Below are 71,661 nucleotides of genomic sequence, written 5' to 3' on the forward strand. Positions count from 1 at the left end.
CAAGAGGACTTCCCCATTCAAATGGTGAAAAGCGAAAGTGAAAGTTGCTCAGTCGTGTCTGACTCTTTGTGACCGCATGGACTGTAGCCCACCAGGCTCCTCTGTCCATGGAATTCTCCAGGCCAAAATACTGGAATGGGTAGCCATTCCCTTCTCCAGGTAATCTTTCCAACCCAGGGATCAAACCCAGGTCTCCTGCATTGCAGGCAGATTCTTTACTGTCTGAGCCACCAAATGGTACTGTGCTGCAAACCCAGCAGTAGATTTGCTCATTGCTTTCTTGAGGCACTCTCTTTCAAAATGTGGATTGGCATATTAAGGCATTAACATCCTTGAGTAGGTTTTCTTCATTTACTCACATCCAAGACAAGAATGTGATGCTGAAATCAGGTTTTCCCTTTTCATAGTTTTGCTCAGGGCCTCACAGGACTCATGTCACATGAAAGCTTGTTCTGGGGGAAGAAGAAATGAATCTGGACTCTTCCAGGTGATCTCAGCAGTTGGTCTGTTGCCTGAACCTCTCACGAGGTGCAGGCCTGTCCCGGTGCCCCTCACCACGGTGGTGTCCAGCCTCTGTGTGGTCCTTCCCTCCCCAGCAGGCAGCCTGCCCCACACCTGGGTAGTTCCAGCCATAGGGAATATCTATCTGCTTGGAGCTATAATCTACTGGGAAATCTGTTCCCTGGTTCCCATTCTGCCTTCTGGAACAAGGTAAATCAGGGCTCCTCAGTTTCTTCCTTCAGATGATTTCAGAAAACAATTGTCCAGGCTCCTTCTCACATCTCCCTTTCTCTGTCTCTACCTCTTCTGTTTTTTAAAGTTTTTGTATAGGACAAGGTCTCCAGAACATTCACAATCCTGGCTGCCAGCTCTGGTTACACTATAATTTGTCAATTCTTCTCATAAAGTTGGCACTCAGAACTGATTGGTCACGTTCATTCATGTTAGTTTATTCAACAAACATTTATGTGAGCTTGCTCTATGCTGAGTCTTGAGCGCATGCCTGGGGGATGCAAGATCAGATTCAGTTCCTGGCTTTGTGGTGCTGATTAATTTAATTAGCAAATAATCAGGCTCATTCTCTCACCTCCAGTCTGTCTCACCCCCTTTTCTTCTCTTTGAGAAAGATACAGGCTGAGACAGGCCAAAGTTAATTGCACAAAAAAGTGTTGGGAAAGGCTCTGGAAGAGTTTTGAGGCAGGGCTCTGTTGGCTCAGCCAGTTCTGGGGAATGCTGTGTCCGAGTGGCCATTTTTCACAGATATCAAGGAATTCGCCTCATACCAGTGAGACTATGGTTCCTTCTAATGTCTTCCCTGGCCCTGAGGCACCAAATTGAACCAAAGCCAGCTTGGTTGTCCTAGCCTGGCTACGACCGGCTAAGTCTCAGGCCTCTGGGTGTCCATTGTAGCCAGAGATGGTGCAGGTCAGTATGGCTTTTCCTGCCGGTCTTAGAGTAATGACAGCTAGGTGCAGACTGCATGGTCGTAGTGAAGTAGAATCTTGGTCTCTTCCCCTGGGCTCTTAAATAAAAAAAGACCAATTGATAACAGTATTATTTTTACTCTTGTTGCTCATGTTTCATCATTATATTATTTTTGCTTTCTTTTCTTTTCTTTTTTACTGTAAACTGATTGTTCTGATCATGCAAAATCTAAAGAGGAGTTTCATTTCTAACAGTCAGCCCAGAGCCCAGTAGCTCACCCAGGTCAGAAGAAACCAGAGGGCATTATGAAAGGGCCAGACCTGAAGAGTAAAGCCTCCCCCAGGTGACAGAGCTGGAGCTGGGGCTTGTGGCAGGATTCTGACTTTGCAGATGATGAGGCACATTGGGATGAGAAGGCTGAATTGCCTCTCAGTCTGAATTGAAAGGAGGTGAATTTCCACCCATCTCCCACTTAATGGGCTTGGGAGCATGGGGCCCACCCGCAGTGTTCCTTCCTGCCTGAGGGACTATAGACCTGGCTTTGGAGTATGACCTGGTTATTAGAAGGGAAAAGGGTTATAAGGTTGAAAGAGCTCACAATTAAGCCAAAATGAGTAGACACAGAAAGTTTGGAAGAGAACAAAAGGCAGAAGGATGGTGATTGTTATGCCCGATGTCCGAATCCCCGAGCGGGAAGAGAGAAGGCTACCAAGACAATGCAACTCGCAAAAAAGGGAAGTTTATTACTGTCTCGAGCCAGGGCTTTCTGCCACAAACATCACAGTGGTGCAGGGTCAGAAAAGCCCTGGCTCAAGCTTGGTACACAAATTTATAAGATATGCAAAAGCGGTTAGTAGCTGGCTTAAGCGGATTGGTTACATGTTTGCAAAGTAATTCTATCGGTACAGACTTTCGCGGGCTTTTCAGCTCTCCCTTTGTTCTTACTGGGCGCATATTGATTGGCTGGCTCCAGGTTACCTGATGGGGGTAGGGAATCTTACCATTTCGGGGGAAGCTAAAACTTAGGTCCAGGCCGCCCGTCACGGTATTAACTCTGGCAGCCTCACATTCCCCCCTGTCTTCTTGTTCCTGTAGAGGAATCCTTCTCTTCATCCTGAGCTACCATCTGATATTGCTGCCTCAATACCATAATCTGAATGGTATTTAGACGTTCTTTAATAAATGACATTAGCCGGTTTAAAATACAAGGGCCAAATGTGAGTGTTAATAATAGCACTATAAGCGGGCCCAGGAGGGTGGAAACTAAGGTGGTCAGCCAGGGGGAGCGTTGAAACCAAGACTCAAACCATCCCTGCTGGGCCTCCCGTTCCCTCTTTCGTTGCGCCAGCCCTTCTCTTACTTTTGCCATAGATTCTCTTACCACTCCTGTATGGTCTGCATAGAAACAACATTCTTCTCCCAGAGCCGCGCAGACCCCACCCTGTTGGAGAAAAATCAAGTCCAATCCTCTCCTATTCTGCAAGACCACCTCAGACAAGGAAGTCAGAGACTTCTCTAAGTGGCTGATTGATTCTTCTATGCGAGTTATATCTTCATCTATGGCGGCTCGTAGGGAAGAAAACCCTTGGCCTTGCAGAGATAGTGAAGCTATTCCTGTCCCTGCTCCTGCCAGCCCAAGACTGAACAAGGCTGCCATGGTGATCGCACTGATTGGCTCTCTCTTTTGTCTTGGCAATTCTCGGTCCCAATGTGAGTACATAACCTCTTCAGAGTGGTATAAGATTTTTGGCATTACAGCAACCAGAACACAGAATTCTTGACTCTGGTTAAAAACCTTCACATTTAAACATGGGGTTAGCCCAGTATGTGAACAAATCCACCAGCCCCCAACCTCTGGCACAATCCAATTTTTGCCATATAAGCGTAGGTTACTAATAGTCCGGGCACAGAGGGAAGTTTTATCACGTGGCACTGTGCCCAAACAGAGTCCCTGTCCCCAAACTTCATTCATTGTGAGACCAACCTTGCGTTCTTCCCATCGGCATGGGGGTGGGTTCTGGCCTGAAGATAAGTAGTAAGAGACATTGAGGCCTATGGCCTCATAGAAGGGGGGGTGAAGATTATAACAAAGCCAACAGGACTGGGTTGCATTAGGGTTGGTATGGTTTAAGACCGTAAAGGCTGCATTCACTAAGGCCCATAGGGGGTCCTGAATTGCTGAGCTAATGGTAACAGCCAGAGGGCCAGGGGTTTCTGTCAGTTTGCCTCTGAGGCTAGGGGTAGAGGAGATGTTAAATGTTCCTGGCAAGCTTGGTCTGAAGGGGGTTGGCTTGGGGGTCGCCTTGTGCCCCTGTAATGCTTTGACCAGATTGGGACCTAAACTATGTACCTGCACCGGCTCAATAACCTGTTTAATGATTAAAAGCTCGCCTGGGTAGGGGCCGGGCCAATTTACGTGGAGCTGAAAACCCCAAGTCAGTCCTGAGGTCCAGCGGTTTTCTTTCTTCGCCCGTTCCTGGTTAAATCGTACTCGTACCTGAGGCCCCTGGTGTCTACGGTCCTTGAAGGTGAAGCTAACTAGATCTCTGTTTCCGACATCCCACCTCTGGGGTCCATCACAAGAGGTCACACAACTCCAGCTCCTGCAATAATAGCTTTCTATGCCACCACAGGTTTTCCAGTTATTTTTTACATAGCCCGGGCAAGCCCAAAACCCCAACCTATGGTTTTTTATCCCATCCCTATAGTACTTATCATGGAGACCGTCCTGCTTTGCGAAGAGGCTTGAGAGGTCGAAGTTCAGGTCCGGCCACCAGGTGTTTGGAGGGTGGATTCCTGAGGTCTCATCGAGCAGCTCATGAGTTTGCCCGTCGTTGAGTTTCCATGTGATCTTAGCAGGTTGATGGGGGTTATGACTGGTCGCTCCTGGGTCGATGAGAGCTGCCATCAGCAGGAGAATTAGGAGGTCTCCCAGCGGACAAGTTTCAGTTTCAAAGGATTTGACGGGTGAGGACTCGCCTTCCATTCTGCTCGCGCTTTTTCCTGTTCTTCCGATGTGGCTTGCCGCACGTGATTGCAATGAACCCAGGGTCCAATCCCGTCGACCTCGTTCCCGAGTGCTGCTTCTTCTCTGCCCTCATCAGCTGGCACGCTTTGCAGGCTTGAATTATCTCTCGTACAGTTACATTTTGACGAGGGAACCTCAGGCAGGCCATCTGGAGAAGTGTTAGGGTCTTTTTTTCTCCCAAGTGTGTAGTTGTGTGCAGGTGTTCACACAGGTGATGACCCAGGGAGGCAGGCAAGATCAGGTTGTTGTTTTGGTCTCGGTACCATCCATCTTGGTCATCTTTCTGGAGGGTGGTATCCTTGTTGATCCAGGCGAGATCGGGGAGGGAATATTCGGGAACTGGTGGCAAGGTCCCCATACCAGGGGGTGGAAGTCCCACGGCTAATATGGGGGCGGCATAGTCCCGGCTAGCTGCTTCTCGAGCGGCCGCATCAGCAGCACGATTGCCCAGCGCCTTAGGGTCTTCTCCCTTCTGGTGACCGGGGACATGTACTATAGCTACTGCCCGGGGTAGTTGGACAGCTTCCAAGAGCCTGCGAATCTCAGGCAGATTTTTGACCTCTTTTCCCTCAGCTGTCCGAAATCCCCTTTCTTGGTATATGGGACCTTGAATATGGGCAGTGCTGAAAGCATATCGGCTGTCAGTAAAAATGGTGACTCTCTTCCCTTTGGCTTGCTCCAGAGCCTGTATTAGGGCAATCAATTCTGCTTTTTGTGCAGAAGTGTTTGGGGGTAGTGTCTCAGCCCATATCGTCTGCCCTGAATCATCAACTATGGCTGCTCCCGCCTTCCTTTGCCCATCTTTCACATAACTGCTCCCATCGGTGAACCATACTAGCTCACTGTTGCTTAGGGGTACATCAGTTAAGTCTTTTCGTGCCGCCAGGGCCTCAGCCAGTATCTCACTGCAATCATGGAGAGGGCTGTCCTTCTCTGGGTTGGGTAGGAGCGTGGCCGGATTTAGGAAGCAAGGGGTCTGAAAACGCACCCGTGGGGCATCGAGCAGCAAGGCCTGGTAGTGTGTCAAGCGGGCATTGGAGATCCACTTACCCGGCGGCTGCTTTAAAACCCCTTCCACGGCGTGGGGGGTGTAAACCGAGAGTTGCTGTCCATACGTCAACTTGTCAGCGTCGCGGACGAGGAGGGCTGTAGCTGCAATGATGCGAAGGCAAGGGGGCCACCCAGCGGCCACCGGGTCTAATCGCTTCGAAAGGTATGCTACCGGCCGCTTCCATGGTCCCCATTGTTGAGTCAAGACCCCCTTTCCTATTCCTTGCTTTTCATCTATAAACAGCTGGAATGGCTTATTTGGGTTAGGCAGGGCAAGGGCTGGGGCTTCTAGTAGGGCCCGTCTGAGTGTCTGGAAAGCCTGTTTCATTGGCTCAGTCCAAGTCCACTTTGGGGTCTCTTTACTTCCCTCATATAAGGGCCGGGCCTTCTCAGCAAACCCCATAATCCACAGTCTGCAATATCCAACAGTCCCCAGAAACTCTCTCACCTGGCGGGGGTTTTTGGGCTCTGGTATCTGCAATATTGTTTCTTTCATGGCCTGGGTTAGCCACCTTTGCCCCTGCCTGATCTTATACCCCAAATAGGTGACCTCTTGCCGGGCTATTTGTGCCTTCTTTGCGCTAGCGCGATACCCCAAGATGCCTAGGGTCTGTAATAGGTCCCCAGTGGCACGGCTGCAAGCTTCCTCTGTGGTTCCAGCCAACATAAGGTCATCTACATATTGTAGCAGAATGACCTCTGGGTGGCAAGCCCGATATTCGTAGAGGTCCTCACTCAGAGCCTCATTAAACAAGGTAGGGGAGTTCTTGAACCCCTGTGGGAGGCGGGTCCAAGTTAATTGTACTACTGGTTGGCCCTCCTCCTCAGTCCACTCAAAGGCAAATATCTCTTGGCTCTGGACTGCCAGGGGTAGGCTGAAAAAGGCATCCTTCAAGTCCAGCACAGTGTACCAAGTGTACTCAGGCAGTAAACTGCTCAGGAGGGTATACGGTTTAGGGACAGTTGGGTGTATGTCACTCACCCGTTTGTTGACTTCTCGCAGGTCTTGGACAGGTCTGTAATCTGTCCCCCCTAGCTTCTTCACCGGCAGTAAGGGGGTGTTCCAAGGGGATCGGCATCGCCTGAGAATTCCGGCCTCCATGAGCCGTCGAATGTGGGGAGTGATCCCCCGCCGAGCTTCTTGGCTCATAGGGTACTGTCTCACCCTCACAGGAACTGCCTCGGCCTTTAGCTCGATGACGACCGGATGTCTCTGTTTAGCTAGTCCCATTCCTGCTGTTTCTGCCCAGGCCAATGGATATTTATGGACCCACGGTTGTACATCTAGTGCTATGGTCTCTGAGGGCTTAGGCGCAAAAAGTCTGTATTCATCCCTTAAGGCTAGGGACAAGACATGTATCGGTTGTCCAAGTCCATCCGTGACTGACATTCCCCCTGGGTCAAAATGGATCTGAGCATTAACTTTAGTCAACAAGTCTCTTCCAAGTAGAGGGGCTGGGCATTCTGGTATCACCAAAAACGAATGGGACACCTGGTGGGTCCCTAGATTTACTTTCCGTTCTGTGGTCCAACAATATCTTTTTGTCCCCGTGGCTCCTTGCACTAAGCTGGCTTTCTTAGACATTGGTCCCAGTTTTTGATTTAAAACAGAGTGTGGGCGCCAGTATCCACCATGAAGCCAACGGGTTTCCCCTCCACATGTATGGTTACCCAGGACTCGGGGAGGGGTGCCGAGTCTCGACTCCCCTAGTCACTGTCTTCCCCCGCATATAGAACTCGAGTTCCGGGGGGGATTTTCTCTCTCTGGGTCATTCCTCTCCTTGAGTCCCTCTTAGGGCACTCGTTTTTCCAGTGCCCCTGTTCTTTGCAGTAGGCGCACTGATCCTTCTTTAGGGCCTGCCTTTTTGGTTTTTCTTTTTCTCCCGTCCGGGGTCTCGAGGTTCCCTCAATTCTGTTCCGGCCTTTAACCCCGCAAAAAGAATCTGGGCTAGCTCCTTCTGGTTCTTCCGGTTTTCCCTCGCCCTATGTTCCCTCTCTTCTTTCCTGATCTTTTCCGCTAATTCCCTTTCCTCCCGCCGAATTCGCTCTTCCCTTTCCTCTGGGGTCTCCCTATTATTAAATACCTTTTCAGCTACTTTCAGTAAATCCTGTATTGTCTGTTCTCCTAATCCCTCTACCTTTTGTAATTTCTTCCTAATATCTGGGGCTGCCTGATTCACAAACGCTAACAAAACTGCAGCGCGTGACTCCTCAGCCTGGGGGTCCATAGGTGTATATTGCCTGAAAGCTTCCATCAGCCTCTCTAGGAAGGCTGCCGGGCTTTCAGTGGGCTCTTGCCTTACTAAATTTACCTTTGCCAGATTTGTCGGCTTTCTTGCTGCAGCCCGCAGGCCAGCCATTAGAGTCTGGCGGTACACTCGGAGACGCTCCCTACCTTCCACCCGCTCAAAATCCCAGTTAGGCCGCAACAGAGGAAACCCCTCGTCCACAAGATGAGGCTGGGCGGTTGGCCTCCCGTCGACCCCTGGTACCCGTTTCCGCGCCTCTGCCAGAATTCGCTCCCGTTCTTCCGTGGTGAAGAGCACCTGCAACAGCTGCTGACAATCATCCCAGGTGGGATTATGAGTAAACAAAATGGAATCTAAGAGGTCAATGAGGCCTTGGGGCTTCTCTGAGAAAGGAGGGTTTTGGGTCTTCCAATTGTACAGGTCACTCGTGGAAAAGGGCCAGTACTGATAGGTTCGCTCTCCGTCCGGGTTAGTTGGTCCCACTCGGACGGGGAGCGCCTGAACAGTGGATGAAGGTAACTCTGGGTCCCCAGGGTCTTGCTTACCCCTATCTCCCTTAGTTTTCCCCCGGGTCCCCAATGCTGGTCCCCCCTCACGGTCGGTTCCCGTTGGCCCTCTTAATCCTCTCGGTTCACCTGTGGGAGCTTCTCTCCTCGGAGGGGATTGCAAGGAGGGCACATATGGCGGAGGCCTTATCTCCGTTTCTAGATCTATCAGGTTTGGATAAGATGATTCCTGAAGGACTGGTTTTGGGTCCTCTTTCTTTTTGGTTTCCTCCGGGGGGGTCTCCATCACCAGGACCTGTGAACTGGAGGAACTAGGAAGTTTGTAGACAAAAGGTTTTAACCATTTAGGCGGATTTTCTACTAGATCCTGCCAGACCATGACATAGGGGACTTGACTCGGATGGCCCCAGGGATCAGGAGCCATAATCTTCTCCTTCACAGCCTGTATGATGGACGGTTGAAAGGTGCCTTCCGGAGGCCATCCAACCTGAAAGGCGGGCCACTCTGCAGAACAAAGAGTTATTAATTTACCTTTTTTGACTAGCAAAGACAAGTCATGGGCCCTGGCCCTGACATCCGAAAAATGGTCAGTCATGAGAGAAAGTGGGGTAGATTCTCCCTGCCCCATGGTCAAAGAATAAACGGTAAGGAAGAGAGAGAATAAGTCAGAAGTGAGAAAGAACGATGCACCAGAAGAGAACGAGACTAGAGACAATGCCGGCACACACACACAAAAACACGGAGAGCCAAAGACAAACACACGGACAAACAAACGTCGGCCGACGACACAGCGCTGGGTTTTCGGGCCCCCTGAATTTTCTTGCCTCCCGGTAGCAGATTCACCTTACCGAATGACGTCCGCTGTTCACCAGGCTCGGGGTCGGGAGAGGAACTTTCCTTCCCGCGGAGTCGGCTGCCCCCCAGCGCGTCCGCTGGCCTTGGCCTTACGCCGGCTTGGCTCCCCCTTTATAAAAAGCCTTCTCGCGGAGTCGGCTGCCCCCCAGCGCGTCCGCTGGCCTTGGCCTTACGCCGGCTTGCTCCCCCTTTATAAAAAAGCCTTCTCGCGGAGTCGGCTGCCCCCCAGCGCGTCCGCTGGCCTTGGCCTTACGCCGGCTTGCTCCCCCTGCTTCCTGAGCACCGGTGTTATTATTTATCCTTCCCCTTTGTCCTGTAAGCGTTCTCTTCTCCCTGTCAAGGGATCCCGGACGAGCCCCCAAATGTTATGCCCGATGTCCGAATCCCCGAGCGGGAAGAGAGAAGGCTACCAAGACAATGCAACTCGCAAAAAAGGGAAGTTTATTACTGTCTCGAGCCAGGGCTTTCTGTCACAAACATCACAGTGGTGCAGGGTCAGAAAAGCCCTGGCTCAAGCTTGGTACACAAATTTATAAGATATGCAAAAGCGGTTAGTAGCTGGCTTAAGCGGGTTGGTTACATGTTTGCAAAGTAATTCTATCGGTACAGACTTTCGCGGGCTTTTCAGCTCTCCCTTTGTTCTTACTGGGCGCATATTGATTGGCTGGCTCCAGGTTACCTGATGGGGGTAGGGAATCTTACCATTTCGGGGGAAGCTAAAACTTAGGTCCAGGCCGCCCGTCACGGTATTAACTCTGGCAGCCTCACAGTGATATGATAAGCCTTGGATTCCTGCTTTGAAATCTGTTTGTCCTCCTAGCCGAGGAGCACTTTGCAGCTGGGCTGAGCACTAATCAGCCGCTCAAACCTGGGTTCTAGTGCAGAGTCCTCAGCTGTCCACTACCAAACCATGTGTCCTTGGGTTAGTTACCCCCCTCTCTGTTCCAGCTTCCACTTTTGTTGACTTAGGAGCCAAAAAGGGGAAGTATGTGTCTGTAGACCTGGTGGCAGTTTAGAGGAAATAAAGCCAGTGTCATCAGAGAGCAGAGCCCTGGGTACATTGCTCGGGTGTGTGTCATGTGTCCCCAAGCAGTGCCTGTGTTTGGAAGCTAAGTTAGTGAATCTGATATCAGTCTGAGGGGTTCGTTATGGGAAGATTGTTCTGTTTTCTAATTCAGGTTTGTCTAGAAATGTACCCTTGTTCCTGGCCCAAATTCACATTTGGTTTAATTTGACTATTCCCATGACTTCTGCCAAAAGTTTCCTTTCTAGATCCCACAGATTTTATTCTAGAAGTAAAATGCTTGTGGATCTGGAACTAACACAGCATATGAAACATGTTTGTTGTTGTTTAGCCAGTAAATTGTGTCTTACTTTTGGGACCACGTGTACTGTAGCCCACAAGGCTCCTCTATTCATGGAATTTCCCAGGAAAAGACTACTGGAGTGGGTTGCCATTTCCTTCTCCAGGGGATCCTCCCAAACCAGGGCTCAAACCTATGACTCCTGCATTGGTAGAGGTATTCTTTACTGTGGAGACATAAGGGAATCCCCATTGTGCATAGCAAGTCTTTCAAGTCCCCATTATTATCCCCATTTTATAGATGAAAAAACTGATGCACAAAGATGTTGAATGACCTACTAATTTCATATAGCTAGTTATGGAGAGGGAAAGGATTTGAACCTAAACAGTCTACTCTTATTCTCTTTTAACTTTGAATAAACCACTGACTGATTGATAGTCATGTATGTTTCTTGAGGGATCTTAAAAAAGGCCTTACTCTAATATATGTTTTCTGCTGAGCCTGTATCATTGTGTGATGTTTACCATAGAGCATTTCCCTTTCTCAGTTTCTTATAATACGTATGAAAGATTACATCAACCCATTGTTGTTGTTGTTTAGTTGCTAAGGCATTTCTGACTCTTTTGCAACCCCATGGACTATAGCCTGAAAGGCTCCTTTATTCATGGGATCTTTCAGGCAAGAATACTGGAGTGGGTGCCATTTCTCTCTCCACATTGATCCATTAGAGAGAATTAACTCATTAGATGTCTTCATTGTCTTATTGAATTGAAGTGGTGGAAGGGCTTGAGGAATTGTTGCATTTTGCTGAAGAATGTCATAAATCACATCCTGCCTCTTGCTCTATTTCTGAACAGGTTTAGAAAATTAAACAGGAGGAAATATGGTAGGCAGAATGCCACTTTCTTACTGATGGTCATACAGTTGTAGACCATGACTCTAGGTTCTGTTGTTAGGTAGATCACTGCTCATGGTAGACCCCATGGTTAGGCAGAGTTACCCACCCAATGGCAGTCCTGGGCTGAGGCAGCCTTCCTGCACAGATGTAGGACCCTGTTATGGCAGGGAGGATCTCTGCAGCTCCCAAGAGAAGGAGAGCAGACCTGAGCCAATTACCCTTACTAAACTTATCAATCAGATAAGTCTTTCTACTATTTCAGAGGCAAATCAAGAAAGGGGTGTAAAGGGGCCAGGCATGGGGAAAGGTACCCATATCCTCCAGAGACTTTAGACATCTTGTAGTCATGCCCTCTTATTCTGCAGATACAATCAAATTCTGGAGAAGGACAGGACTCTGATAAACCAGTGCTGCAAGATCATCAGGGAGCAGAGTCAGGAAATTAAGATATCCTGACCTGGGTCCAGACTCCACCTACTTTGCACTACTAAGTTCTCCTCCAGGAAGAGTGAATAGTGGGAATGCTCCAAAACCTGGTGTGCAAGGGCCCTGGTGGGAAGGGAAGGACAGAAGCAGTGAAACTGGGGTGAATGTGCCTGTTGAACAGGACATAGAGTGATCCCGTCTGGACTTCAGAGCATCAGGTATTGATATTTCAGTCAAACTTTCTTTCCCCTGCTGTCCTCTTCACAGCTCTACCTAGTGTGAAAGCTGGAAAGACTATTTGAGATGACCTATTCTATTAGCTGGGCTTCCCAGATGGTGCTAGTGGTAAAGAACCTGCCTGCCAATGCAGGAGATGACAATGCATGAGAGACATTTGATCCCTGGGTTGGGAAGATCCCCCAGGGGAGGGCATTCTTGCCTGGAGAATCCCATGGAAAGAGGAGCCCAGCAGGCTGCAGTCCATAGGGTTGCAAAGAGTAGGACACAACTGACGTGATATAGCATGCATGTACTCCATGAGTTAGGATTCTTCAGTGAAACAGAGCCAATATGACATGTATATATGTAGGAAAATGTTTACTATAAGGAATTGGCTCATTGGAGACAGGCAAGTCCAACATCTGCACCTTGGAGACCCAGGAGATCCTATGGTACAGATGAAGTCTGAAGGCATTCCACTGGAAAATTCCCTCTTGCTCAGATTGGTGCTTTTATTCTGTTCACACCTTCAGCTGAATGGATAAGATCCACTCACATTATGGAAAGTCATATGGATATGCTCTACTCGAAGTGTGTTGATTTAAATGTTAATGTCAGGGAAAAACACCTTGCAAGTTGACACATAAAAGTAACCATCATACCCACATATCCCCTTCATTTTCCTTGTAAGTCTGATAGTTTTCCTGGATTTTAGTCATCTGAGTACCACTGCCATGATTTTTAAATGCAAAATCCATGTATTATTTATTTAATTATTTCCCTTACACCAGTGTTAATCACTCACTTTAAAAAAGTTAGCCTCACTAAAAGCATTGTTGTACTAGTAATTTCTTTCCAAAAACACTCAAGAGTAAATAGCCAAAGCATTTCAGAAAAGTGATCAGTTCAGTCCTTCAGTCATTTCTGACTATTTACAACCCATGGACGGCAGCATACCTGCCCTCCCTGTCCATCTCCAACTCCTGAGTTTACTCAAATTCATGTCCATTGAGTCAGTGATGCCATCCAACCTTCTATTCCTCTGTCAACCCTTTGTCCTCCTGCCCTCAATCTTTCCCAGCATCAGGGTCTTTTCAAATGAGTCAATTCTTTGCATCAGGTGGCCAAGGTATTGGAGTTTCAGCTTCAGCATTAGTCCTTTTAATGAATATTCAGGACTGATTTCCTTTAGGATGGACTGATTTGATCTCCTTGCTGTCCAGTTCAGTTCAGTTCAGTTGCTCAGTCGTGTCTGACTCTTTGCGACCTCATGAACCGCAGCACACTAGGCCTCCCTGTCTATTACCAACTCCCGGAGTCTACCCAAATCCATGTCCATTGAGTTGGTGATGCCATCCAACCATCTCATCCTCTGTCATCCCCTTCTCCTCCTGCCCTCAATCTTTCCCAGCATCAGGGTCTTTTCAAACAAGTCAGCACTTCACATCAGGTGGCCAAAGTATTGGAGTTTCAGCTTCAGCATCAGTCCTACCAATGAACACCCAGGACTGATCTCCTTTAGGATAGACTCGTTGGATCTCCTTGCAGTCCAAGGGACTCTCAAGGGTCTTCTCCAACACCACAGTTCAAAAGCATCAATTCTTCAGTGCTCAGCTTTCTTTATAGTCCAACTCTCACATCCATACATGACAACTGGAAAAACCATAGCTTTGACTAGATGGACCTTTGTAGCAAAGTAATGTCTCTGCTGTTTAATATGCTGTCTAGTTTGGTCATAGTTTTTCTTCCAAGGAGCAAACATTTTTAAATTTCATGGCTGCAGTCACCATCAGCAGTGATTTGGAACCCAAGGTAATAAAGTCTGTCACTGTTTCCATTGTTTTCCCATCTATTTGCCATGAAGTGATGTGACCAGATGCCATGATCTTAGTTTTCTGAATGTTGAGTTTTAAGCCAGCTTTTTCATTCTCCTCTTTCACTTTCATCAAGAGGCTTTTTAGTTCTTCTTCACTTTCTGCCATAAGAGTGGTGTCATCTGCATATCTGAGGTTATTGATATTTCTCCTGGCAATCCTGATTCCAGCTTGTGCTTCATACAGCCCAGTGTTTCTCAGAATGTACTCTGCATACAAGTTAAATAAACAGGGTGACAATATACAGCCTTGACATACTCCTTTCCTGATTTGGAACTAGTCTGTTGTTCTGTGTCCAGTTCTAACTGTTGCTTCCTAACCTGCATACAGATTTCTCAGGAGGTAGGTCAGGTGGTCTGATGTTCCCATCTCTTTAAGAATTTTCCACAGTTTGTTGTGATCCACACAGTCAACGGCTTTGGTATAGTCAATAAAGCAGAAGTAGACATTTTTCTGGAACTCTCTTGTTTTTTTATGATGCAACGGATGTTGGCAATTTGATCTCTGGTTCCTCTGCCTTTTCTAAATCCAGCTTGAACATATGGAAGCTTATGGTTCATGAACTGTTGAAGCTTGGCTTGGAGAATTTTGAGCATTACTTTGCTAGCGTGTGAGATGAGTGCAATTGTGTGGTAGTTTGAGCATTCTTTGGAATTGCCTTTCTTTGGGATTGGAATGAAAACTGACTTTTTCCAGTTCTGTGGCCACTGCTGAATTTTCCAGATTTTCTGGCATATTGAGTGCAGCACTTTCACAGCATCATTTTTTAGGATTTGAAATAGCTCCACTGGAATTCCATCACCTCCAATAGCTGTTCATAGTGATGCTTCCTAAGGCACACTTGACTTTGCATTCCAGAATGTCTGGCTCTAGCTGAGTGATCACACCATAGTGATGATCTGGGTTGTGAAGATCTTTTTTGTATAGTTCTTCTGTGTCTTCTTGCCACCTCTTCTTAATATCTTCTGCTTCTGTTAGGTCCATACCATTTCTATCCTTTATCGTGCCCATCTTTGCATGAAAATTTCCCTTGGTATCTCTAATTTTCTTGAAGAGATCTCTAGTCTTTCCCATTCTATTATTTTCTTCTATTTCTTTTCATTGATCACTGAGGAAGGCTGTCTTATCTCTCCTTGCTATTCTTTGGAATTCTCCATTCAAATGGGTATATCTTTCCTTTTCTCCTTTGCCTTTTGCTTCTCTTCTTTTCACAGTTATTCAGAAAAGTGTATTTGGTACCTAAAACCATCTTGAATTCTCTTTTTGGGAAACAGTGTTAGCAGAGCTGCAATTAAGGAACCAGCCTGTCGCCCCGCCTGACCACCAGGGAGTGCACTTTCCATCTGTCCAGGAAGCCCCAGGCCTTTATCCTACCCTGGGGTGCCTACCAGGCCCGGAGCTGTGCCCCTTCCCTGGAGAGTCTGCTACGGAGTGCTGTCACCATGAGAGGCCCAGCCCTGAGCCCTGGGGCGCCAAAGCCCTCTCCATTTGGAGGGGCTGCTGGGTCCCATAGAGGAGGTAAGGTTGGGACTCAGTCGCACCGCCCTCCCAGACGTGGAGGATCCTTGGAGCCTTTCTCTTCTAGTAAGCTGTGGGGAGCTGAGGTGCCCAGATAGCCAGGTGGCCTCTTGGGTAGACCCTCGACTGCTCTACTGTGTGTTTGGAAATTGCGAGATGGCTTGCTTTAGGCATCTGCCCTTAGAACACCGGTCCCTGGGGTGTCTGCCTGTCAAATGGGAAATTAGCGAAAATTACTTCTGGGAAAAGGGGTTGCATTTCCGGAAAGAGGGGGCGGGGCCCAGCTGACTCAGCTGGGAGACTGTTAGGAGCTTCAGAGGCCTGGATACCTGGCTCACATAGCCTTCTGGGGAGCGTTCTCCTTCTTCTGAGGTGACCAGAATGAACCAGGAGGTCTTGGGATCCTGAGACAGGACTGAGCTTGTGCCTGGCTTAAGGGAGAGACTGATGGTCTGTCACACTTTATGCAGGTACACTTTGGCCTCCTGAAGCACAGCATGCACACCTTGTCTTGATTTTTTAAAATCAGTGCATTCGTGCTTCAGTCGTATCCAACACTTTGCGACCCTGTGGACTGTAGCCTGCCAGACTCCTTTGTTCATGGGATTCTCCAGGCAAGAATACTGGAGTGGGTTGCCATATCTTCCTCCAGGGGATCTTCCTGACCCAGGGATCCAACCGTGTCTCTTATGTCTTCTGCATTGGCAGGTGGATTCTTTACCTCTATGGCTACCCGAGAAGCCCCTCTTAAGTCAGTGTTTAAATGGTATCATTGCTTTACATAATGGAAGACAATTATTTTAAAAGGAAGTTTTCTTATAAAATTGTGGTAATGGTATGTGTGTCAATGGATGGATTTACAAGATTAAACAAAGTACATGAAAGTTCTTTAAACAGTGCCTGACATGTAAGATCTCAGTACTTGGTTACTTAGTGAGATTATCCTAAGTTGAAAGGAGTTCTGGGAAACACTGGGATATATGGTCCCTCAGTTTAGTTCAATTCAGTTGCTCAGTCCTGTCTGACCCTTTGCTACCCCAGGGACTGCAGCACACCAGGCCTCCCTGTCCATCACCAACTCCGGAGTTTAGTGAAACTCATGTCCTGTTGAGTTGGTGATGCCATCCAACCATCTCATCCTCTGTCATCCCCTTCTCCTCCCGCCTTCAATCTTTCCCAGCATCAGGGTCTTTTCAAATGAGTCAGTTCTTCACATCAGGTGGCCACAGTATTGGAGTTTCAGCTTCAGCATCAGTCCTTCCAATGAATATTCAGCACTGATTTCCTTTAGGATGGACTGGTTGGATCTCCTCGCTGAGACGGTTTTAGCTCTCTTTTCCAAAAACTTTTGGAAGCTCTTAATTTGCGGTCTAGCTTTCTTTTCCCTTTTACATGTGTAGCCCAGAGTGTCCTCTCTGGCCAAAGGGAGAAGTTCCCTGCAACTCTACTGCTAAGTCACTTCAGTCGTGTCCGACTCTGTGCGACCCCATCCCTGGGATTCTCCAGGCAAGAACACTGGAGTGGGTTGCCATTTCCTTCTCCAACGCATAAAAGTGAAAAGTGAAAGTGAAGTCGCTCAGTCATGTCCGACTCTTCGCGACCCCATGGACTGCAGCCTACCAGGCTCCTCCGTCCATGAGATTTTCCAGGCAAGAGTACTGGAGTGGGGTGCCATTGCTACCCACTGGAAATTCCTGTCGGGTTAATTGCAGAGGTAACTACTAAATAGAGTTGCCAGCAGGTGGCCCCAGAGCACCGTGGTCGTGTTTGCCTCTTTGGATCCCATCAAGAGGGTATTAGGGCTTCCCTTGTGGCTTAGTGGTAGAGAATCCACCTTCCTGTGCAGGAGATGTGAATTTGATCCCTGGGTTGGGAAGATCCCCTGGAGAAGGAAATGGCAACCCATTCCAGTATTCTTGCTTGGGAAATCCCATGGAGAGAGGAGCCTGGAGGACTTAGTCCATGGGGTAGCAAGCAGTCAGACATGACTTAGTGACTAAACAGTAACAAGCGGGTGTTCATTTAGGGATGCTTGAGAACTTGGGCAAAGAGATTTGTGATTGTTTTTTCCTCTTTCACAAGATTTTGACCTTTATTTGATTCGTTCATATAGTCATTCTTCAGATATTATTTTGGATGCCTACAGTGTCAGACTTTATTTTTTTGGGCTCCAAAATTGCTGCAGATGATTATTGCAGCCATGAAATTAAAAGACGCTTACTCCTTGGAAGGAAAGTTTTGACCAACCTAGATAGCATATTAAAAAGCAGAGACATTACTTTGCCAACAAAGGTCCATCTAGTCAAGGCTATGGTTTTTCACGTGGTCATGTATGGATGTGAGAGTTGGACTGTGAAGAAAGCTGAGCCCCGAAGAATTGATGCTTTTGAACTGTGGTGTTGGAGGAGACTCTTGAGAGTCCCTTGGACTGCAAGGAGATCCAACCAGTCCATCCTAAAGGAGATCAGTCCTGGGTGTTCATTGGAAGGACTGATGCTAAAGCTGAAACTTCAATACTTTGGCCACCTCATGCGAAGAGCTGACTCATTGGAAAAGACCCTGATGGTGGGAGGGATTGGGGGCTGGAGGAGAAGGGGATGACAGAGGATGAGATGGTTGGATGGCATCACCGATGTGATGGACATGAGTTTGAGTCAACTCTGGGAGTTGGTGATGGACAGGGAGGCCTGGCATGCTGTGATTCATGGGGTCGCAAAGAGTCAGACACGACTGAGTGACTGAACTGAACTGAACTGAACTCTGTTCCAGATTCCATTCAGAAACTTGATATCAATGAACTAAAACAAAGATCCTTGCTGTAATGGAGGTCCCATTCTAGCAGGTAGCAACAAAGATAGTAGATAAATTAGGTAGTGTGTTAGAAGTGTTGTAGGCTTCTCTGATGGCTCAGTGGGTAAAGAATCCACCTGTAATGCAGGAGACACAGGAGATGCATTTTCGATCCCTGGGTCAGGAAGATCCCCTGGAGAAGGAAACAGCAACCCGCTCCGGTATTCTTGCCTGAAGAATCCCATGGATAGAGGAGCCTGGCAGGCTACAGTCCAAAAGGTTGCAAAGAGCTGGACATGACTGAGCACACACAGAGGTGTTATGGAAAGAAAAGTATAAACCAGAGTCTGTGGGAGTGAGGTTGTTGGGATAGGTTGGCTGTAGTATTGAATATGATCGCTAGGTCGGGCTCATTAGGGAGACAGGATATGAGCAAGATTCAAAAGAAATGAAGTTAGCCAAGCAGAGATCTGGGTGAAGAGTATTTTTATTTGTAACAGTTACATTTGCTCTGATTGAGGCTAGAGAAGTGAAATGACATGTCTGAGGTTTTATAGGAGGTTGCTGGCAAAGTTGGAATAATTTCCCCTCTTCATTTCTACCCCCATCTTCCTCACCACAGGAATTACCTCACACAGACATTACCACTCTCTGTTTCCCAGGGTGATGGAGGCTTCTTGTAAATCTGCAGTAATACATAGCTTGTTTAAGTGATGACTCACATTTGCTTGGCATATTTCCCCAATTGGGTAATACCAAACTCTCTGTGATCTTTCTTTTTTATGTAATGAATAATTATGTGCTTCATGCTGTGGAGGATAGAACTGAGGCATGGTCCCAACACCTAAGGGCCTAATAATCTATCCAAGAACATTTTGCTCTTCATTTTTTCTCTTTCATCTACTTTCCCCACAAAAATCCACTGATAATCTTTGTCTACAGCTTAACCTTAGAACTGAGTCAGATGATCAAACTTAGTCCCCCAGCCTTGGTGTCTAGGTTCCTGAACCCTCCCCCAGATCTTTTTTGTTGCCTCGTGATACATGGTGCCCCTGGGTATCCCCTGGTCAGAAGAGTGCACTCTCTCTAGCCTGTGTTGGACCAGGTCTATGAGACAAGGCTTATGCTTTATCCTCTACTTCTAGGCTTTAATTACATACCCCACCTGGGCTTTTATCCCTCCCTGCAACCCCCATCCCCCCGCCAGAACTGTCTCTCTGCCACTTTTATTCACAGCTGTAGAAATCTCTTCACTTGACTGGAGACCCTGTGTCTTCCTCTTTGGAAATGGTGCTTCTTAGACACTGGTGTGTGGACTTGTGCGCTCTTCTTGGTGCCTCCAAGCTGCTTCTCTGAGCCTGAGTCAGCTCTCTCAGCCTCTGACCCTGAGAACTCTGGTCATATACTGAATCCCCTTCCCTTCCTGCCCACATGTGATGTCAGGAGATTGTGACTGTCTTTGTTAAAGTCCTTGGTTATGTATGGTGCTTGTGAAACAGCAGTGAAACTCTGGTCATATACTGAATCCCCTTCCCTTCCTGCCCACATGTGATGTCAGGAGATTGTGACTGTCTTTGTTAAAGTCCTTGGTTATGTATGGTGCTTGTGAAACAGCAGTGAAACTCAGCAAACTTTGAGGTGTTTAAGTGTTTGAGAACTAGTAGTGTAGAGGAGAGGGAGCTTGGTAAGTCTGCAGTAGATAAAAATGAGGAAGCTTGGTCTTGAAGGGTGGGTAGAATTAATAGGTGTGGGGAGAGAACAGAGTGGGTGAACATGAGGTTTTGTGGGACAATGAGACATTAGCCTAATGGAATGCTGGAGAGGGTGTGTTTGGAAGTGGTGGTGTGAAGAGGTAGGTAGGTAGGGCTGGGCCAGAACAGGGCCTGGAGAACAGGTCAAGAAGGTTGCATTACAGTGTCCTAAACTATTCTAAATAGGAATTTTTCTGGGAAGTTGACATTAAGTCGTAAGAGGGGCATGTCATTAGGACCTATAAATCCACCTGCCTATCTTTGAGGATCTCAAATTTACAACATTTCCAAATGCTGCTTATAAAAAAGGTTCCCTGGGCTGTTTGGTCGTGGCATCCTGTTCCTTACCCATTCGCTTGTTTTTTTCTCAGTCTCCTCTAGCGTATCCTGGAATGAATGCTGCCAGACTCTGGTTTCCTTTTGTGTCCCCAGAGTCCTCCACAGTATCAAATACTCAATGCTGTGAAAATACTTGTTGACTGAGTGAATAAACTAAACATCTGTTTCTCCCAAGGGTTGCACAGAATCAGACACTACTGAAGAGACTTAGCACATGTGCACACATGCACCCAAGCTTCTCTGCCCTCTCAATGCTCAAATCTGTTACTGAGGACACAATCTATCAGGCCTGCAAAGTTGGAAACTTGGAGTCAATCTTGGTGAAGACGTGAGCATAGGCCCTGGCTGCTCCTGGACTTGACATGGGGACAGTAATCCCACTGAGACCTTGTTTTTTTACTCCATTATGACAAGATAACACTTATATACCCTGTTGCATTTTAGATGTGAAGGCTCAAAGCCTCAGACTTAAACACTGATAGGAGTAAAAACTCACTGGAAGGCAGGGCTGTGAATTGCAAATTACATATTTCTATAGGTAACCATCATGTTAGCTGTTGTGATTTCTTCCAAGGGGCAGAATCACACAGTGGTCAAGAGTATGGGCTCTGGAATCAGACTGCCTGGGCTCAAATCCTTGTGCTACTTACCAGCTGTGCATCTTTGGGAAAGCTGTGTAAACCTCTATGGCTCAGTTTTCTCCTGTGTGAAATATGGGTGAGAATAATACTTCCCTCACAGAGTTGCCATGATCCAGTTCTCAGAGCAGTGCTGGCACATATTAATGCTCAGCAAGGTTTAACTATAATTATTCACTCTGGGTATTTAATGGACCATTGAGACAAGCTTGTTTCTCTTGCCATTTTGGGCTGCTGCTCTAAGACAAGTGGCCTGGCCTCATTTAAGATGTGGCCACGGGTGTGGTAGGAAGAGATGTTTGAATTTGTCGAGTGAGGAGTGGGTTCCTGCAGGAGATGACAGTGGGCACAGAGGGAGGTCCCAGGTTCAGACGAGATTATTTCAGGTGGAATGTGCATATAATTCCCTGACACACTGAAGGAAGTGTTACTGCCTAGCTATGTATACACAGTGCTGCACAGAGATGGAAAGATCTCTGCTCTGTCCTGGTTTTGCTTTGTAGTGGGAGAAGCCAGCCCAGTCTGAAGACTGTGTAAGGCCTCATCACAGTCCTGCTCTACTTCCCCATCCTCTCTGTCCTCAAATGACTCTCCATCCAGTTCAGTGAGTTTAGCTGGACACTTCACCCCAAGAGTGGTGGTGGTGTTGAGGTGGACCAGGCGGCTTGGTGCTTTTTCCAAACTGGTCAACCGTGAAACGTTACTTTTCACCACTGAGTCCTAGTTCCCCACAGTATCAAGCATTTAAATCTCTTACTACTTCCTGTACAAACAGAGCAAAGATTATTTTGCACTGTCTAGTGGTTTTATTGTGCTGACTTTTAAAATACTTGGAAATGAAAGTTGTTTTTTTGTTGTTGTTGTTGTTAGGTACAGAAACATCTGTAGTCAGCCATGCGTAGTATTAATGAGGTCTTTCCCAGCCCACTGTGGGCTTCACACAGGTGTGCTCTGAGGGCCGCACAGTCCAGATTGAGGGATCTGAGGACAAAGATATCAGCATCCCTTTCTTCTGAATGCAGAAGGCAAGGTGCAGGTGTGAGATGTTCAAATTTGAAAGATGATGCTGTTGCAAGGAACCTTTATTTTTTCCTACTATGCAGAATAGAGAAAAGACTGCCTAAACAGAGATGGAGGGGAGTTAGAGAAAAATAAAGAGTAGGATACAGTTTGTGGGTCTGTATTCTTTCTTTGCCCCAGAGTTAGTGTGAAAGATGGTGAATTTTTTTCTCTTTTCTTTTTTTTTTACAGAAAGGCATCATTGTATTTTCTGAATAAGACCTTGATCAGGGTAAGCAGTTCTTTGTGTAACACATTGTGTTCTGCCCAGAAATAAAGGAATCTCTTTAAATAAACATTTCCAATGTCAGTGCATAGTCTTATCTCTCTAATGTGGGCATCTTAGAGCTGAGGGGACACATGCCTCTTTTAGTGTTACCAAGATGACAGCAAACCTTATGGAGAAGTCCTTTCAGACCGTGGAGGACAAACATGGTCTGACGTGTCTTGGGATGAGTGAGGGGGGCTGAGTTTCTCCCAGCCCAAAAGTGGCATCAAAGGACACCTGCAAGTTCCATCCAGTTATTCCTCTTCCTTTCCTGGATACTTGTCTGTCTTCCTCTTCACCATTCTGACCTTGTCACTTTTCTATTTTGAAAAAATTTAAGTCTTAGGATATGGTTTCACCTTGTCCATTTGGGTCCGTTTAGACTCAACCTCCAATCTCTTCATATGTGACCCCTCTCTCCATTCATGCTTTGACATGTTCCTAGACCTGTTTCCAGAGCCAGAACCACTTCCTAAACTGGAGTCATCTCTTTGTTGACAATATTCTGAAATACCTCTATCTGCTCCCTCCTGTCATTTCACTCTTTCAGTGCCAACTTGATTTCCCAGGACTGAGTATTTTACTGCCTGCGGCAGGTAGGTAGGACCACAGCTAGACTTTAGTATCTTTGTGTGAGTTAGAAAGGCTTCCTCTTTGCATGGATCTAGTCCTTTGGACACATCACTTGGCAAATAGGGGGTCCCTGGGGAAAAGAAAAAAGTACTCAGGTGGACGTAGTTTTTTGCTAAGGATACATGGGTTGTTAAGTGGACATGGATTGGATTTCTTGGACTTGCTCCCTGTGGGTACTTCTGAATAGTGGACAGATTTTACAGCTGTAGGTGTGCCTTGTGTTAAGAAGAAAAACTTCAGAATCATACCACTTGGGTTCAAATGCTAGCTCTGGTGACCGTAGCCAATTACTTAATTGCTGTGCCTCGCTGTCCTCATCAGTAAATTGGGTATATGGGATTATCTCTCATGGGGTAATTGAAAGGATTAGATTCCATAATCACACTTTTGAAAGTATGGGCCTCAGTCATGTTATAATGCATTATGAGTATTGTCAGCATTGGATAAGCATCTCAAAGAGGTGCAAATCTGATCACCCCAATTGCTCCCAGAGTGGGCAGAAGAGAAGGGTTGGATTAAGGGTGCATCGAGATCAGCTCCTCCTGCTAAGCTTGATGACTCCTCATCTAGACAGGGCTTCCACCTCCACTGAGAGATGTCACAGATAATGACTGTGATGGGCTGAGCTTGTTTTCTTCTCACTTCCTTCTCCTGCCTGTCCTCTTCCTCATATCCTCAATGTACATATTCCTTCAATCAGCAATCTGATATAATATCTACAACTGCATATTGCTTATTACTTGCCTTCCTGTCACTGTTAATTCTATATTTTGCTTGTCTCATTTTCTTTACTTCTGTTTCCAAGAAAGGTCCCTATATCCTCAATTCTTCCTTTGGAAACCCCCTGCAACCCCATGTTCAGTGAGACATCTGGTTTTCTGTGATGCTGTTTCTCTTTACTCTGTGGAGTGGAGCCTGCTGCTCCCAGAGAAGGCAGTGTGGGCTGGTGGATTGAGAATGAGTTTTGTGGTCAGTCACAGCTGACCTACACATCCTGGCTGAGCTATGTGTCCCTGGACTCACAGTTCACTTCTGAGAACCCCAGTTAGCACCCTGAAAAGCTTAAGGATCTCTGCTCCAAAGAGTAGTCAGGTTAAAGAGGAATAAGTGACCCAGCATTGATAGATCAGTCCTGGTATATTTCATACTGTTACTTTACCTTTACCTGAAAAGCTTCTGCTGCTGCTTGGAAGGCCTGTCTTTACCACAGTAATGGAATTAGGGGGAAATTTGATTGCAAAATTATCCCTGCCTTCACAGGCACACAGTTTGGGTCCAGGAGAGGTCCTGTCCCTATTTCCCATTCCTGTAACCCTCTCTAGGGATCATTCAGTATCTGGGACCCTTCACTTGTCCTTCCACCTGCCCTGCCAATTCCATACCTGCCACTAACTTCACTTTATTGTCTATGCTTCCTCTGCCAGGTGTGTTGGTGAATATCATGTACTGTGGTGCATTCGCTGTTCTCTACACATTTGTGATTTTCCATCTTATTTAAGTTCTGAATCCTACCTGACAATCTCTTTCTTCATTCCTAGTTGATGCCCTTCCCAAAGCTCTCAGTGCTTCACACATTTCTCACTTGTTTCAAACTTCCTTCCCTCCCTTCCCATATTCCTTTTAGCAGATTATTTCACATCCTTTTTTCTTAAGAGGGAGAAGTGCCTAAAAAAGCATTAGGGGTCCATTCTTGAGAAGAATGTTTCTTTGAATAAATGACATGGAAGACATTTAAAGAAAAAAATGTCTTTGAGGTTACCAGGATTACAGTTGGTCATTTCTTGTGGGTAAAACAGCAATTTCCCCACATGATTAATTATCAAACTTGTAGATATCAGTATTATGAAAGTCAGGGAGAAACATTTTTACATTAGGGAGTCTGCAGTTTGTAGGAAAGGGTTCAAGGCTTCATTGACTTGAAGAAACTAATTCTAGGTAGAATCTTGTTCCTTATTTTCAGGTTATCTCATGGCATAAAGATTTTTTTCCATCTGCAACAGTGGTATCTGATGTGTTTGGTCTTAATAATGATGGACAAGGGGTCAGTTTTGTTTTCTCCATAGGGGCATGCGTGCTTGCTAAGTTGCTTCAGTTGTGTCCAATTCTTTGCAACCCTATGGATTGTAGCCCGCCTGGCTCCTCTGTCCATGGATTCCCCAGGCAAGAATACTGCAGTGAGTTGTCAGGCTCTCCTCCAGAGGATCTTCCTGACTGAGGGGTGGAACTTGCATCTGTTTGTCTCCTGCATTGGCAGGCGGGTTCTTTACCTCTAGTGCCACCTGGGAAGCCCCTCCATAGGGACAACAGATGTGAATTCTCCTAACCTCCATTCTTCTCAAAGGAATCCCCTGGATCCCAGATCATTTAAATGCAGACTGCTGGATCCTATCTTCTAGAAATTGTGACTCAGTGGGTCTAGGATAGAATCCAGGAATTGGCTTTTCGAATAAGTACCTCAGGTGATTATTCTCATCCTAGGAGCCTCTTTTAGTAACACTGAGGTGAGAATGTCTTCACTCATTTTTACCTCCTTTTAGCCTCAAGTGTATAGGGAAACCTACCCTTTTCTAAGGCTGATTTCGGTATATGTGCTCTTGTTTCCATTTCTGTCATTTCTTCCAGGTCCTTGAGCCAGCAATGAAACCCCTTTCTGGCATTGACTATCTCTTACTTTTCAGTCTCCTTCTGAAAATATGGCTTACAAATACTAATATTTTTTTCAAATATTGCCAATTATTAATATTTTCCACTCATTTAATAAATTTTATTGGGTGTCTCCTAGGTTTTCAACACGTACTTTAATTTCCTTCTTTGTAAAGGCTTCTTCTCTCTTCTTTGCCTACTCTTGTACTTCTCTTTCCTGTCGGACTTCTTGAAAGAATCTTTCCTTTCCATACTGACTTGTAATAATGATAACAGCAACAACAAATAGTAACAAGGTGGCCTAACAGTAACACTTGGAGGGTGACTGTGGACCTGGCATTTTTCTAAGTGCTTTACATGTGTTAACTGTGTAGCAGATATTCTGTGTGTTCTTTAAAAAATGTATATATTTGTATGTATATATATATTTCTGGACTGTTTATTCAGATATATTGACCTATTTGTTTACTCTTTCCCTAGTTCTCTCTGGTTTTATTTACTGCAACTTTATAAAATACGTTTTATATTCATGCCTGTTACTGTAGTTCTCTTTTTTGGCTTCTGGAAGCAGCATTTTCTCCTTCTTCTCCTTCTGTCTTTAGTCACCTTTATCAACATTCTTCACTGACTTTTCTTCTCTGTGTTCCTCACAGTCCACTTAAGTCTTTCCTAACTAGCATTTCCAGCCACAGTTCCTGATCCTTTTTGCCTGCCTGCTTCAGCCAAAGACATCTACTCTTTGTTCCCTGAACACCCTACCTCTTTGATGTCTTTGTGCATGGAGTTTTGTTCTTTGCCTATGCAATCTGAGAGTATATTGTATGGCAGATTGTCACAGCTGTGTCGCAGAGTACCTGATGGTTTAATATCATCAACATCTGGAATGCTCTGACTAAGAGTGGTAGACAAGGACCAAGCAGGAGCTGGGAGGGCTGCTCAGGGATCTCTCATACGTGGGATAGGGCATACAGAGTGGGGGAGCCGGAGGACGCAGGAGGGGGTGATGGTGGCAGGGCTGAGACGGGGGCTTCTGGGTATTGGGGGGGGGGTTGACCTTGGATCATTGTTTTTAAAGAGTGCTAGGAGGTTTATAAAGAATGTTTTTAAAGAGTGTGGGAGGTTGTTTATAGTTAGTCCTACTGAACCTTAAATGAGGCTTGCACTAGGGAGGACTAGGTCAGAAATGCCACCCTCTGGAATTGAAGCTAATGAGAGCCATTAATTGTGATGAGATAAATAAAATGTGAGGAGATGAGTTATCTGCAACAGGGATCCTCCCTTAGGATTGTTCTCAGGTGTCTTGCTGATGAGCAAGAGTGTTTCTCAAACGTTCCTTAAGGACATTAAGTATCTTGTCATGGAGGGTAGGAAAAGGAGAGTCAGAGGATGAGTACCAGTTGGTGTGTCTCCAGCAGTGTCTAGACCATGGGGCTGATCCAATCCTAGGTGTTTGACTGTAGTTGTTTAAAGAACAATATTACTAGAGTGGACAACATATGGTAACAACACATGTGCTTTTGAGTCAGACTGGGTATAAATCTTGGCTCTACTAATATAGGCAAGTCACTTAACCTTTCAGAGTTTCACTTTTTTCTTCAATAAAGTGAGTGTAGTTCCTCTAGTCATAGGGTTTCTGTGAGAGTGAAATTAAGCAATAAATAATATATTAATAATATATGTAAAACATATGATTTTGTATTCCCAGTTCATAAAATGTTAGTTTCATACTCTTTCCCTTTTAAGACAGATTATTAAAATCATCAGTTTACCATGTCGTGGTAGGCCAGCTCTTTGAGAATCAAGCTTCTTTGCTGTAAAGCTCATTGAAGAATCTCTGCTATTTCTTAAATGAACCCACCCAGTGGGAGGGAAGTTCCCAAGATAGACAACTGGTTCCTGTTCTCAATGCATATCTATCTTGCATAAAAAAACTGGACCATTAAGACTTTGCTTTAGTATGAATCTGTCTCCCAGAAATTGATTACATATGAGTGCACAGAAAAAAATTGACTTTATTTTCTGGATTTGGATTCAGACCCTGGATAAGTTACTGAGATCTGTAAGATTCTACCCTCAAGAGTTAGTCTACCCCTTTCTCTTTTCTTTTTTTTTTTTTCCTAGGTGAAATATTACAATTCTTAGATTTTGGAGTCATAATAAGGAGAAGAGGAATAGAATGAAAAATTTGACTTAGGTATACAATGAGGTATTTACTTGAAATTTTTTGCTTTATCTCAATTTTCTTTCTCCTGAACCCTGAAATTTAGAAGAGGTAAAGAATAAGGTTGAGATATTGCCTGGTAAAAGGGTCAGATTTGGTCCTCATCCTTGTCAACTTAGATGTGCACTGATGTTGGTGTCTCGAGTTACTTAGATTCAGGAAAGCTGTTTCTCTGTAACTAACCTAACCAGGTCTGAAACATGAAATTAGAATGCCAGCTTATTAATTTCTAATCAGAAATGTGCTATCAGAAACACTGATTGTCTTTATTTTTTAAATTTATTATTTATTTATTTTTGACTGCACTGGGTCTTTGTTGCTGCTGAGGCTTTTCTCTAGTTGTAGAGAGTGAGGGCTCATCTCTAGTTGTGGTGTATGGGTTTCCCATTGTGGTGGCTTCTCATTGTGATGGCTTCTCTTGTTGCAGAGTATGGGCTCTAGGCACACAGGCCTCAGTAGTTGAGGTACACTGGCTTAGTTGCCCTGCGGTATGTGGAATCTTCTCGGACCAGGGATTGAACCTGTGTCCTCTGCATTGGCAGATGGTGTCTTAACCACTGGACCACCAGAGAAGTCCCTAGGTGTCCTTTTAAATCTGATTAATCAATGCTTCCTCCTTTGGGGGAAATAACAGGAAGCCAGCGTTTCAGAAGTCTCCCTGGTGAGTTTCAAGTCTGAAGCACATAGGTGGTTGTATGATTTGGATGGTGAATATCATTAGGTGTTGATTCATTTATTTCAGCCATATGTCAGTGGAGTAGCTTGTCAGAACACTTTCTTCCTTGAATGGTCTTTGATGGCATGCTCACGTTGATCTTTGTGTCCTTCTTTTTGTGCAATATTGAATAATTATGGCTTATAAATAAGTGTAGGGAATAATACAATAATACATATCAACTTGCTTAAGAGAACTTTTGGACTTGTTTTTTCTTTCAGTCCCATTTTCATCCTCCTCTCCTGAGGTAACTGCTGTTCTGAATCTGGTGTTTCATTTCCATAAAGGCTTTTATATTTACCAAATATTTACCAAATAGCTACAAATAATAATTAAGTTAACACATATTTGACAAATAATAATGGACTTCCCTTATAGCTCAGTTGGGAAAGAATCTGCCTGCAATTCAGGAGCCCTGGGTTCGATTCCTTGGTCAGGAAGATCCCCTGGAGAAGGAAATGGCAACCCACTCCAGTATTCTTCCCCGGAGAATCTCAGGGACAGAGAAGCCTGGCGGGCTACAGTCCATGGGTCGCAAGAGTCAGACACTACTTAACGACTAAACACCACCACAAATAATAATATAGATATTATGATGTGTATTGTAAGACTTTATAAAGGGTAACACACAGTATACAGATGTTTTACAGTTTTTTCATGTAATGTTTATATTTTGGGGACTTCTCCATATTGAGATACACAGATAGTCCCTGAATTACAGTGGTTTGGCTTATACTTTTTTCAGCTTTGTGATGGTTTGAAAATGATAAGCCTTCAGTGGAAACTGTTCTTTGAATTTTGAATTTAGATCTTTCCCTAGGCTAGTGCCATGTGGTACATTCTCTCTAGGTGCTCGTCAGTGGCAGGGAGCCATAGCTTCTGGGCAGCTATGCAATCATGAGGGTAAACAACTGATAAACTTACAACCATTCTGTTTTTCTCTTTCAGTAAACTATTCAATAAATTACATGTAATGTACTATAATTTGTTATAAAATAGGCTTTGTTTTAGATGATTTTGCCCAGCTAAAGACTAATATAAGTGTTCCGAGCATATTTAAGGTAGGCTAGACTAAGCTATGATGTTTGGTAGAATAGGTGTATTAAATGCATTTTCAGTGTAATGTATTTAACCTTACAGTGATTTTATTGAGATGTAGCTCCCATAATAAGTTGAGGAAGATTGGAATATACTTAGGAGCGGAAAACTTTTCCCTTCTTCCCTTCTAGTTTCTGTGGCTAGCCTAATAATTAAGTTGATATAAGATAGATTAACTGGAGAAAAATAATTTTAATTTCATATATATGGGAGTTCCATAAAAATATGAGACTCAAAGGCAGTCAGGCAGTTGAGGCTTTTGTAACTGTTCTGAGCAAAGGAAAGGAGGGTGTTGTGCTGTGCTGTGTTCAGTTGCTCAGTTGTGTCCAACGCTTTGCTACCCCATGGACTGTAGCCTGCCAGCCTCCTCAGTCCATGGAGTTCTCCAGGCAGGAATGCTGGAGTGGGTAGCTGTTCCGATCTCCAAGGGATCTTCCCGACCCATGAATTGAACCGGGGTCTTCTGCATTGCAGTGGATTCTTTGCCAGTTGAACTACCAGGGAAGCCCAGAGACGAGGGTAGGGGACTTCAAAGGGAGGAAGACAATTCATAAGAAGATGAGAAGAGCAAATGTTTTGTAAACAAATGTCTTCCAGGCCATGTAGATAAGTCTTCCTGATGCAAAAAGTTATCTCTGCTAATAGCTTTGATTCTAGTATAGGCCTTGTGAAAAGTGAAAGTGTTAGTCACTCAGTTGTGTCTGAGACTCTTTGCAACCCCATGGACTGTAGCCCACCAGGGTCCTCTGTCCATAGAATTCTCCAGGTGAGAATACTGGAGTGGGTTGCCATTCCCTTCTCCTGGGGATCTTCCCAACCCAAGGATCGAACCTGGCTCTCTTGTATTACGAAAGATTCTTCACTGTCTGAGCCACTCGAGAAGCCCCAATAAGCCCTGTACCTAAACTCTTTTAGACAGTTAAAGGGAGAGGCAAAAACAAACAAAACCCAGAAACGGAGCTCTTCCTTAGTCAGCTAGGCCTTGATTACCTTCAGCTCAGAATAATCCATATGCCAATGTAGCATAATTTTTGGTGCTGTATTCTGTACTCCCTCCACCCCTGCCTCAGGTATATCTCATTAATTTTAATTGTTGTATAGAATTCTAGTGTATGGATATATCACAATTGATTTATCTATTCTTCTGTTGAACTTTTAAGTTATTTGCAACATTTTTTGACTCTCGTGTCATCGCCAAATTCCTTCCTAAGTGGTTACCAATGTAGATCTTCATTTCTCAGTATCCTCTCCAATGTTCTATGCCAGAATAATTTTTTTGTAACCTGATTGGGATGAAATGATATTTCATTATATCTTAATTTTATGTTTCTCTGAGCGTTGTTTTAAAAATGCCACTTGGCTGTTAAAATTTCTATTTTGGTGAACTATCTTTTTATAAGTTTTCCTGTTTTTCCCCACCATACAAAGAACCATCACCATACAAAGAACTTATAAATATCAAATTAGGGGAAGAACTGACTCATTTGAAAAGACCCTGATGCTGAGAAAGATTGAAGGCAGGAGGAGAAGGGGACAATAGAGGATGAACTGGTTGGATGGCATCACTGACTCAATTGACGACTCTGAGTAAACTCTGGGAGTTGGCAATGGACAGGGAGGCTTGGCATGCTGCAGTTCATGGGGTCACAAAGAGTCGGACATGACTGAGTGACTGAACTGAATTGAAGAAATTGCCATACTATTTTTCAAAATGAATATGTCATTTTACTATTCACCAGTAATACCAGCTCTTGGTATTGCCCACATTTTAAATTTTGGCCATTCAAGTGTTTGTGTGGTAGTATCTTATTATGTTTTAATTTGCATTTCTCTGATGACTAAGGACATTGAGCATCATTTCAGATGCTTATTGGTCATTTTGTTTGGTAAGTGTCGAATCAGATCTTTTGCTCATTTTAAAACTGAGCTGTTTGTCTTGTTTTTGAATTAAAAAATATTTGTATATTCTGGGTTATTTGTGAAGGACAGGGTCTTGGACAATGACTATTTAAGTTAGTTTCTAGTATGACCACCTGTGTGTAAGAGTGAACTGAAGCAGAGATGAGACAAACCTCAGTATTTCATCATCATTATTTATTGTCAGTTTTAATGCAGTTGGTTATTTGAATCCAGAGACTTGAAACAAATATGCTACAGTCAAACTAAGAAACTGTAAAGTAGTGGCTGACAGTATTTTGTTCCATTGCTGTATAAATGATATTTTCCTCTGAGGAAGGCCAGTGAACTACAGAGGTAGTTTGGAGCCATTGTGTTTTCATGCTCTTATTCTTCTAATTTTTTTTTTTAACCTGGAGAAAATTCTTAGTAGTAGGGGTCAAAATCTTTCTTGCTGAAACCAAGTCAGAGCTAGCATTTAGTTCCTTCAATCCTTCATCCCTGCCCTTTAAGAAAAAAATGCTCTCACTCACAGGTTAGGGAGAAGCATCTGGTGCCAATTTTTAATGCCTCTTGTTAGTTTATTCATTAAAAATGCAGCTAAGAAAAGGAGCTTGGTGGTTTTGATAAGCAAAGATGTTATCAATGCTACATATTTGCTTTTAGGGTCTTTTCTGACACCACCCATTGTGGAGCATACAGAAAATTATGGTCCATGTTGCTATAAGAGAAGCTTTGGCTCCAGAACTGGTAACACATTTATTATTTTTTGCTCTTTAGAGATGAAAGATTAGTTTTGGCACCATATGATGAGTAAGGAGCTATCAAAAAGACACCTCAACTAAACCCCAAGCTCCTTAAATGTTTTGCATTATTCTTCTGAATTTATTTTCATACATCATTTATTCAACTCTGTATTTCCTAGCAAAGTAGTCCCCATACCCTACATCCTTTGGAAGGAACAAATAACAAGGAATTAAGTACAGTTACATGTTTAAAAGGAAAAGACAGAAATAGATATATCTACTTTTAGAAAGAAGTTTTGTAATGAATTGCTTGTATGTAAGTTTCATATTTTTAAAAATACTACTTGAGTTAGCTTCACTTCTATTTACTATTCATCACTTGAATTAGCACCTCTGTTCTTGGACATACTCATAGAGTGGAGTGCTGCTCCGTAACTTGTAGAAACTTGAGTTTGTGTCTCTCCCTCCATAGTGACCTCCTTCTCTCTGGTAATATTTGCCACCTTGTCTATTATCCTCCTTGCATATTAACAATGTATTGCTAGTATTAGATCTAGATTCTCCATAGGACGGTGTAAACTGTCTAAAGCCACAACTTGAGGAGCTTTCCTCTTGTCTATAGCTACCTCCTGGTTGCCCTTCATTACAGTTTGAATATCTGTAGCCAGATTCCGTTTGACCCTGGCTGCATCCTTGGCTTTGTTGCCTACATGTTTCCGATTGTCCACAAATACTCTCATATCCATCAGACTTGCTACTTGTTGGGCTGCAACTCCTACTTCTTTCTTTTTGACTGTACCCTGACCATTCCTGGCTGTTTCTTCTTGATTGATTGGGAGTTGAGCCTATTTGGGGTCTACTATACCCACCATGAGTTCCACTTGAACTTGACCTACATCTCCCTTGTAATTCATATTGCTCATAGCTAGAACACTGACCAGATCCAGAACCACATTGTCCAGAGCTAGATGAGTGACATGAACTAGTCCCAGGCTGTTCAGAGGTAGAACACTGACCCAAGCCCGATCCATGTTGACTCTGGGTAGAACATTGACCTGAGCCAGATCTGTGTTGACTGTAGCTAGAAGACTGACTCCATCCAGACCCAAATTGGCTGTGGCTAGAGGACTGACTTGAGCCAGTGCCACACTGGACATGGCCAGAAGACTGTCCTAATCCAGACGTCTGTTGACTACAGTGAGAAGATTGACCTAATCCAGACCCACATTGGCCATAGCTAGAAGACTGACCTGATCCAGATATCTGTTGACCATAACTGGAAGACTGACCTGATTCAGATCCACCATAGCTTGATGATTGTCCTGAAGTAGACCCATGGTGTCTATATGTAGAGGACTGACCTAAGCCAGATTCATGTTGACCAAAGCCAGATGACTGTCTTGAGCTAGAACCATGCTGACCAAAACTAGAAGACTGACCTGAGGCAGATCCATGTCGTCTGCGGCCAGAAGACTGACTTGAACCATATTGACTTGAGCCATGTTGACCATAGCTGGAAGACTGACCTAAGTTAGATCCCTGTTGGCTGCAGCTTGATGACTGTCCTGAAGTAGAACCATGTTGTCCATAGCTAGATGACTGACCTAAACCAGAGCCATGCTGACCAAAGCCAGATGACTCTCTTGAGCTAGAACCATGCTGACCAAAACTAGAAGACTGACCTGAGCCAGATCCATGTTGGCTGTGGCCAGACAACTGACTTGAGCCAGATCTGTGTCTTCTGTGGCTGTAAGATTGACCTGAGCCATATTGACTTGAACCATGTTGACCATAGCTGGAGGACTGACCTAAACCAGATCCATGTTGACCAAAGCCAGTTGACTCTCTTGAGCTAGAACCATGCTGACCAAAGCTAGAAGACTGACCTGAGCCAGATCCATGTTGGCTGTGGCCAGAAGACTGACTTGAGCCAGACCTGTGTCGGCTGTGACCAGAATGCTGACTGTACTGACTGGAGCTATATTGACTTGAGCCACATTGACCATGGTTGGAGGACTGACCTAAGTTAGATCCCTGCTGGCCACAGCCTGATGACTGTCCTGAAGTAAAACCATGTTGCCCAAAGCTAGAGGATTGACCTAAGCCAGATCCATGTTGACCAAAGCCAGATGACTCTCTTGAGCTAGAACCATGCTGACCAAAGCTGGAAGACTGACCTGAGCCAGATCCATGTCGACTGTGGCTAGAAGATTGACTTGAGCCATACTGACTTGAACCATGTTGACCATAGCTGGAGGACTGACCTAAGTTAGATTCCTGCTGGCCACAGCTTGATGACTGTCCTGAAGTAGAACCATGCTGTCCATAGCTAGAGGACTGACCTAAGCCAGATCCATGTTGACCAAAGCCAGATGACTGTCTTGAGCTAGAACCATGCTGACCAAAGCTGGAAGACTGACCTGAGCCAGATCCATGTCGACTGTGGCTAGAAGATTGACTTGAGCCATACTGACTTGAACCATGTTGACCATAGCTGGAGGACTGACCTAAGTTAGATCCCTGCTGGCCACAGCTTGATGACTGTCCTGAAGTAGAGCTGTCCAGCTATCCATGTTGTCTGTGGCCAGAAGACTGACTTGAGCCAGACCTGTGTTGACTGTGACCAGAATATGGCTTAGCCATGTTGACCATAGCTAGAGGAGTTAGATCCATGTTGGCCATAGCTTTGTGACTGTCCTGAGGTGGAACCATGTTGTCCATAGCTAGAGGACTGACCTAAGCCAGATCCATGTTGACCAAAGCCAGATGACTCTCTTGAGCTAGAACCATGCTGACCAAAGCTGGAAGACTGACCTGAGCCAGATCCATGTCGACTGTGGCCAGAAGACTGACGTGAGCCAGATCTGTGTCTGCTGTGGCTATAAGACTGACTTGAGCCATATTGACTAGAGCCATGTTGCCCATAGGTAGAGGACTGACCTAAGTTAGATCCCTGCTGTCCACAGCTTGATGACTGTCCTGAAGTAGAACCGTGTTGCCCATAGCTAGAGGACTGACCTAAGCCAGATCCATGTTGACCAAAGCCAGATGACTCTCTTGAGCTAGAACCATGCTGACCAAAGCTGGAAGACTGACCTGAGCCAGATCCATGTCGACTGTGGCCAGAAGACTGACGTGAGCCAGATCTGTGTCTGCTGTGGCTATAAGACTGACTTGAGCCATATTGACTAGAGCCATGTTGCCCATAGGTAGAGGACTGACCTAAGTTAGATCCCTGCTGTCCACAGCTTGATGACTGTCCTGAAGTAGAACCGTGTTGCCCATAGCTAGAGGACTGACCTAAGCCAGATCCATGTTGACCAAAGCCAGATGACTCTCTTGAGCTAGAACCATGCTGACCAAAGCTAGAAGACTGACCTGAGCCAGATCCATGTTGGCTGTGGCCAGAAGACTGACTTGAGCCAGACCTGTGTTGACTGTGACCAGAATACTGGCTTGAGCCATGTTGACCATAGCTAGAGGAGTTAGATCCATGTTGGCCATAGCTTTGTGACTGTCCTGAGGTGGAACCATGTTGTTCATAGCTAGAGGATTGACCTAAGCCAGTTCTATGCTGATTAAATCCAGAAGACTCTCCTGAGCCAGACCTGTGTTGTCTAAAGCCAGAAGACTGACCTGAACCAGTCCTTTGTTGGCCATAGCTAGATGTCTGACTTGATTCAGACCTATGCTGGCCATGATTAAGAGATTGACTTGATCCAGAACTGTGTTGGCCACAGCTGGATGACTGACCTGCCCCAGATCCATATTGACCACAGCTAGTAGAGTGACCTAAGCTAGGTCCATGTTGGCTACAGTTTGGTGACTGTCTTGAGGTAGAACTAGGCTGTTCATAGCTAGAGGATTGACCTATGCTAGTTCCGTGGTGACTAAAGCTAGAAGACTGACCTGAGCTAGATCTATGTTGTCCATAGCAAGAGGATTGACCTGATCCAGATCCATGTTGGATACTGCTAGACGGGTGTCCTGAGCCTGACCTGTGTTGGCCATAACTAGATACCTCACTCGAACTAGAAGTAGAACAGTTTCCTTGTTCTTCACAATTTCCTGATTGATATCCTTCATTTGATTCATGCCATCTCTCCTGAGAAGGCTGGCCTGAGCCATAGCCATGACCATAACCAGTAGGCTCATTTGAATTTGACCAGTGGCCTTGTCCTCCACAACTCCCTGAGATGAATCCATGATGCTCCTTACTAGGTGACTGGCTTGATTTTTTCTTATGTTGTCTATTCCCCACATATTCATTTGAGTCAGACCAGTTTTGATCAGAACTGAAAGACTGATCCTCTGAGTGGCTCACATGCCCTTGTTCTCCATAAGTGCCTGACCAATTTCTTGAGTTTGATCTTGTTCCGTGGTTGCTTGAATGAGTATAACCAACTTCTTCACTCCTAGACCTTTTGTGCTGATGAGAGCCATGCTTGTTTTTCTTGCTACCCTTGGAGTGGCCTGAATTTGACTCCCTCCTTCTTTCCCTAGAGCTTTGCCTGTCCCCAGAACTAGACAAGCCTCCTTGATGCCCAGTTATTCTGGAGCTGGACCTAGACCTGTGTCTAATGCTACCTCTCGAGCCTCTGGAATGGGAATCATTCTCTCCTTCACGCCAACTTAAGTTACTGGAAGATGATTTTTGCCCTTCATCCTCTTCTGTTTCACTCTGTTCCTCTTGGTCCTGGTGACTGTGACCTCTTTGCTTTGACCCTGAAGCTTGGCAGTAATCTTTGCTGACGATTTTATTACAGGCCCGAGTCAGCTTGAATATCATCAGAAGATACTCAGTAAATTCTACTTTCTTGTTATGGTCTTGATCTAGATTTTGCATGATGATATCTACAGTGTCTGGATCATCTGGATTCTGTATAGGAACAAAATACAAAAGGAAGCTCTGTGAGTGTGCAGCACACACTGAGCTAACCAATTGAAGGAAGACTGTAGAAATGTGAATGCTTAGCTTAATTAAGTGGAACTCAGTCTCATAGTCCTTTAGGCTGGACTGCCCTATTCTGGGCAGAAAGAGAGAAAGTAATATGCAATGAAGACCTAGAAGAGGATGCAACTGGGTATGACAAGGAACAGGGAATTATTTTTTAAGGAATGGATCAAATGAATGTGATTAGCTAATTTATAAATAATAACAACCACTGGGGTTCAAGGATGGTTAATGAGAGGAAGTGATGTCTTTTGAATGATAGGCTGGATTAGTCAAATAAAGAGGTGGGGAAAGGGGAGGGGAGAAAGGCTGTTGCAGACAGGGAACAATATGAACAGAGAGCTGGAGTTGAAAGGAAGCATGGCCCATACAAGGAACTGAGAGATTCGGGATTGCTAAATGTGGAGTCTCAATAGTCAAGAGATATGGCTGGAGAGATAAATCAGGACTAGATCATGCATTTTGAGTTGTGTTAAGGAAATTTGGGATTTCAGAGCTGGGAACTGTGAAGGATTTTGAGTTGAGTTGTGAAATAATTTGATTTGCATATAATGCTGAGCTTGGAAGTAGAAGGTGGTCTGAACCAAACGACTAGTAATAGTGATGAAGAGAAATGAGCTGTTGAGAGACTGTTGGTGAATTTTATGGGGGTTGGAGGGTGGAGGATCCTGCTGAGAGAGAAAGCCAAGAATGGCACCAGATTATGCCTTGGTTGAAGAGGAATAAGGAGTTTAGAGGGGAAGATGATGAGCTTTGCATCTGGTATCAAATTTAAGACCTCCATAGGAATCCAAATATATTCAGTACACAGCTTGATTAAATGAATTGAAGATCAAGAGCTAGATCTAAGTTTACAAATATTTACTCCTTAGCTAACATTAGAGGGTAGTAGTTACTTTATTTTATGATTTAGGAGTAACATGCTAATTTCCTGAACTCGGAAGAATTATTATGCCAGAATCTCAGAAATGGACAGTGGTCAGGATATCTGAAGAAAGGCAAAGAAAGGGAAGAAGATAAATTTCATCTATTTTGAAGTTTTTCTGAGAACCAACTCAGTTTCTTTCCAGAAGAATTATTCACACAGGACATTATTTAATCCATGGATTTTCCCCTATTGTTTAGTAGGATCACTTCCCTTGGACATGTTATGGAAAAATTATGAATCAACTTTTGACCTTACTGCAAGCCTGTGCTAAACTCTGTTCTTTATCAACAAGTAGGAAAAGTCCTCTATGGGTTTGACATCTATGACAAAAAGGTAGGAAGGGGTGATGAAAAGAATTGCAGCTGTGTTCAGTCCTGACATGGAGTTCTTACCTTCAGAATTTGACCAAACTCATTTTCCAAAAGTTCTTTCAGTTCTGCCTTGTTCAACATGTCACACTCCCCATCCTGGTTGGCATATTGGTAGAAAATATCGATGACAGTAACAATGCTTTGTAGGAGTTTTGACATCCTTTTGTAAATTCAAATTAACCTAGAGGGAAAATAAGGACAGAGATCCACCTATTATTATCCTTTTCTCATGTTTAAATAGATAAGTAGAGTTATTTGTAATAATTGTGCAGCATTAGTCAGCCATAATTAATTTCATCCTGTCATAATCAAGAACCAATCCAGAGTTGAATGACTGGTTCAACCCATGTAGCAAGAAAGTGATGTAATTAGGAACAGTGTCTCTTCTTTCTACACCTGAATTAATGCAGCAGCAATCACTTTCTGTTTCTGGCTCCCTGCTTCTACCAGGGATAATTTTAAGAGCTTTGTTGTGGAGCTATAGGAATACTAGGTGCTCTAGTCTGTCCACTTCCTCAGTTTCTCTCCAGATCCAAACCCTCACTCTAGGGAAGACAACCCCATCATCTTTGTTTGTGCTTGACTCTACCTGAGAGGCACCAGGACTCACTTGGATGCTCAAGACTCTAGGCCAGGGGAAGTAGACAAAGTAGGCAAAGCCAACCAGTATGGAGCTAGGGGCTGTTGCTATGAGGCTCAGCTTCTGTTTTTATTCTTTAAGCAGGACTGACCCTCAGGCTTCAGGCTTCCCAAGTGGTCTGGTGAGTGGTAAAGAATCCTCCTGCCAAAGCAGGAGACCCAGGAGACGTGACTGCAATCCCTGGGTCAGAAAGATTCCCTGGAGGAGGAAATGGCAACCTACTCCAGTATTCTTGCCTGGAGAATCCCATGGACAGAGGAGCCTGGCAAGCTACAGACCATGGGGTAGCAAAGAGTTGAGTGTGACAGGATGATGAGCATGACTCTCAAGCTTTACACCAAAGAGAAAAATCTCAAAGGAGGCAACTGTCCTGGTGGATAACTTGAGCCTTGTGATCTTTAAGGAAATGACCCCAAAGAAGGAGGTACTACTCGTCTCAGTCTTCACTTTCCTCCTCAACAAAGTTAAACTTGCACCAAAGTTCCCCCAAGTATGTATATTAAAAAGGATCCTGGTACCCAGAGCTTGTTTGCCTTAGAGCATGTCATGGATTCTCATAATTTATACCCCTAAATGCTCCTCACTTACCTGGTTCACCAGAGGAACAAGTAGGATGGAGGCTGAAGTAGCTTACAGGGTGCTGCTAGTGGGGATAGTGGCCTTTTTATAGAAGGAATAATGGTCTATCTTAGGGAGGAGCTGCTCTCTTTGAGATGTCCTAATTCATTCCCAGACAAGTCCAGTTCCACCTCCATCTCCACCTTCTCACTTCCTCACCCACCCACCTGGGATTGCGTTAGCAGTTCCCAAATCTGGGCTAGTACCAACCCCACCTGCCAGAGACCTCTTTGCTGTTCAACAAGGTTGAAGCATAATGTGTTGATAAGGAATTATCAACTTTAATTGAAGTTGAATGGAGTGTGTGCAGGGACATCAGAGACCAAATGTGGATAAATCATGAAATCTGATCTTTAGAAAGAACCCCGAAGGTGATCTAGTCAAGCTGTCTTTTTTAAACTTGTTTTCTTCTATAAAATTCCAGCCAAGGTGTCACCCATGATATTATTACCTCTTGGAATGGATAATGGCTGCAGAGGCTCTTTTATCTCTTTACTTAAGTCTGTTTATGAGACCTTAGTGTGTGCATGTGTGTGTGTGCTAAGCTGCTCAGTCGTGCCCAGCTCTTTGTGATCCCATGCAGTGTAGCCCACCAGGCTCCTCTGTCCATGGAATTCTCTAGGAAAGGATACTGGAGTTGGTTGCCATGCCCTTCTCCAGGGGATCTTCTTGACCTAGGGATCGAACCTGGGTTTCCTGCATTGCAGGTGGATTCTTTACCGTCTGAGACCTTAGTGGCCATTCATAAATGCAACTTTCACTCAAGCAGTATCTAACCTTGCAAACAAATCCAAGCTCTTTCTAGCATTGGTATCCAGAGTTCCTCATAATCTGGACTGCGGCCACTCTGTAACCGCATCTGTTTACTCCCTATTCTTTGTGCTCAACCAGTAATTAACTTCATAAACATTCCTGAATGTATCATACTATTTCATATGTATATTTTGGAATATTTTTTGTTGTTATCTGCTTGGCAAACTGCTATTCATTTTTGAACCTTACCTTTCATATTCTGTAGGAAATCTTTCCTGAACTACTTGAGAGAGATATATAATTTTGTCCCTTATTCATAATTTTAACATTAATCACACACTATCATAGTCTTTTAAAATTGTCTTACTATGTAATTGATATTTAATAAAATTAGAAAATATAGATAAATATAGAATGGTTAATGAAAATGCATGTACTCTTATTGCCCAGAAATAGCTGCCGTTAATTAGTTGGTGCATATCCTTTCACACACACACGTATATATTTGTCCGTGTGCCTTTGTCACTTCCAGGCTATGAACTCCTTAGAACAGAGAACACGCTTTATATAATCCCTGTGTCATTTGGAGACACAGCACATTGATTGGCACATAAAGGTCCCCATAGATGTCTGTCAAATTGAATTGAAAGAGGAGTAAGGCTCATGACTGTAGTGATCTGCACTGATCTCTTCTCTTTTTTCACAGGTTAGGGTCTGCCCTCTCTCCTCCTCTGTTCACTTCAGAGGACATGATTTTACCTGGATATAAACCAAATCTTAACTGAATCTTCCTTTACATTAGGAATCGTCCCTGAAGACTTTTCTCTACACTCTGTCTGTTGGAAATGTATAGCACAAGTCTCACTGAAGCTGGGTGAAGTGACACAGACTTACAACTTACACAATATGATCATCAGGGATTGGGAAGGGGTGGTAGCAACTATTGGGAAAGGATAAATTATATGATTCCAAATTCAACCACTATTAGGCTGCATGCTTTGTTCTAAGTGATACTCAGAGGGCTGCAGAGTCAGTATCCATTCTGTGGCCATGTTTCCTTTGGATGCCTGATTTGGACCAGGTCGTCATGCTTCATCAGAGGTGTGACTGAGACTGTGGAATTGCAGGGGAGGTGGAATTTGTTGAGGGCTAATTTTCCGCAGGAGCTGGCTGTCATCACAGAGGGAAGAAAGCATGGTGGGTGAAACACGTTTCTGGGGCCAGGGCTCTCCTGCAGGAGGGGTTGGTAGGCTTTTCTGTAAAGGATCAGGTATTAAACATTACAGGCTTGTAGACCAGGTGGACTTTGTTGCAACTACTCACCTCTGTTCTGGTAGCATGAAGCATCATAGATGATGTGCAAACAGATCAGTATGGCTGTGTTTCAATAAAACCTATTGATTGACTTGACCCTTAAATTTCATAATTTCACATGTGACACATTTTTTTTTTCCAACCCTTAAGAGTGTAGAAAGCATTCTTTGCTTGTGTGCCATTTTTAACAAATTGGTGATGCCCTACGTATGGCCTGTGGGCTGTAGTGTGCCTCCTGCTGGCCCTGTTCTGTATTTGCTTGCCAAGAAAGCAGAGGAGAATCTAAAGGGAAGAGAAGGGCTGGGAAGTGTGGGACATCGGAACCACAAACAGTTGGGAGAGAAAAGTGTGTCTGTCTGTGAAAGTCAGCATACATGAGGTGGCAGGAAGGGGAACAAGCTGATTGTTCAAGGGTGGTAAATTTTGACTTGATATAAGGGAGAAACTTTTAACATCTGTGTTGGCTGAAAGTGCAGTGAGCTTTTTACAAAGTAATTGCATTTATTGTCAGGGGTATTAAAGGAACTTTCATGTATCATGTAGCAGTTTTAATCCTTTCAGTGCTTTATTTTCTGATTTTCTTCCAAAATCAACAACCAGTATTTGATGAGCTTTACTTCTCAGTTTATTGTCACGAGAAAACAGGCATGGTCAGTGCCTTTTGGCCTCTCGTCTACCTTTTGAGAATTACTAATGTAAGAGTTGGAATGATTGTCACAGAAGTCCTTTCTAAAACTGAGATTTGTGATTTTACCAGAGTAGGTTCTTTACATTAACAGGGTGGGCATGAAGTCCCTTTCCCCCATCCACCATCAGTTTGGTTGTTGGTTTTCCCCTTGGAGGTGACCGGATTCAGGAGAAGAGATTTCTTAAGGTAAGTGACATGTTCTAGGTTTTTCAGTGCCTTATGTGTTGGCAGAAGAAAAAAATTACATTGCCGTTTATGCCAAGCCCGGTGCTCTGTGCCCTTATGTACTTCATTCTATCAATCCTCACAGCAACCATATGATGTGGGTAATATTACCTCCATTTTTCAGATGAAAAAACTGAAGTTCAAAAACAAAACTCATTTCCAGTCACTCAGTTATTAAGTGGAGAAGGAAGTTTCAAACTCAAATTTGTTTCTTCCTAAAAATAGCTAGGGAATGGGGACTTTTTTTTTCTTTTATTGGAAAAGAAAGGATGTGAAGGACAGTTCATGAGGACTCTAATTTTAACTTAAAAAAAACCAACCAGCAAACAAAAAGACCGGTGAGGATAAACAGTGAGTTTTCTTTCCACCCCTGTTCAGTCACATTTTCACCCTTGTCTGCAAGGCGCACTGTTCTTATAGCGCCATCTGCTGAGTCTGATGGAAATGCTAGGGAAAGCCTCCTTGTCCTTTCTTTTACCCTCAAATCCTCAAGTAATTTCTGGGCGTTCTTTAAAGTTTAGTGTCTTTGAATGAGGAGACTGTGTAAAAACAGGGGAATAACAGCAGAGAGTGTTGCTGGTCATGATTAGGGGATAAATGGAATCAAAAGAAGTCAGCTGTAATATAAAACTGGCCAAGAAGCCTTTCCCCTATATTCTCCCCAGGTACAGGGTTAATTTGTTCTCTTATCTCAAAAGAAAAAAAAATGGATCTTATATAATTTTAAAGCTTTGTATGATGTGTTGATCTATCTCTAAGCTCCAGCTCCAGGCCCTGGAATATCTCTGCTTGAGAACTGACCTTCTTTTTCCTATTCTGTCTCAGTATTCTCTCTTTTTTTGGCCACCTGATGTGAAGAGCTGACTCATTGGAAAAGACCCTGATGCTGGGGAAGATTATGAGATGGTTGGATGGCGTCACTGATGTGATAGACGTGAATTTGAGCAAGCTCCGGGAGTTTGTGATGGACAGGGAAGCCTAGTGTGCTGCAGTCCATGGGGTTGCAAAGAGTTGGATACGACTGAGCGACTGAACTGATTCTCACTTTTCTCCTTGAAGTCCTCACAAATGCTCCATTTACTGGGAATCCAGTGCTCATTTTCACTTGTATCCTCTTATTTATTCTGTCGATATCTTTCACTAGTGTGTTTCCATCTCTTTAACTTGCTATTTGATTCTCTTATTGACATGTCCATTTATAGCCTGTGTCCCTTAGTTCCTCACTATGTGAGGCTTTTGCATGTAGACCTGGTCCATCAATGTGGGCAGGTGAAGGAGGGTGATTGGGAGTGCTCCCTAGGGATTCTCCAGGTGTTACAGAGGTGGCCCAAAAGACCTGCTAGCATGGGAGACAGTAGAGGGGTTGCTGGAACTTCAGGTGTAGGAGGGGGTAAGCTGAGACCTTGGTCGTTGGGAGTGAGATCCAGAACCTTTGTCTTTTAGTGTGTGTGTGTGTGTGTGTGTGTGTGTGTGTATGTGTGTGTGCGTGTTTTAGTGAGGGTGGAGGAGGGGCATGGGGCTGGGGAAGGGCAGAGGAAGATGGAGAGGGACTGGAAGAACAGAGGAAATGTAGTGAATCTTTTGAGTGTGAAGCTGATTGGGCCTTTCCTTTCTGACCTTTTCTCTTCCTACTTGCCCTCTCCTCATAGACTCTGCTGCTTAGAATCTGAAGCCCCACTGCTTCCTTGTTATTCTCCAGAACCTTCACGCACCCTCTTTCCTTAGGAATTTTATTTCAAGAATGTCTTCCCTCAGCCTCCACTTGGCTTAATCTTTTATCTCCTTCAAGTCTTTGCTGAAATATCACCACCTCATAAGGCCTCCCCTGCTTGTTCTATCTGATCCATATGTCTAACATACTATGCTATGGTTGGCTTATTTATTGTGTAGGGTTTTGAGCAGAGGAGGCATGATCTGACTCACTGCTGTGCTACTTGACAGTAGGGAGATGAGGTTAAATCAGGAAGGTCAGTGAGGTGAGAGATGAGGGAATGGGAGTACCAGTCTTCTGGCTTGGATGACTGTGTTGTTATCATACACACTGAGAAAAGTAATGCATGAGAAAGAGAGGGCTTGAGATGGGAGATGATGAATTGTCATCTAAGTTATCTCCATCATCTAATTCTTTCCACCCCTTCATAACTCTGCTTTCTAAGGGAGCAGTGAGCACTCCCTACCTCTGATTTCCTTATCTTCTATTTACTTGTCAACCCTTTATGACCTAAGTTTCAGGATATTTTTAAGGTTCATTTTCCAGTCCTGTAAATGCTTTTGTTCTGCAAAGTTCCATCCTTAGTTCTCAGCCTGTCTGGATCAATTTTTTTTTTAACCGCTTACAAAGTTAGATAATGGATAATGAATAAGGCAAGACATAGTGTTTATACTTCTTATTGGCAGCTTTTATGCAGTTAGACAGTCTGAAACCAAACACTTGAAACTCCTGTCTATAAACTCAAGGTATTGCAGTCACAGTGATCTGATGATGCTGTAAGACCTAATAGGTCACCTTTGAGTCACATATATTATCAGACTTGGCAGAAACTTCAAAACTTCAGTGCTCATATTTAACTCTTATTGAATCCTGTAGTTGATGGTCTTCCACCTCTGTTAGATTCAGAATGATCACTGGTATCAAATTAAGTTTATAACTTATTCTTGAGTTTAGTTCAGTTTAGTCACTCAGTTGTGTCTGACTCTTTGCAACCCCCATGAACTGCAGCACACCAGGACTCCCTGTCCATCACCAACTGCCAGAGTCTACCCAAACCCATGTCCATTGAGTCGGTGATGCCATCCAACCATCTCATCCTCTGTCGTCCCCTTCTCCTCCTGCCCTTAGTGTTTCCCAGCATCAGAGTCTTTTCAAATGAGTCAGCTCTTCGCATCAGGTGGCCAAAGTATTGGAGTTTCAGCTTCAGCATCAGTCCTTCCAATGAGCACCCAGGACTGATCTCCTTTAGGATGGGCTGGTTGGATCTCCTTGCAGTCCAAGGGACTCTCAAGAGTCTCCTCCAACACCACAGTTCAAAAGCATCAATTCTTCAGTGCTCAGCTTTCTTTATAGTCCATCTCTCACATCCATACATGACAACTGGAAAAACCATAGCCTTGACTAGATGGACCTCTGTTGGCAAAGTAATATCTCTGCTTTTTAATATGCTATCTAGGTTGTAACTTTCCTTCCAAGGAGTAAGAGTCTTTTAATTTCATGGCTACAGTCACCATCTGCAGTGATTTTGGAGCCCCCAAAGGTAAAGTCAGCCACTGTTTCCATTGTTTCCCCATCTATTTGCCATGAAGTGATGGGACTGGATGCTACAATCTTAATTTTCTGAATGTTGAGCTTTAAGCCAACTTTTTCACTCTCCTCTTTCACTTTTATCAAAAGGCTCTTTAGTTCTTCTTCACTTTCTGCCATAAGGGTGGTGTCATCTGCATGTCTGAGGTTTTTGATATTTCTTGAGTTCCTAAAATGAAATCCTCGCCTTCCTGCCTTACCTGTTGACCTGAACTCTGAATGATTAGAAGCAGATCCTGAGTGATCAAGCCTAGGCTTGTTGTACTTTTAATCCCAAATTTCAGTGACTGGAATCAAGGCTAAATGTTCTGTTCTATTGTGTTCAGACATCCGTAGTCATATTTAGCACTTCTGTAACTACCAGAAGTGCTGCTGTTTGCAGTTACAACCCAGATGCTTCTCTTTGTCTCCACTAATGACTGTCTGTATGTGATTAGACTCATATTGGCCTTGGTTTGACTTGTCTGTCTTCTGAGTGTACTATCTTCTGCCTGATTATTACTATGCCTAAATTTTTCATGGAAAGACCTTGTTGTATACATTGTTCTTTTGGCTTTGGATTCTGACTGCTTATGAGTAGATAACATTTATTTATGACTAGACCCTGAGTTTCTAACATTGTCTTCAGAAATGTTCATGAATGGATCTTTTGGGGAGTTATTTTTTGGGGTTCTGTTTGTCCATGGCCCCTAATCACATTGTCTATAGGTTTATAACTTGACTTTCTCTTTGAGTCTCCTTTACCACTTCTATGGAGAAGGAAATGGCAACCCACTCCAGTATTCTTGCCTGGGAAATCCCATGGACAGAGGAGCCTGGCAGTTTAGACTGAGCACTTCACACTGTAACGAGATGCAACTGTGGACACCTGAAATGCCTCTGAAACCGTTTCATTGTTTGGTAACACTGAGGTGGACTATGGGAAGTAAGTGACTGTCTATTCAGTCTCCTGATTGTCCATTGTCACTGGACTGAGTAAAATCAGATCTTTACTGTTTGTTTGTACTGAATCTAGACTGCAGAGGTGAGGACTGTCTGTGAGAAGTGTCTGGAGCTCCCTCTTAAATGACTGTGGCTGGGTCTATGTCTTCTTGTATCGGGCCCTATATTGGGCCCGGATTCTCCATGTATATATTCAAACTGCCCATGGACAGATGTTTGTCTTGAGGATCTAGCACTATTTTATGATTGTCTGTGGCTAGAATCTTGTTTGTCATTTTGCCAGATTTTGATTGTTTATAACTATACTCAGACTATTCATGACTTGATGCTGACTGTCTATCTCAGTTTTCTGATTGTCTTTCACTGTAACTAGATTGACTATACCTGGGCACCACTGTCTACTCGCAGTGACTCTGGACTCTGTAGGTAATTGGCTGTGAGACGATCCTGAATGTCTGGAACTCTTTCCTAACTAGCCATGCTTGGATACATATCCTCTTATTGCTGACCCAGATTTTCCTGCAGAGACCCAATCTATTCAGGACTAGTTTTTGGGCCTCTTGAGATCTTGACCATCTAGAGTTGTTTCCTCTTTGACCGTGGTTAGAGTGTTGTTTTCCTCTTGTGCTGGATCTCTGTTGCCTACGGCTATACTTAGACTGGTCATGCATGGATGTTGACATTTCTTCTGAATCTTCTGATTGTTCTTTACTGTCACTGGACTGACTCTAGCTGTACCCACTGACATCCTGATGGCACACCAAGGTACTGGGTTTGACTCCCTAGTAGATGTGTAGAGATATACAGAGAAAAGCAAAAGGTAGAAGTGTAGAATTCAGTTGTAGAATTGACCTTTAGTGGTCAAGCAAAGCCAGCCAAGCATACCCAGAAGTAGTGATAATGAGGCAAGAGAAATCCTTGAGAATATGGTGTCATGGAAGCCAGGAGGATTCAGGAGGAAGAGGTCAACTGTGCTAAATGCTGCTAAGATATCAAGCAGTAAAAATGAACATTCAGTTTGGCACATGAATGTTACCCAGATGCCTTTTTGAATTTCAAGGTGTTTGTAGGCTTCAAACTTAACATGACCAAACCAGAGGGAACCATAAAAGGGACCATTGTCTATCAACTTAGTCAGAGTAAATTGTTAGAAGTCATCCTTCATTCATCTTTTCCTCATCTTCGGTGTACATCAGCAAATGCTTGACTTTCCCTTCAAAATACCCTCCACTCATCTCCTTTTTTCCATCTTTACTGCCACTAGCCTAGTCCCAGACCACCATTTCAACTATACAGTGAAATTAATGTCCTTCTTTCTTACTACTTTATCCCACGATCTACTTTCAACACAGTATTAGCCTAAGGTTTAAAAATATAAATCAAAATGTTGCTTTCCTATTTAAAATACTGCGAGAACTTTTTTGTCATACTTAGTTGATGGCTTCTTACTAATACTCTGTGGTTGGACCCCCATCTGCCACTCCATTCTCATTTTGTACCTCTATTCTCCCTTCTGTCACCATGCTAAAGATACACTGAGCTTTCATCTCAGAAGACTATCATGTCTTTTCACCTGTACCTTCCTGAAGACTTTGTCCTCTGACTTGGTTATTGATTCTTTGTTCTCCACATAGCTGACTTCTATTTGTAATTCTGGTCTCTGCTCAAAGAGACCTCCTCAGAGTAACTCTCCTTCCTGCCTAGATACTCTGATACATTTATTTTCTTTGAGCCTAGAATAGATCCTCAATCAGAGTAGGCACCTATTAATACCTGTTGCAAAAGTGAACACATGAATATATTCAATTATGTAGAGTCTCCCTCCTTCATTTTTCCTTAGCACATGTTCATATTGCATCCTTTGCACACTTAGCACATTGTTCTACATATAGTATTAATGTACTAAATTATAGTTAACATTTTATGGAATTGTCTTATATGTGGAAAGTAATCTTTGTGAGGATAGTTTATTGATTTTTTTTTTTAGTTTATTGATTTTTGTATCTCCACAGCTTATTCATCTTTGTATCTCCAACATGTATGAAAGTACCTATTCAATGGTAAAACTCAATAAATACTACCTGAATAAATGGAGTCACTGAATTATAATCAGATGAATTGAATTAGAATTTAGCCATTATTAATGTAGATAATAAAGAGTCATGGGATTGGTCTCCTGAAATCAGCTTCTATCTTACTAAAGATTTATCTAAATTTTCATGTATCCCAAAGATTTTAGGAGGACACAAGAGTTTCTTGCATCTTTATTTATTTATTTTTAATTTTTTTTCATTTATTTTTATTAGTTGGAGGCTAATTACTTCACAACATTGCAGTGGGTTTTGTCATACATTGACATGAATCAGCCATGGAGTTACATGTATTCCCCATCCTGATCCCCCCTCCCGAACCTCCCTCTCCACCCGATTCCTCTGGGTCTTCCCAGTGCACCAGGCCCGAGCACTTCTCTCATGCATCCAACCTGGGCTGGTGATCTCTTTCACCCTAGATAATATACATGCTGTTCTCTCAACACACCCCACCCTCGCCTTCTCCCACAGAGTCCAAAAGTCTGTTCTGTACATCAGTGTCTCTTTTTCTCTTTTGCATATAGGGTTATTATTACCATCTTTCTAAATTCCATATATATGTGTTAGTATGCTGTAATGTTCTTTATCTTTCTGGCTTACTTCACTCTGTATAATGGGCTCCAGTTTCATCCATCTCATTAGAACTGATTCAAATGAATTCTTTTTAATGGCTGAGTAATATTCCATGGTGTATATGTACCACAGCTTCCTTATCCATTCATCTGCTGATGGGCATCTAGGTTGCTTCCATGTCCTGGCTATTATAAACAGTGCTGCGATGAACATTGGGGTGCACGTGTCTCTTTCAGATCTGGTTTCCTCAGTGTGTATGCCCAGAAGTGGGATTGCTGGGTCATATGGCAGTTCTATTTCCAGTTTTTTAAGGAATCTCCACACTGTTCTCCATAGCGGCTGTACTAGTTTGCATTCCCACCAACAGTGTAAGAGGGTTCCCTTTTCTCCACACCCTCTCCAGCATTTATTGCTTGTAGACTTTTGGATAGCAGCCATCCTGACTGGCGTGTAATGGTACCTCATTGTGGTTTTGATTTGCATTTCTCTGATAATGAGTGATGTGGAGCATCTTTTCATGTGTTTGTTAGCCATCTGTATGTCTTCTTTGGAGAAATGTCTGTTTAGTTCTTTGGCCCATTTTTTGATTGGGTCATTTATTTTTCTGGAAATGAGCTGCAGGAGTTGCTTGTATATTTTTGAGATTAATCCTTTGTCTGTTTCTTCATTTGCTATTATTTTCTCCCAATCTGAGGCTGTCTTTTCACCTTACTTATAGTTTCCTTTGTAGTGCAAAAGCTTTTAAGTTTCATTAGGTCCCATTTGTTTATTTTTGCTTTTATTTCCAATATTCTGGGAGGTGGGTCATAGAGGATCTTGCTGTGATTTATGTCGGAGAGTGTTTTGCCTATGTTCTCCTCTAGGAGTTTTATAGCTTCTGGTCTTACATTTAGACCTTTAATCCATTTTGAGTTTATTTTTGTGTATGGTGTTAGAAAGTGTTCTAGTTTCATTCTTTTACAAGTGGTTGACCAGTTTTCCCAGCACCACTTGTTAAAGAGGTTGTCTTTTTTCCATTGTATATCCTTGCCTCCTTTGTCAAAGATAAGGTGTCCATAGGTTCGTGGATTTATCTCTGGGCTTTCTATTCTGTTCCATTGATCTATATTTCTGTCTTTGTGCCAGTACCATACTGTCTTGATGACTGTGGCTTTGTAGTAGAGTCTGAAGTCAGGCAGGTTGATTCCTCCAGTTCCATTCTTCTTTCTCAAGATTACTTTGGCTATTCGAGGTTTTTTGTATTTCCATACAAATTGTGAAATTATTTGTTCTAGTTCTGTGAAAAATACTGTTGGTAGCTTGATAGGGATTGCATTGAATCTATAGATTGCTTTGGGTAGTATAGCCATTTTGACAATATTGATTCTTCCAATCCATGAACACGGTATTTTTCTCCATCTGTTTGTGTCCTCTTTGATTTCTTTCATCAGTGTTTTATAGTTTTCTGTGTATAGGTCTTTTGTTTCTTTAGGTAGATATACTCCTAAGTATTTTATTCTTTTTGTTGCAATGGTGAATGGTATTGTTTCCTTAATTTCTCTTTCAGTTTGCTCATTGTTAGTGTATAGGAATGCAAGGGATTTCTGTGTGTTAATTTTATATCCTGCAACTTTACTATATTTGTTGATTAGTTCTAGTAATTTTCTGGAAGAGTCTTTAGGGTTTTCTATGTAGAGGATTGTGTCATCTGCAAACAGTGAGAGTTTTACTTCTTCTTTTCCTATCTGGATTCCTTTTACTTCTTTTTCTGCTCTGATTGCTGTGGCCAAAACTTCCAACACTATGTTGAATAGCAGTGGTGAGAGTGGGCACCCTTGTCTTGTTCCTGATTTCAGGGGAAATGCTTTCAATTTTTCACCATTGAGGGTGATGCTTGCTGTGGGTTTGTCATATATAGCTTTTATTATGTTGAGGTATGTTCCTTCTATTCCTGCTTTCTGGAGAGTTTTAATCATAAATGAGTGTTGAATTTTATCAAAGGCTTTCTCTGCATCTATTGAGATAATCATATGGTTTTTATCTTTCAATTTGTTAATGTGGTGTATTACATTGATTGATTTGTGGATATTAAAGAATCCTTGCATTCCTGGGATAAAGCCCACTTGGTCATGGTGTATGATTTTTTTAATATGTTGTTGGATTCTGTTTGCTAGAATTTTGTTAAGGATTTTTGCATCTATGTTCATCAGTGATATTTGGCCTGTAGTTTTCTTTTTTTGTGGCATCTTTGTCTGGTTTTGGAATTAGGGTGATGGTGGCCTCATAGAATGAGTTTGGAAGCTTACCTTCATCTGCAATTTTCTGGAAGAGTTTGAGTAAGATAGGTGTTAGCTCTTCTCTAAATTTTTGGTAGAATTCAGCTGTGAAGCCATCTGGTCCTGGGCTTTTGTTTGCTGGAAGATTTTTGATTACAGTTTCAATTTCCTTGCTTGTGATGGCTCTGTTAAGATCTTCTATTTCTTTCTGGTTCAGTTTTGGAAAGTTATACTTTTCTAAGAATTTGTCCATTTCATCCAAGTTGTCCATTTCATTGGCATAGAGCTGCTGGTAGTAGTCTCTTATGACCCTTTGTATTTCAGTGTTGTCTGTTGTCATCTCTCCATTTTCATTTCTAATTTTGTTAATTTGGTTCTTCTCTCTTTGTTTCTTAATGAGTCTTGCTAATGGTTTGTCAATTTTATTTTTTAAAAAAACCAGCTTTTAGCTTTGTTGATTTTTGCTATGGTCTCTTTAGTTTCTTTTGCATTTATTTCTGCCCTAATTTTTAAGATTTCTTTCCTTGTACTAACCCTGGGGTTCTTCATTTCTTCCTTCTCTAGTTGCTTTAGGTGTAGAGTTAGGTTATTTATTTGACTTTTTTCTTGTTTCTTGAGGTAAGCCTGTAATGCTATGAACCTTCCCCTCAGCACTGCTTTTACAGTGTCCCATAGGTTTTGGGTTGTTGTGTTTTCATTTTCATTCATTTCTATGCATATTTTGATTTCTTTTTTGATTTCTTCTATGATTTGTTGGTTATTCAGAAGCGTGTTATTAAGTCTCCATATGTTTGAATTTTTAACTGTTTTTTTCCTGTAATTGAGATCTAATCTTACCGCACTGTGGTCAGAAAAGATGACTGGAATGATTTCAATTTTTTTGAATTTTCCAAGACCAGATTTATGGCCCAGGATGTGATCTATTCTGGAGAAGGTTCCGAGTGCACTTGAGAAAAAGGTGAAGTGACTGTTTGGGGTTGAAATTGTTCCTTAGATATCAATAGGCTAAGCTGGCCATTGCTGTTCATTTAAGGTTTGTGTTTTCCTTGTTTATTTTCTTGTTTAGTTGATCTATCCATTAGTTGTGAGTGGGGTATTAAGGGGTCTCCCACTATTATTTGTGTTACTATTAATTTCCTCTTTCGTACTCGTTAGATTTTGCCGTGCCTATTGTGGTGCTTCCTATGTTGGGTGCATATTATTTATATTTTAACCTCTCTTTTGGATTGTCCTTTGATCATTATGTAAGTGTCCTTTCTTTGTCTCTTTTCACATCCTTTATTTTATAGTCTATTTTATCTGTTATGAGTATTGCGACTCCTGCTTTCTTTTGGTCTCCGTTTGCATGAAATATTTTTTTCCAGCCCTTCACTTTTAGTCTGTATGTGTCTCTTGTTTTGAGGTGGGTCTCTTGTAGACAGCATATATACGGGTCTTGTGTTTGTATCCATTCAGCCAATCTTTGTCTTTTGGTTGGGGCATTCAACCCATTTACATTTAAGGTAATTATAAATAGGTGTGGTCCCGTTGCCATTTACTTTGTTGTTTTGGGTTCACGTTTACACAACCTTTCTGCATGTCCTGTCTAGAGAAGATCCTTTAGCATTTGTTGAAGAGCTGGTTTGGTGGTGCTGAATTCTCTCAGCTTTTGCTTGTCTGTAAAGCTTTTGAATTCTCCTTCATATCTGAATGAGATCCTTGCTGGGTACAGTAATCTAGGTTGTAGGTTATTCTCTTTCATTACTTGAAGTATGTCCTGCCATTCCCTTCTGGCCTGGAGGGTTTCTATTGATAGATCAGCTGTTATCCTTATGGGAATCCCTTTGTGTATTATTTGTTGTTTCTCCCTTGCTGCTTTTAATATTTGTTCTTTGTGTTTGATCTTTGTTAATTTGATTAATATGTGTCTTGGGGTGTTTCGCCTTGGGTTTATCCTGTTTGGGACTCTCTGGGTTTCTTGGACTTGGGTGGCTATTTCCTTCCCCATTTTAGGGAAGTTTTCAGCTATTTTCTCCTCGAGTATTTTCTCATGGCCTTTCTTTTTGTCTTCTTCTTCTGGGACTCCTCTGATTCGAATGCTGGGGCATTTCACATTGTCCCAGAGGTCCCTGAGGTTGTCCTCATTTCTTTTGATCCTTTTTTCTTTTTTCCTCTCTGCTTCATTTATTTCCACCATTTTATCTTCTACCTCACTTATCCTATCTTCTGTCTCTGTTATTCTACTGTTGGTTCCCTCCAGAGTTTTTTGATCTCATTTATTGCATTATTCATTTTTAATTGACTCTTTTTTATTTCTTCTAGGTCTTTATTAAACATTTCTTGCATCTTCTCAATCTTTGTCTCCAGGTTATTTATCTGTAACTCCATTTTGTTTTCAAGATTTTGGATCATTTTTATTATCATTATTTTAAATTCTTTTTCAGGTAGATGCCCTATCTCCTCCTCTTTTGTTTGACTTGGTGGGCATTTTTCATGTTCCTTTACCTGTTGGGTATTTCTCTGCCTTTTCATCTTGTTTAGATTGCTGTGTCTGGAGTGGGCTTTCTGTATTCTGGAGGTTTGTGGTTCCTTTTTATTGCAGAGGTTTTACCCAGTGGGTGGAGTTGGACAATTGGTTTGTCAAGGTTTCCTGGTTAGGGAAGCTTGCGTCGGTGTTCTGGTGCGTGGAACTAGATGATTTCTTGTCTCTGGAGTGCAATGGAGTGCCCAGTAATGAGTTTTGAGATGGGTCTATGTGTTAGGTGTGACCTTGGGCAGCCTGTATGTTGACGTTCAGGGCTATGTTCCTGCATTGTTGGAGAATTTGCGTGGTATGTCTTGCTCTAAAACTTATTGGCTCTTGGGTGGTGGTTGGTTTCAGTGTATGTATGGAGGCTTTTGGATGGTCTCTTATTACTTAATGTTCCATGTAGTCAGGAGTTTTCTGGTGTTCTCAGGTTTTGGGCTTAAGTCTGCTGCCTCTGGATTTCAGTTTTATTCTTCCAGTAGTCTGAAGACTTCTCCAACTATACAGCACTGATAATAAAACTTCTAGGTTAATGGTGAAAAGATTCTTCCCTGTGAGGGACACCCAGAGAGGTTCACAGAGTTACATGAAGAAGAGGAGAGGGAGGAGGCAGATAGAGATGAGCAGAAGGAGAAAAGGGGGGACTCAAGAGGAGAGAGACAGATCTACACAGTTGTCTGTTCCCAGAGTGTTCTCCGTAGCCCAGACACCCACAAAGATTTACAGAATTGGATTGGGAAGGGAAGGGGAAAGGAGGAAATAGAGGTGTTCTGAGGTAGGGAACGGAGAGTCAAGATTGGGAGAGAGTAATCAACACACTCCTGAATAAAAATGGGAACCGAATATTGGATTCTTAAATGTCCAAAATTTACATCATATACTGAAAAACAAAGATTAAAAATCTAGAGTAGAGGTTAGACTCTTAAAAATACAATATTAAAAACAAAAACCAAAACACACAAAAATTTTAGAAATATATATGAAGTTCGGTTTAAAAACAGGGCTTCTCTTTTTTTTTTCAAGGTTATAGTGTAATGAAAATGAAAATTAAGGAGTAGTAGAGGACTAATAGGGGACTTTAAAAGGAAATAAGATAAAAAGAAAAATAGAAAAAAGAAGAGAAAAAGGAAAACAAAAAGAAAAAAAAATTTTCCTAATTAATAAAAATCGTAAAAATCTATGAAAATGAAAGTTAAGGAGTAATGGGGGAGTAATAGGGAATTTTAAAAGAAAATAAAAGAGAAAAAGTGAAAAAAGAAAAAAAATTTTTAATTAAAAAAAAAAAGTAAAAATATATCTAGGAATTTCTCTGGAGCTGTTGCGGTCAGTGTGGGTTCGGTTCAGTTTCAGATAGCTCTTTGTTCCAGCTTACACTCCTTGATATCTACAGGCCCCTTCCGGTGTAGTCGGTGTTATCTACAGGGATTTTAATCTGTTGCACTGGTCCCTTCTGAAGCGGTTCCCTTTGTTTATTTGGCTTCTGTTTGCCGGTCTCTTCAGTGCCTAATTTCCACCCTGACACAGGCGGGCGGAGGTGGTCTCTTATTCAGGTTGCTAGTTCCGTCGTGCTGCGGGGAGGGACTGGCGCTGTTTTCCCCTCTACGCTGCTCAGGCTCCTGGCTGCTCTATATGGAGCGTGCCCTGCGCTGCGCGCGGTTCCAGCCCTCAGGTGTTCCACAAAAGCGTGGACTCGGCTGCGCCTGCGTTTGTGCCTTCCCAGGCCCCAGCAGCTCAGGCAGCCAGGAGCTTCACGGGCGCAGTCTCCCCGGGTGTGGCGCGCTTTCTCCCCTCCGCGGTCCCAGCCTGTTTCCGCCTGCGCCAGTCGGGTGCGTGCGCCCTCTCTCCGTGTCCCCAGCCCCAGTCCCCGCCCGTGCCGGTTGGGTGTGTGTGTCCTGTGTTTAGCCGCGACCCTCCCGGCGGATGTCGCCCATCCAGAATCTCAGGAGGTCTTTGATTAGAAACTGGAGGCCTGTTTGCAGTGCCGTAGGGTATGCGGTCCTTGGGGCCGAGCCTGCCCCTTTCCCCTCCCCCCTGTCTTCTGCCTCCAGGCGGGGCTGGGCCGGTCTGAAGCCTGTGAGCTCTTCTCTGGACTTGCTCGGTCCCTTTGTTCTGCCAACGGGCGGCAGTGTTCGGGCCGGTTAATTATCTCTCTCTCTCTTGCTGTCCCACAGTTTAAGTTGGTAACTCACAAAAGCTCCCTCCGATTGTCCTCAGGGCACTCAGGCCCAGTCCTTACCCTAAGCAATGCTGCCCGCTCCTCTCCATTCCGCCCCCACTTGCTGGTGGCGGATGCGGGTGTCTGGGGTACTTTTCTGCTGGGAGTTGTTTTTAGGCAGGTAATCTGTGGGTTTTATTTATTCTTCCCCTCCCAGTCAGGTTGCCCTCTGAGATTCAAAAACTTCCCCCAGACCTGCCAGTGCGAGGGTTTCCTGGTGTTTGGAAACTTCCTCTATTAAGACTCCCTTCCCGGGAAGGATCTCCGTCCTTAGCTCTTTTGTCTCTCTTTTCATCTTTTATATTTTGTCCTACCTCCTTTCGAAGACAATGGGCTGCTTTTCTGGGCGCCTGATGACCTCAGCTAGCGATCAGAAGTTGTTTTGTGAAGCTTGCTCTGCGTTCAATTGTTCTTTTGATGAATTTGTTGGGGAGAAAGTGGTCTCCCCGTCCTATTCCTCCGCCATCTTGGCTCCTCCTGGTTTCTTGCATCTTTAGATTCAACAGTGCAGGAGGCGGTTTGACTCATCTGATCCACAGTAAGAGCTTATGATATTTAGATAAAGCCCTGGAAGACAGTGGATTCTTTACCACTGTAAAGAATACAGAAGATACAAGAGATGTTGGTTTGATCCCTAGGTCAGGAAGATCCCCTGGAGAAGGAAATGGAAACCCACTCCAGTATATTCTTGCCTGGAAAACTCCTTGGGGTCACAAAAGAGTCAGCAACTGAGCACAGACACACACTCTGAAGACAGCAGAGACTAGCAGTGATGCTGACTGTCTTTTGGAGAGTAAGGGGTAATCTCAAAAAAAGGCTCATTTCTGTCTTCAGTTTCCTCTCTATACAAAATGTCATGCTAATACGGAGCCTAAAATAAAGGGAATAAAAAGCCAAGCTTCCAGTGGTATTATGCCTTAGAGCACATTCTTAGATTTCCGCTTTGGGTAATATTAAGTAGGAATAGTTGTACACATTTTTTTCTTACATAGTTTGCCAAAGGAGTTGTCAGGGTGCTGAATGAGTTGGCAGGATATGGCCTGAAGGAGTTGGCAGGTTGCTGAAGTTCAGGAGAGTGGCCATTTTATAGCAGCTAAAACTTCATACTTAGGAGGACTCATCCTTTATGAGATGGTCTGATTCATATGGTGAAATATATATTTGGGCTTAGTTGCCTCATGGTATGTGGGATCTTCCCAAACCAGAGATTGAATCCATGTCCCTTGCATTGGCAGGTGGATTCTTAACCATTGGACCACCAGAGAAGCCCCTCATAGCTTCTTTAAGTGCTCATTTCTGCTAATATTCACAACTTCCAGATTTAGATTAGTACTAGTGCCATCTACAAGACATTTTTACAGAAAGATTTCTTTGGAAATCACACATTCCTTGTATACATCTATCATCCCTTATACATCCTTGTGTCTGCCATTGTGACTTAACAAATGCTTGATGTAATTTGCTGCAGAGTAGTGATCCTTGGACTGAGAATGAAAGAGTGCATGTGGAAGAGGTCCAAGAGAGGTCAAGAGTGAAAAAGAGTATGCTCAGCTAGGATTCCATGTGACCTGGTTGATTACTGTGAATTCCATCTCTGAGTATTGAAGAAACCTGCTTATGAGATTAGTGAGTCACTAATAGTAGTCTTTGAAGCACTGTGGTAAACAGGACAGAAAGGACATTGTATGTGGAAAAATTTAGTTATGTCATCCTGAGTTGGGAGGAGGGTCTATTTCTCTCGGGCCTACCTTGATGGCTCACTTGGTAATCTGCCTGCAATGCAGGAGACTCCAGTTCGATTCCTGGATTGGGCAGATCCCCTGGAGAAGGGAAAGGCTGCCTACTCCAGTGTTCTGTCCTGAAGAATTCCACAGACTGTATAGTCCATGGGGTTGTAAAGAGTCAGAGATGACTGAGCGACTTTCACTTTCTATTTCTCTCTCTTTCCCTAGTGGCTCAAACAGTAAAGAATCTGCCTGCAATGCAGGAGACCTAGGTTCAGTCCCTGGGTTGGGAAACTCCCCTGGAGAAGGCAGTGGCAACCCACTCCAGTACTCTTGCCTGGAGAATTCCATGGACAGAGGAGCCTGGCAGGCTACAGTCCATGGGGTCACAAAGAGTCAGACAATGACTGAGTGACTTTCACTTTTTTCACTTTGAAGTACTGTGATAAATGGAACAGAGAAGACATTGTGGGTGGGAAAATTTAGTTATAGCATCCTGAGTTGGAAGGAGGGTCTATTTTTCTCTGTTTTATCATTGTTATTACCCTGGAATATTAGACATAGACCATATGTAGTGTTTTTACTGCTATAAAAACACCACTAACTCTTTGGGGACACATTCAGCCTTGCACTTAATTTTTCTAGACCATTATTTCTCACTGCCTAATGATTCAAGCTGGTTTTAGAAAAGGCAGAGGAACCAGAGATCAAATTGCCGACATCCACTGGATCATCGAAAAAGCAAGAGAGTTCCAGAAAAAACATCTATTTCTGCTTTATTGACTATGCCAAAGCCTTTGACTGTGTGGATCACAATAAACTGTGGAAAATTCTGAAAGGGATGGGCATACCAGACCACCTGACCTGCCTCTTGAGAAACCTATATGCAGGTCAGGAAGCAACAGTTAGAACCAGACATGGAAAAACAGACTGGTTTCAAATAGGAAAAGGAGTACGTCAAGGCTGTATATTGTCATTCTGATTATTTAACTTCTATGCAGAGTACATCATGAGAAACACTGGGCTGGAAGAAGCACAAGCTGGAATCAAGATTGCCAGGAGAAATATCAATAACCTCAAATATGCAGAAGACACCATCCTTATGGCAGAAAGTGAAGAGGAACTAAAAAGCCTCTTGATGAAAGTGAAAGAGGAGAGTGAAAAAGTTGGCTTAAAGCTAAACATTCAGGAAACTAAGATCATGGCACCTGGTCCCATCATCTCATGGGAAATAGATGGGGAGACAGTGGAAACAGTGTCAGACTGTATTTTTTGGTTTTCAAAATCACTGCAGATGGTGACGACAGCCATGAAATTAAAAGACGCTTACTCCTTGGAAGGAAAGTTATGACCAACCTAGATAGCATATTAAAAAGCAGAGACATTACTTTGCCAACAAAGGTCCGTCTAGTCAAGGATATGGTTTTTCCAGCAGTTATGTATGGATGTGAGAGTTGGACTGGGAAGAAAGCTGAGCCCCGAAAAATTGATGCTTTTGAACTGTGGTTTTGCAGGATTCTTGAGAGTCCCTTGGACTGCAAGGAGATCCAACCAGTCCATCCTAAAGGAGATGTGTCCTGGGTATTCATTGGAAGGACTGATGCTGAAGCTGAAACTCCAATACTTTGGCCACCTCATGTGAAGAGTTGACTCGTTGGAAAAGACCCTGATACTTGGAGGGATTGGGGGCAGGAGGAGAAGGGGACAACAGAGGATGAGATGGCTGGATGGCATCACCAACTCGATGGACATGAGTTTGAGTAAACTCTGGCAGTTGGTGATGGACAGGGAGGCCTGGCGTGCTGCGATTCATGGGGTTGCAAAGAGTCAGACAGGACTGAGCGACTGAACTGAACTGAATTGAATGATTCATTCTCCACTTGGTGCTTAGATGTCCCTGTTATCTCAAACCTAAGAGGTTCAAACTGATTCCTTATAATATATAATGAGAAGTATCTTTTCTCCTGTTGTCTTCTGTCATATCAATAACATCATCATCATCTAGTGTCTCAGGCTATGAACTTCTATAGTCATTCTTCATTTCTCACCTTTTTTTAAACCTGCATCCTCAGATAACCACCACATCCTATCCTGTTAGTCCTACCTCAGAGTTTTCTCCTGGACCCAGCTCTCCTCTGTGTTCAGCATGGCTAATTTTATTTTGACCCTGGTCACCTTGCATCCTGACCTTTACAGCAGCTTTGCAATCAGTCTTTCTCTGCTACCCTGATATCTCCCTGCTACCCCTTCTATATTGCTGCCCAGTTCATCTTCCTATAAACAAACCTTATCATGTCATTTTCCTGCTTTAAAGCTCTTGGTGTCTCTCTTTTGCCCATAGAATAATTTCAAGTTATTTGAATAATTTCAAATTATTTGAAATTTGGACCCACAGGCCTCCTTGAAATTGGATAGGAATCACTTTTTTAGCTTCCTCTCCTACCACTGCCTCTTATGGGATTGTCCTTTTGAATGTTAAAACTATTCTTGATCATACCCTCACTCTTGATCTCATGTCATTGCATATGCTATTTTTTTCTGCTGCATATATTCTCTGTCCAACAAGTTCTCCTGTATATACTGTGATATCTGCCTGAAATGCCATCACTTATATGCTTTCTGTGACTTCCTCTGAGGTCATGGACTTTAGAATCTTATGGAATGTAGCCCACCAGGCTCCTCTTGCTTTGGGATTTCCAAGGCAATAATAATGAAGTGGGTTGCCATTCCCTTCTCCAGGGGATTTTCCTGACCCAGGGATTGAACCCAGGTCTCCTGCATTGCAGACAGATTCTTTATCATCTGAACCACCAGTTAAACTACAGTATTCGGGACCCTTAGGGAAAGGCACACACTGTTCTCTTGGAGGCACCATGTGCAGTAAAACCATGAAAGACTCTGGCTCTGAGAAGCTCTGCTTCACCTAAGACCCTTGTCTAACCAGGATTTCCCAAATGTTTTTTACTTTGGAATTCTTGTTTTGAAGAAGAATGTATTATTAGTTAGGGAAGATATTAAGGGAAATGTTGCCCTATGTTAAACACTCCCTGAAGCATAATAAAAGGACAAAAAAAGTCCATGTGTTATTTTTTTGTTGTTGTTGTTATTGCTGTTTTCAGCATTCACTCCTCTTAACTTCTCCTCTATTTGTGTCTGTGTGCACTCAGTTATGTTGACTTTTTGTGACCTCATGGGCTGTGGTCTGCCAGTCTCCTCTGTCCATGGAATTTTCCAGGCAAGAATATTGGAATAGGTTGCCATTTCCTGCTCCAGGGGCTCCTCCTGACCCAGGGATTGAACTCACATCTCCTATGTCTTCTGCATTGGCAAGTGGATTCTTTACCATTGAGCCACCTGGGAAGTCCCTTCTCAGAAGCTTTTGGCACTTGATGACTCTAGCCACATTGCTGGAAATTTATGAGGTGACTGAGGCCCTCAGGGGAGTGGTGGCAGGGTCTGTCCTTATGATGAAAGGGCATCTGAATCTTGTTGACTCATGGGTTGCTAACAGTTTGCAGGGTGGTTAGCTGGTGTGATGAAAGACTGTTTCCCTGATTTGTATGTAGGTCGCCATATGCTGGAGAGGATGTGGAGAAAAGGGATCCCTTTGGCACTGTTGGTGGGAATGTGAATTGATACAACCACTATGGAAAACAGTATGGATATTCCTTAAAAAAAAAAGTAGGAATAAAACTACCATATGGCCCAGCAATCCCAGTTCTGGGTATATACCCTGAGAAAACCATAATTCAAAAAGACACATGTATGCCAATGTTCATTTCCACACTATTTATGGTAGCCATGACATGGTAGCAACCTCTGTGTCCATAGACAGATAGATGGATAAAGAAGATATGGTATATATACACAATGGAATATTACTCAACCATAAAAAAGAATGAATATGAGTCAGCTGAACTGAAGTGAATGAACATACAGCCCGTTATACAGAGTGAAGTAAGTCAGAAAGAGAAAACACATATCGTATATTAACACATATATATGGAATCTAGAAAAATGGTACTGATGAACCTATTTGTAGGGCAGGAATAGAGATCCTCACATAGAGAACAGATTTTTGTACACAGTGTGGGGAGGAGAAGGTGGGATGAATTGAGAAAATAGCATTGACATATGTATATACTACCATGTGTAAAGTGGGTAACTAGTGGGAAGCCGCTATATAACACAGGGAGCCCAGCTTGGCACTCTGTGATGAACTAGAGGGATTGGGGGGTGGGCGGTGGGAAGGTGGCTCAAGAGGGAGGGGATATATGCGAGTATACATATATATATATATATACACTCATGGCTGATTTGAGTTATTGAACAGCAGAAGTCAACACATTATAAAGCAATTATTCTCCAATTAAAAATAAAAGAAGGAAGGCAGTTATTCATGTTTTTATGTGGAATCATTCAGCTAAATCAGATTCAGAATATTTGAGCTAAAATGGTGCAGGCCAAATAAAACACATCTGTAGGCCAGATTTGGCCCTTAGGTGACTAGTAAAACCTCTGATTGGGATGTGATTCAACTTTAAAACTGTTAGAAAGTTCCTAGTAAAGTACATTCATCTATTAAGGTATTGTTTTTCACCTCTGATATGCTCTATTTACTTAGAAATCCAAGCCAGAAATTTGTTAGAGTTTCTGAGACTTTCCTCTTGCACAATCACCGCATTTAGTGTATCCCCAAATCATATTCATTTTGTCTCAGTCATGTCTTTGATACTCAGCTCTGTTTTGCTGTAACTGACTCCTAACATAATTTTGCCTAGATTTGCAATGGTCTCCTGGCTAGTCTTCTTGCCACTGATGTCATCCCTTTCATGTCTTGCCACCAAATGATCTTTCAAAATGCAACTGTAGTTGTTATTTTCTATTAAAACTCTTTGTTGGCTCTTCCTATCAGACTGTGGAGACTAAATCCTTTATGATGGTTTACCAGGAGCCTTTTGATCTGGTTCCTAGGTTTCCAGAATCACCTAATGCCATTTCCCAACATCCATCTTATATCTTAGCTATGCCAAGCTACTATCACTTCCTTTACTGCACCTTTATTTATTTATTTATTTATTTAATCTTTGGGATTCTGCACAGGATGGTTAACTCCCCTTGAATACTCTCCCATCTAAGTCATCATGGCACATTTCCAGGCATTTGTAGAGATTCAGTGCACATTTCTTCTAAATTCAAAAGTTTTATCTGAATCAGGACTTCCGTACCAGTAAATACAGTTAGCTAGCACCTTTACTTTCAACCACCACTGCATATTAATAGTATCTTTTATTTTTATTTTTTTTCATTTATTTTTATTAGTTGGAGGCCAATTACTTTGATAATAGTATCTTCTAAAATCTCCTTGTCATGCTATTATGACTTTCCTCCATTGTTAGTGATTTCTTAAAGGAACAAATCTGTCTCATTTTTGTAACTCTAACATTTAGTATAGAGACTAACAACTAAACTGTTAATAATTTCCTTGAATCCTCCTGATGAAAGAATGAAGTAATGTTCATCAAGAGCCAACCAACAACCCATATTATCTGGATTCTGATTAGTCTAATCCTTATTCTCAGCTTTCTGTTTGAAGATGTGTGGAAATGTGTTTGTCTAGAGTCAGACATTCATTGACATGTACTTAGCCCAGCCTTCCCTCACATGACAGGTTGGGAGGGGTGCTGAGAAGAGGAACAAATTTTTGGAAGGGAAGAGCAATGAAAATTGATGGCTATATGGGCCCACAAAGAGCTAGGGACTATTTTGTTCATTTTCATATGAAGTTATATAGATAAGTCTTTTGTTAAATTAAAACTGCAATCTTTTTGCCAAGAGTTGTCACTTTGGTAATAGCATATGATATGATTGTAATTTACTCATTTTATTCTCATGTCTCCTAGTCCCCTGAATGTTAACATCTTAGCAGTAAGTGGTCATCTTGGTGGTATGATTTTTTAACTGCTTAGAACCTGAAATGGCACCATTAGTCAATGATTGATGTTTTTGTACATTTTAATGATATAGTTTTCTAGAATCAAGAAGAGACTCTGCTTGGATTATGATAAGCTTTCATTTTGAGAATTTTAGGTTCCACTGATTTTCTACTAAAGCTTTACTGCCAAGGAAGGAAAAAGACAATGCTGAGTGAATGTGAAAATTTGCCCTCTCTTTTTAGACTCTAAAACTGGAGCTATAAGCTGTATTTTTAGAGGAAAACAGGAAAGGAAACTTGCTTAATCTGGATCCATTGTGTGTCAGAAACTGTGCTAGTCAGTATGTTGTAGTAGAAGGGGCCTAGGCTTTGAGGCTTTATCATTGAGTCCATACCTGTAGGTAAATTATTGTTGATGTCTTTGTTCATCAGTTTTATAATTTGTAAAGGGTAAATTATAATTTTCTTCTTTACTATATTGTGAGTAAGATGATGTGTAGTGAGAAATCAATAAAGTTCCACTCTCTTTTTATATGGTAGAAAAAATAACATTGTAATTCAATATTTTGAGTAAGGTCAACTTACAGAAGGTTACTACCAGTGAAGTAGAATGTTGCTAGCTGTGGATGAATTTTTTTTAATTTATGTATTTGACATATAACATTATGTTATTTTCAGATTTACAACATAATTCAGTATTTTGTATACATTGCAAAATGTTTACTTCAATAAGTCTGCTTAACATCCATCACCATACATAGTTAATTTTTTTCTTGTGATGGGAACTTTTAAGATTTACTCTTTTAGTACTTTCAAATATGCAACACAATATTATTAACTATAGCCACTATACTGTGCATTATGTCCCCTTGACTTATTTATTTTACAACTGAAAGTATGTAAGTTTTGTCATCCAGTACCCATTTCGACCACCCTGAAACCTCCACCAACCACCAGTCTGTTCTCTATATCTGTGAGCTTGTTTTCTCTTTTTTCCATTTGTTTATTTCTTTTATATCCCACCTGTAAGTGAGATCCTGTGGTATTTGTTTTCCTCTGTCTGACTTATTTCCCTTAGCATAATGCCCTCAAGGTCCATCCATGTTGTTGCTGATGTCAAGATTTCATTCCTTTAGTGGCTGAATAATATTCCATTGTGTGTATGTATGCCACATTTTCTGTATCCATTTATCTACAGATGGACTTTCAGGTTGTTTCCAGATCATGGTTATTATAAGTAATGCTGCAGTGAATATGTGGATTCATATTGAGTATATCTTTTTGAGTTACTGTTTTTGTTTTCTTTGGATAAATACCCCAAAGTGGACTTGCTGAATTATTGTTGTTGTTCAGTCACTAAGTTGTGTCTGACCCTTTGTGACCCTGTGGACTGCAGCACACCAGGCTTCCCTGTCTTTCACTATCTGGATTATATATAGTTCTAATTTTACTATTTTGAGGAACCTCCACACTGTTTTACATAGTGACTGTACTGATTTACTTTCCTACCAGCAGTGCATAAGGGTTCTTTTTATCCCCTTATTCTCACCAACAGTTGTTATCTCTTATCTTTTTGATAATAGCCATTCTATCAAGTCTGAGTTGATGTCTCAGTGTGGTTTTTATTTGCATTTTCCTCATTAGTTGTGTTGAGGGTCTTTTCTTGTATCTGCTGGCCATCTGTATGTCTTCTTTGAAAAAATTCGTATTGACATCGGTCTGTTTTTTACAAATTAGTTTTTGTTCTTGTTTTTGTTTTTGCTATTAAGTTGTATGAATTCTTCATACACTATTTTGGATATTAACTCCTTATCAGATGTATGACTTGCAAGTGTTTTCTCCTACTCATTGTGCTGCCTTGGATGAATCTTGACTTTAAGCTGATGGTATTCAAACTTAACTTCTTTCTTTGAGTTCCTTAGATTTCATGTTTGAGCCCACACAGATTATCTAATTGTATTCTAAGTTTCTGCATATTCCTTTAACTCCAGGAAGCTGACCTCTCATCCATCTCTCATATTTATGTTCTAATTGAGGAATTCACTTAAATTCTTTACCTTTAAAATTTTTATCCTAGAAAAAGTTGACAAAGTGTAGTGGTTTTGAAAACTGTTCTTCAATTGCTTGGCACTTCTCTCTTTGAAAGATGGGGTTCCTTCTGCTTGAATTTGAGCCAACCTTTGTGACTTGCTTGTAACCACTAGAATACAGAGGAAGTGATTCTATGTCATTTCTGAGGGTAATTCAGAAAAGACCATGTAGCTTCTACTTGGTTTTCTTGACATGCTTTCTCTGGGGAAGACAGGTATGTAAGACATCAGACCACTTTGGGATTACCAGGCTGGAGAGGATACATAGAGGTGCTCTAGTCAGTGGCCCAGCTCAGCTCCCAACTGACAGCCTGTTTTATGGATGAACCACATGTATTTGTGTCTTTTGTCTACTTGAGCCTTCAGATGACTGAAACCCCAGATGACATCTAATTATTACTTACAACTTGATGAGAAACCCAAAGTTAGAACTGCTCAGCCAAGCCCTTCCAAGCCCAAAGATCTGGGAGTTATCCTTGAATCTACACTGTCTCATATACTCCAGAACAAATCCATCAGCAAGTTCTACTGATTCTGTTTTTAAAATATATACCAATTATAACCATTTCTTACTCCCCTCTATTGCCTCTGGCCTCATCCCAGCTGCTATAATATTTTGTATTGTCTCCTGTTATTCTTCATTCTTGCCTTTAATCCCCACTAAAACATGTCCTCCATCAGGCAGTTAAAATGATGTTTTTGAAATGAAAAATCATATTGTTATCACTCTACTGGTTAAAATCTTTCAGAAGCTTCCTATCAAAGCAGAATAAAATTCAGCCTTCAGCCCAGGCCCCAAAACCAAAATTAAACAAATGGGACTACATCAGACTTAAAAAGTTCTGTACATGAGAAGATAGAAAAGCAACTTCTCTGGTAATCCAGTGGCTAAGACTCTGCAGTCCCAATGTGGGGAGCACAGGTTCAAACTCTGGGCAGGAAATTAGATCCCAAAGGCTGTAACTATGAGTTCTCATGCTGCAACTGAAGATCCCCCTTACCACAGCGAAGATCGAAGATCCCATGTGCCATAACTAAGACCTGGCTTACAACCAAATAGATGAATAAATAAACAAATATATTTTTTTAAAAAGAGAAGAATGAAAAGGCAATGTATGCTATAGGAAAAAATTTGCAAATTACATATCCCCAACGGGCTAGTATCCAAAATATGTGAAGTCCTATTAACATATCAGCAATTAAAGAACTGATTAAAAAATGGGCAAAGGTCTTGAGTGGACAGTTACCCAAAGATGATATATAAAACATCAGGTGTGCAACACCCCAGTTATTACAGAAATGCAAATCAAAACCATACTGTGATACCACCTCATACTCATTAAGATAGTCACTATCAAAAAAACAAAAATAACAGGTGTTGGTGAGGACCTGGAGAAATCGGAACCCTTGTACGCTGTTGGTGGGAATGTAAAATGCTATAGCTTCTATGGAAAAAATTATGATAGCGCCTCAATTAAGTATGAAATTTCCCTATGATCTAGCAACAGAAGAATTGAAAACAGGGTGTGGAAGATATATATCCACAACCATGGTCATAGAAGCATTATTCAAAATAGCCCAAAAGTGGAAGAAACCTAAATGTCTTTCTAAGAGATGAATAGATAGACAAAAGGTGGAATATATACACAGTGGAATATTATTTGGCCTTATAAAGGGAAAAAGCTTCACATGCTATAATACAGCATGTCTCATTAGTTTCCTTTGGAAAATGTCTCTTTATGTCTTTGTAAGAAGGACTTATGGTCAGTGTTCTGTTTCCTGATCTTGGTTTGACATGGTTAAATAGTCACTTGGATTAATGTTCTGATAATGATTATGCTGCTGTCTATGATGGCGCTAAGCCTTTTTTCATCCTAATGGTGACTGTATGGAACAAGGACTATGTTGGAGAAAAATACAGGATTTGATTAAATTCTTTCTTCCTTGGACTCCTTATTTCTTTGCATGGTATACATCTGCCATTTGGACATACAGTTGTCAGTGACAGAAGAAAAAGATGTCATTCTTACCATGGGGAGATAAGTCTTTTAGGGTCTATGAGAAATAAGCATGGAAGAGACAAACTATGATATATGATCAATTGTTTATTTTCCATTTTCACACCGTTCACTCTTTTATATTCTATATGCCCAAAGTGATTAATAAATGCGGAATAATACAGAGTTCCAAAAGAAGGATACTTGAGGCAGGTGTGCTGACTGATAATAAGATATAGCAGCTTTGCTTGATGGAACACTGACTTTGCCCTGTTGATTCCTTTAATATTTTGATTAATATTAATCTGTACCAATCTGGAGAGGTCCAGATATGTACCTCTCAAAAGAAAAATCCTTTCTTGAACCACATCTCCCCCAATACTCATGGTTTTCCAAGTTTAACACTCCATGATATCTATTTCTTCTATTAACCAGTACTTAACCACAAAGCTCAAAGTTTCCTATAGAATAAAAAGAAATTATCACCAATGTAAAGAAATAATGTCACTAATTTTTAAAAAATGACAAGAAGAGGTAACACCCTGAAGGGGTAATGCAAATTTCCTTGAATCAAAGTTATGCCTTTGTAATAGCCTAAACTTTGGGTTAATTACTTTATTAATATTTTATTAATACTCATTCATAATAATAGTGTCTACATGACTGTCCAAAGCCCAGCTGTTTTGAAATATAATTTGAAGGGCCATAAGTTCCAGGGTGTATATTACGGACTGTTATATTGGATCTCGTTAGTTCTCTATATTTAGATTTGTCCCTGTTTTCCATATGACTGGAATCGTGAATGAAATTTTCAGCTGGAGAATGTCCAATCCCTAAATGTCCATAGTCATAATTGGAACTGCCATAGCTGCCATGTCTCCAAATTTGGCCTGCACCATTATTTTGGATGCTTGAGTAGAATGCAGATATTCCTTGGGTGGTCACAGTCTGATTACCTGAACCTCTTGAATGACCCTTGCTGTCACTGGATTGACTAACTCTGGATTCCCTATGTCTCCTGCTTCCAGATCCAGAGGATATTTCTCCACGACCAGTTCCAGAGTGGCTGGAGCTGTCCCTTGACTGCTCATGGTGGCTCCCCTGTCTTTGCCCAGTGCTTGACCCAGACCTTTGGTGGGCAGATTCATCGTGGCTCCCTTGATGGGACTCTGAGTGCCTAGAACTGTCTCCTGTCTGGCCATGGGAAGATCCATGTTGGTTTCTTGAGCTGGAACCAGATCCTTCATGAGTTGTCTCAGAATGCCTACCGGAATCTCTTGCATGACCCTCACTGTCACTGTCCTGACTACCACTGGATTGTCTGTGCCTACTGCCTCCGGATCCAGTAGAGGTTTGTCCATGTCGAGTTCCAGAGTGTCTGGAGCTGTCCCTTGACTGCTCATGGTGGTCCCCCTGTCTTTGTCTAGTGCTGGATCCTGACCTTCCGTGAACAGATTCACCGTGGCTCCCTTGGTGGGACTCTGAGTGCCTAGAACTGTCTCCTGTCTGTCCATGGACAGATCCATGTTGGTTCCTTGAGCTGGAACCAGATCTTCCATGAGTTGTCTCAGAATGCCTACTGGAATCTCTTGCATGTCCCTCACTGTCACTGGCCTGACTACCACTGGATTGTCTGTGCCTACTGCCTCTGGATCCAGTGGAGGTTTGTCCATGACTGGTTCCAGCGTGTCTGGAGCTGTCTCTTGACTGGTCATGGTGGCTCCCCACTCTTTGTCCAGTGCTGGATCCTGACCTTCCGTGAACAGATTCACTGTGGCTCCCTTGGTGGGACTCTGAGTGCCTAGAACTGTCTCCAGCCTGTCCATGGGCAGATCCATGTTGGTTTCTTGAGCTGGAACCAGGCCTTCCATGAGTTGTCACGGACTGTCTACCTGAGTCTTCTGAATGTCCTTCACTGTCACTGGCCTGACTACCACTGGATTGCCTGTGTCTGCTGCCTCCGGACACAGTAGAGGTTTGTCCATGTCGAGTTCCAGAGTGTCTGGAGCTGTCCCTTGACTGCTCATGGTGGCTCCCCTGTCTTTGTCCGGTGCTGGATCCTGACCTTCCGTGAACAGATTCACTGTGGCTCCCTTGGTGGGACTCTGAGTGCCTAGAACTGTGTCCTGTCTGTCCATGGGCAGATCCATGTTGGTTTCTTGAGCTGGAACCAGGCTTCCTTGAGTTGTCACAGACTGTCTACCTGAGCCTTCTGAATGTCCTTCACTGTCACTGCCTGACTACCACTGGATGTCTGTGCCTACTGCTTCTGGATCCATGGAGGTTTGTCCATACTGTTCCAGCGTTCTGGAGCTGTCTCTTGACTGCTCAGGGTGGCTCCCCTGTCTTGCCCGTGCTGGATCCTGACTTCGTGAACAGATTCACGTGGCTCCCTGGGGACTCTGAGTGCCTAGAACGTCTCCGTCTGTCCATGGACAAGATACCATTGGTTCCTTGAGTGGAACCAGATCTTCCATGGAGTTGTCTCAGAATGCCTATCCGGAATCTCTTGCAGTCCTCACTGTCACTATGCCTGACTAACATGGAATGTCTGTGCCTACCTGCCTCCGGATCCAGTGGAGGTTTGTCCATGACTGGTTTTCCATGCGTCTGGAGCTGTCTCTTGAACTGCCATGGTGCTCCCCTGTCTTGCCCGTGCGGATCCTAAACCTTTCGTGAACAAGATTCACCGTGCTCCCTTGGTGGGACCTGAGTGCCTAGACTGTCTCCTGTCTGTCCATTGGACAGATCCATGTTGTTCTTGAGCTGGAACCAGCCTTCCATGAGTTTGTCACGGACTGCTGCCTGATCTTCTGAATGTCTTCACTGTCAGCTGGCCTGATACCACTGGATGCCTGTGTCTGCTGCCTCCGGACACAGTAGAGGTGTGTCCATGTTCAGTTCCAGAGTGTCTGGAGCTGTCCCTTGACTGCTCATGGTGGCTCCCCTCTCTTTGTCCGGTGCTGGATCCTGACCTTCCGTGAACAAATTCACTGTGGCTCCCTTGGTGGGACTCTGAGTGCCTAGAACTGTCTCCTGTCTGTCCATGGGCAGATCCATGTTCGTTTTTTGAGCTGGAACCAGGCCTTCCATGAGTTGTCACGGACTGTCTACCTGAGTCTTCTGAATGTCCTTCACTGTCACTGGCCTGACTACCACTGGATTGCCTGTGTCTGCTGCCTCCGGATACAGTAGAAGTTTGTCCATGTCGAGTTCCAGAGTGTCTGGAGCTGTCCCTTGACTGCTCATGGTGGCTCCCCTGTCTTTGCCCCGTGCTGGATCCTGACCTTCCGTGAACAGATTCACTGTGGCTCCCTTGGTGGGACTCTGAGTGACTAGAACTGTCTCCTGTCTGTCCATGGGCAGATCCATCTTGGTTTCTTGAGCTGGAACCAG

General features: G+C 43.1%; 2 protein-coding genes across 4 annotated transcripts; both read right to left on the reverse strand.

The window, feature by feature from the left end:
• Positions 1 to 2,524: 2,524 nt before the first annotated feature.
• LOC122426828 lies at positions 2,525 to 8,552 on the reverse strand (the record flags this gene model as incomplete). The annotated part of the gene is given in 4 exon segments (XM_043446026.1): positions 2,525 to 4,228; positions 4,833 to 7,120; positions 7,123 to 7,395; positions 7,398 to 8,552. Coding segments are annotated over 4 exon segments (5,412 nt in total), but the record flags the coding sequence as incomplete, so codon positions are not given.
• Positions 8,553 to 31,586: 23,034 nt separating this feature from the next.
• On the reverse strand, positions 31,587 to 39,686 carry LOC122434884 (hornerin-like). Of its 3 annotated transcripts, XM_043458690.1 has the most exons (5): positions 39,631 to 39,686; positions 38,424 to 38,583; positions 34,886 to 37,028; positions 34,123 to 34,656; positions 31,587 to 34,074 (listed from the first exon to the last, which is right to left on the reverse strand). In XM_043458690.1, exons 2-5 carry the CDS (start codon positions 38,559 to 38,561, stop codon positions 32,534 to 32,536), a joined length of 4,356 nt encoding a protein of 1,451 aa, XP_043314625.1. In that variant the 5' UTR covers positions 38,562 to 38,583; positions 39,631 to 39,686; the 3' UTR covers positions 31,587 to 32,533. The 3 variants fall into 3 exon arrangements, with proteins under 3 accessions (XP_043314625.1, XP_043314629.1, XP_043314620.1); XM_043458694.1 differs by having other exon boundaries at positions 31,587 to 34,584; positions 35,261 to 37,028; XM_043458685.1 differs by having other exon boundaries at positions 31,587 to 34,656.
• Positions 39,687 to 71,661: the final 31,975 nt, after the last annotated feature.

The sequence above is a fragment of the Cervus canadensis genome, chromosome 2 (assembly GCF_019320065.1).
Source record: "Cervus canadensis isolate Bull #8, Minnesota chromosome 2, ASM1932006v1, whole genome shotgun sequence".
Taxonomy (NCBI): Eukaryota; Metazoa; Chordata; class Mammalia; order Artiodactyla; family Cervidae; genus Cervus; species Cervus canadensis.

Excerpts from the sequence above, each read along its gene's own strand:
- LOC122434884 (XM_043458685.1), bottom strand. The coding sequence starts at position 38,561 with ATGTCAAAACTCCTACAAAGCATTGTTACTGTCATCGATATTTTCTAC. Across the intron at positions 37,029-38,423 it reads AGTTTGGTCAAATTCTGAAG|AATCCAGATGATCCAGACAC; the intron begins GTAAGAACTCCA and ends GTTCCTATACAG. Across the intron at positions 34,657-34,885 it reads TCAACATGGATCTGGCTTAG|GTCAGTCCTCCAGCTATGGT; the intron begins GTCAGTCCTCTA and ends GATCTAACTTAG.